Raw genomic sequence first — 70,427 nt, 5'->3', positions numbered from 1 at the left:
ACAGCTCCTGCGGCTTCTGATTTGGACTGCAGAAGTGGTTCGCGTTTGCTTACCATTTTCCGCAGCTGGTTTGGTTCGCGGCACCTTTCTCAATTTATGAGAATGGCCCCGTTCCCCTGAGCTGGAATTCTCACAGCCTTCCATGCTTCGAGTTGCACAATTCGAAGCAGTATCTGAGACTTGGATTACGGCCAGTTTCACAAGAGATTTCTTGATGGTCACCCTTCCTGTCGGCTTGGTCAGGAAGTCTGCTGAATTCTTGGTTGTTTTCACGTAGAGCACTCTGATGAGTCCAATGGCAATCAGCTCTCAAACAAAATGTAGGCGAATCAACATGTGTTTTGTCCTAAATCCGTTTTGCGACGTTTCGCTCTTTGCAAGATCTAGGGCTCCCCTGTTGTCAATGTAGACATTGATGTGCTTGAGTTGCGGCATCACTAGGGTTTCATTGGCTAGGTTCGCAATCCAAGCAAGGTCCCGACCAAGATCCAAAAACGCTTTGTACTTGGCTTCTGTTGTCGACAGCGACACGGTGGTTTGTTTGGTGGATTTCCAGTTTATGAGGTGATTTCCTACTTGTACCACGTAGCCTGTTGTGGACCTTCTAGTGTCGGGACAGTTTCCCCAATCTGAGTCAACGAACACCTGTACTGCCTTGCCACCGCCCCTCATGTATGTTAGCCCTATTTCCTTGGTTCCCTTCAGGTAACGAAAAACTTGCACCGCGGCGTGATAATGTTTTATTCCAGGGGATTCCAAGTATTGAGACAACATGCTGACCGCGTACGCTATGTCCGGTCTGGTCAGGATACTGAGATAGTTGAGAGATCCAACAAGCGCTCGATAGTTTACCGCCAGCTCTTGGAAGGCCTTGAGTTCCGCCTGGGTCGCCTTTTTTAGGTATTCGCGAGGATTTAGCGGACAGGATGCCGGATGCAGATTCTCCAGATCAAACTCTTGCAATTTCCTGTCGATGTACTGCGTCTGATTGACTCCTCGCAACTGTAGTCAAGTAGCCAGCATCACCACTTGTGCTCTTAACAAGTCAAAGTGATCTTAACCCATTGTGCTCTTAACTGAAGGTTAAGGAAGAGGGCAAAGACACTTTGAATAGTTCACATATAACATCAGTTCTCTCAGAAATCTTGTATCAGTTCTCTGCTTCAATCACAAAACATATAAAACCATATAAAACATATCTTATGCAAGACTCATTTCCATTCTCTGACTCAAGGCTGCTGTAAACCACTCCAACTCCATTTCCCATACAAAATCCACTTTCCGCTGAATTCAAGTTTTGATCTAGGTCTGATAAGAGACTTCTGCACATAGTTTTCTCTATCATTTGTTTGCCACAACAATAAATAAATTTGTTGTGATAGCTCTTGTGTAGTATCATAGAGCAGCAGGTCTTTCAAACCACCTGTAACATTTGTAATAGCTTCTTACATCTTTGAAATATTATAACTGGTATTCACCCCTTGCAGAACTGCCACCTGTCCCAAAGGAGTTCTCACATCAGGTTGGCTTTTTCTTTTGTAACCACCTTCTGGGTTGCAGTTAGAGCTCACCTAGACCCCCTAGATTGCATGTATATAAACCAGTACCCTGTTTCTCTACATGCAATGCGATGTTCTGTTGAAACAACAGACCGGTGTTGTTCCTCTCACATCACAACATTTGCCATCCACCATCTTTGATGGATCATTGTGAGTGAGGCAGGAGGACTTATCCAAGTTTATTAAAGCCTCTGAATCACAAAAAAACACTTCAAGGGTTTCCCCTACAAATCTCCAAAAATCACAAAAAAATCAAGGGTTTCCCCTTTACAACTTCCAGAAAAAAAACATGAAGGGTTTTCCCTCTACAAATGTCAAAATCAACAAAAAACACAATTTTACAACAACCTGCTCCCAGCCACCTAACATCAGCAAGCTGATGCACCGTGTGTTGAGATAGTGTATTAGCATTTCCCTATGTAGTATGCTTCTAACCTATACACCCACAACTTAGCCTATATTATACATGTATATAGTCTAGTTGTTCTTCTTACTGTTATCCTTCCTCACTGAATGATGATTTTACTTTGACTTACTGTGCTCGGACTTTGTCCTCGACACCTCTTCAAATCTCTCTTAGTCTTGTGTCACCCCAGCTACCCTCAACACCGTGGCCCACTGTCCATCCCTGTCTAGCAGGGTTAAAAATTGGTGAGAGGATGACCGCCAGCGCGCCGCATTGAAGGCATTATGCAAAGGGGGGCCAACAAGTTTAGCCCCTCAAACTGCGCAAGTGCAACAGCAGAGGGTGTGAGGACAAACCACACGCTGGAAGTACAGCGGCAGAGGACGCCTGGGGGATTATCCAAGCACAAGACAAGCACATGAGCACCCCCCTTTTATACACCATCGACCAGCCAGCCTGCCTTGAGCCTTCTCTTGACTCTGCTTGCATGTATCCTTGACAACAATGCCACCACCACGCTGCCAATGTATTATTTAGCCGCGAGCCACGATGGGAGGTTACGTTATAGATAACGCAAAGTAACGTTAACATAACTAAAAAAAGCACGTTATCGTTGAAGTTTCTTCTAACTTTTTCAAGTTGCGTTAGGTGTATTTTTCCTTCTTTTTTTCTCACTTGAGTTACGTTATCTGGTTTTTTTTATTCTTTATTTTTTAGAAAAGTTACGTTATTCACGGTGTGGTAACCCTGTTCCTGTTCATACTATCACCCTCATATCACCTAAACCCTTCATAAATACCTCATTATTACTTCATATTCAGATTCTACACCCCATTTTACCCCTAGTCACCCACTCATTTCACCTAGGATTTCCAAATGGATCAGCAGTTATTGGCATGTATAGTTTTGGCAGGTATTTTCTTCTTACATATCCTTAGCATTAGTACATACATCATTCATTAGTATCATAGCTACATAGGACTGCAGATCTTACATAACTTCATTACTCATTTTACCCTTCATATGATATCAGCAGTACATTCCTTCATAGCTCTTGTAGTTATTATCAAATGCTCATCATTATTTCATCTTCTACATAGTTACCTTTCATGTACACTCCTTGGTCATTGCACCTTCATCATTACTGCTCATCTTCAGATATTGTTACTATGTGCTCATCATGTATCACCCCCTGTAGTACTTCTCACATATATCAACACCCCTCTAGATGTTGTATTCCGGATCATGCACTTTCTACTACATCCCCTCTGTAGCACCTTTTTAACATCACCCTTATATGCACTTTTCACCCACTACACTTTGTATGCACCTCTCCCCCCATACTCTCTGTAGCACCTTTACACATCACACTTAGATAAACTTTCATCACCATAGAAATATATCTCCCAGCATATATCTCATTTCACATCTCAGAGTGACTCCACAAGAGCTTCTGCTTTTCCCCTTCTCACTTCTCCTCTCTCACTCAGTAGGATTGATACACCTCAAACTCATAAAGTGTTAAAGTCATCTAAGTCAAAGAGAATCATCAGCCACACCCTTTTCTTTTTCTTAGTGTAACCCTCTCTCCATCAGCATTAGTCAAGAGGGCAGCCTCACCAGCACCTGTAGCCTCTTCTACATTATTAGTAGTGTAGTTGACTATTTCCCCTCACAGCTCTTTCCTGATCTTTTAGGAGTTCCACAAGTGGTGTCCCAACAGTGGCCTGATTACCTTTAGATTTTAGTCCTAGTTACCTTTTTCACTACCAGTTTATAGTCCTATCACCTACACAAATCCCTTCCATTCCATTCCTCTTCAAGTGCAGAAAACATAAAAAAGACAAAAAAAACATATTTTCCCACCATAGTCATTCATTTGAATTCTTCCCTCCTTTACACCTTAACCAGTCACTCCTTCAACCCCTTTTATTCCTTCACAAAAAAAAATCCTCAACTTCACCCTTCTGGAAAGACTCTCATTTATCCCAACCATCCAGCTGGACTACTTCATTCCTCTATAGTTACCCTTCAACATGTCTGAACACTCCCAAGATACTGCTCATCCTATCAACAACAACCTAGGAGAGACTTTCAGCAACAACAACCCCATCCCAACTGCTTCAGAAGATACCAACACTCACCCTGCTGGACCAGCCAACCCCCATCCTGAAGAGCCAGCTCCTATCAACCCTTTACCTCAACCTACCAACACCTTCAATCAGTACAGAGGCAGCACTGGCCCCAACAATCCTCAGTTTCAACCCACCAATGCCTTCAATCAGTACAGGGACAACATACCAGAACCATCTGAAAGCTCTCACCTAGGACTCAGACAAAGGATCACACCTCCAGCCCCATCTGTATCTTCCAAACACTCTGTGGTCTACTTTTTGGAAAAGGAAACCAGGATGCCAGCCTACAAAGGACCAATCAAAGGAGTAAAAATCAAACCCTTGGACATGGAACTCTGCTTTGATGGGACCAACCTCACCATTGAAAACTTTATTAACAGGTATGAAAATGTAGGATCAACTGATGGAGCTTCTTCTATAGATTTGGTCAGGCAGGTTGTTTCTTTTCTCAAAGGGGAGGCCATCAAGGAAGAAGTGGAACAAATGGAGGCTTACAGGAACCAGAAATGGGAGGACCTCAAGAAGCAACTACTGGACAGATTTGGATCCCCACTCCCTTTGGTCAGATATACTAGGAGGGACCTCACTCAATTGGTCAACAACTCAATCCAGGCTGGAGGAATCAAAACTTCAGAAGAACTCAGGTTGTTCAACAATAAATGTTCAGTCATTACTAATTACCTCTTAAGAATGAAAAAGTGCTCCCACCTGGAGGAATTCAGAGAATTTCTATTGGATGCCCTTAGCTCAGAACTGGAATCAGCTGTCACCAAGGAACTCATCAAATGCAATGAAATGCTGGCCTCAGAGGATGGAGGAATGATTCTACCCACAACTGCAACCATCTGCTCCTTCATAGTCAGAGAAGTCCATTCAGCATCAGTCATGGAAAGGAGAAAACTCTTCAAAATGGCTCTTCCCCAGGATCAAAAGGACTCAACTCTTCCAGTAACCAAGGCCCTTCCTTCCACCTCTCAACCCTTGGCTCCTCCTTCCAGGTCTCAACCTCAGATTACCACTCCCCAGGCCCCTAAAACTACAGAACAGAAACTAGAGGAGATCACCAAACAGTTAGCAGCCCTCTCTGCAGGAAATTCAGCCCCTCCTCACCTTATTGGCACAAACCCTGGACAACAGTACACCCCCTCTCCAAGGACCAACCCAGACTTCAAATGCTTCTATTGCTTTCAGAACACCCATGGAGCCAGGAAATGTGCAGTACTCAACTATGACATAGAAATAGGATCAGTAATCAAGGATGGAAATCAATACAAACTTCCAGACAACTCTACCATTCCTTGGGATACCAGCAGGCCAATCAAACCCATAGTGGACCAATTCTCCAAGGACAGGATTTCAGCTTCTCCCAATAGGACCTAAAACCCTTTCAGAACCAACATCAACACTCTATGCCACATATTCCTCAAAATATAATCCACCTTAAAAAATAAATAAAATAAAACCAGTAAACCAACCTATTCCCCTTCCTCTCAATCCTCCTCTCAGTATTCCACCATTTATCTCTCTTTCAAAAAAAAAAAAAAATCAGCCTCTTCTTCCCTTTTTTAATCAACTTTTGCAGAAAAAACAACTTAACTTTTCATCATATAGTCATCAAAACCCCCTTAAACCATATCACCATCCTCCATCCAGCTTCAAACCACAGGAAAACTCAGAAATCTACAGATTGGATCTAAACTCTTGGTGGCCAGTAGTTAAGAAAAAGGCATATTATAAGTGTTTGCTAGTGTCCAGGAGTCGCGCGAAGGATCCCGGCGGCGTCGAAACGTTTGAATTTGCTGATAGGAAAGGAGATGACGCTTTTTTCGAGTTGCGGATGGAGTAACGGACGGCGTGGCGTGTTCTGCTAGGATTAAAGGCTCAAGAAACTAGGGACGACGCTGGTGTACGACCCAGACCCTACACTCTTTTCGACTCTGGTGCACAATCCAGGCGGGTTCTCCTTTGGTTTTCTACTTCCGGCCGCGCTCGGACTGGATTTTCATTCATCCTTTTAAGAAAGATATCGGCGCTCGTTTCCCAAAACCGCCGTATGGCTCAAACTTTTCCCTGGGGTCTTGCCTTTTATTTGGCGGTGGATTTTTTGGATTTCCATCGAGCGGTTCAAAAGATACAAGCGTTCAAAAGGCGTGGATCAAATTTTCTTAGCCCCGCGGACCTACGGACTTCTCCTTTTCGAACGTTACCGGCACACGACAACTCGGGCTGATTTCTAGCGCCAAATTTTCCTTGCCCTCTGGCCCTTCATTTTATCAAATTTTTATCGAATTCCATCGGACGGTTTCGATTTTATGAGCGGTCAAAGCTCGACTTTCATTTTCGACGCCGGTGCGCGACCCGGATTGGTTGTTTTCTCACTCTCTTTTCGAGCCCGGTGCACGACCCGGTTTAATTTTTCTTTCCTTTTGAGTTCTTTTCCCTTTCTTTTCCTTTTCCTTTCTTTTTTTTTTTTTTTTTCTTTATTCCCTTACCCTATGAGTTTTGGACGACTAAAACGAAGATTGGCGATATCTACTCGTTGCGCCTAGGAACGGAATCGCCGCAGCCCGCACCCAATCAAGTAAAACAGGATCAGCGTTGTTAACAAGCATCAACAGCATCCTGAGGAATAAAATTAGTATAAATAAAGGACCTCTAGTCACCTCAAAAAAAAAGAGGAGAAGAGAGAGGCATGGAGGAGGGGGAATCGTACCTCCTCTTTTCTTTTCTGAATATTACTCTCCTTAAAACTCCCTTCAGACCCTTTTTTTCCTATTAATCTGAATATTACTCCCCTTCAACTCCCTTCAGACCTTTTATTTCTATTAAATTACTCTCCTTCATATCCCTTCAAGATTTTCCTCTTTCATTATCATCTGGATTATTCTTCATTCATAAAACCTTTCAAACATATACTTCACCTTGCTGGTCACATTGGACTACTGCTACTTGCCACTTTGGACTACTTTTCCGTTTTTTTTGGCCACTTTGGGACTGCTTCTTACTTCAAGATACTCCAGCCATTCCTACATATAAAACCCACTTCATACATATAAAATCTGGTCACCCTTCCTTTGCTTTAAAAGACCTTCTTTTCTTCTTTTTTGAACTCTGGACCTTTGGACTCTGGACCCCATATAAAATCCTCTTCTTCTAGGAATTCTGGACTTTCTTCTCAAGTATTCAACCCTCTTCAAGTCACATGGCCACATTGGATTTCTGGACTTCCTTGGACAACAGTAGATATTCTTTCAGGTTAAATATATAAATACCTCAACTCTTCATTCTGAATTATCATTAGCTTCATCATATATCTTCATACTTACCTATCCTCTGGTCTAAGCTTCCATCCCTCACTCCCCCTTACTAGTTCAGTGATACCCACTGGATTTTAGTCTTACTATTCTATGGATATGCCATTAGATTTTAGTCTTCTTTTTTACTAGTCCATGGATATGCCATTGGATTTTAGTCTTCATAATTGGTGTACTACACATAGTTAGTATATCGTCCACTCCCCCTATCTCAACTCTCTTCTTCATAAGCTTAGATTTTCAGTAGTTTAGTTCTAGTATTATCTTATATATTGAATCTTCTAGTTTTTCATAGTGTTTGAGATATTCAGTTTTATATAGTTAATTAGTTTAGAATTATCTTCTTCTGGACTTGGACTTTTGGACTTCTTTTATGGACTCTATGGACTTCTTTGTGGACATTGGACCCTTGGATTGCACTCTCAGGACTTCTTTTTGGACACTGGATTTTGGACTCCCTTGGTTGGATAACTACTTCCCTCTTTGGTTGGACCTCTCTCAGGAATTGGCCTCTTTGGTTGGATAACTACTTCCCTCCTTGGATTTGGACCTCTTGGACTTGGCCTCTTTGGTTGGATAACTACTTCCCTCCTTGGATTGGACTAACTCCTTTTCCTTATATCTTTTTTTTCCCCACATTTCTCTTCTTCATCTCTTTTTCTTTTTTTTCCTCTCAGTGTCTGGGGACAGACAATAAGTTGGGGGAGCTTGTGGTAACCCTGTTCCTGTTCATACTATCACCCTCATATCACCTAAACCCTTCATAAATACCTCATTATTACTTCATATTCAGATTCTACACCCCATTTTACCCCTAGTCACCCACTCATTTCACCTAGGATTTCCAAATGGATCAGCAGTTATTGGCATGTATAGTTTTGGCAGGTATTTTCTTCTTACATATCCTTAGCATTAGTACATACATCATTCATTAGTATCATAGCTACATAGGACTGCAGATCTTACATAACTTCATTACTCATTTTACCCTTCATATGATATCAGCAGTACATTCCTTCATAGCTCTTGTAGTTATTATCAAATGCTCATCATTATTTCATCTTCTACATAGTTACCTTTCATGTACACTCCTTGGTCATTGCACCTTCATCATTACTGCTCATCTTCAGATATTGTTACTATGTGCTCATCATGTATCACCCCCTGTAGTACTTCTCACATATATCAACACCCCTCTAGATGTTGTATTCCGGATCATGCACTTTCTACTACATCCCCTCTGTAGCACCTTTTTAACATCACCCTTATATGCACTTTTCACCCACTACACTTTGTATGCACCTCTCCCCCCATACTCTCTGTAGCACCTTTACACATCACACTTAGATAAACTTTCATCACCATAGAAATATATCTCCCAGCATATATCTCATTTCACATCTCAGAGTGACTCCACAAGAGCTTCTGCTTTTCCCCTTCTCACTTCTCCTCTCTCACTCAGTAGGATTGATACACCTCAAACTCATAAAGTGTTAAAGTCATCTAAGTCAAAGAGAATCATCAGCCACACCCTTTTCTTTTTCTTAGTGTAACCCTCTCTCCATCAGCATTAGTCAAGAGGGCAGCCTCACCAGCACCTGTAGCCTCTTCTACATTATTAGTAGTGTAGTTGACTATTTCCCCTCACAGCTCTTTCCTGATCTTTTAGGAGTTCCACAACGGCAGCCAGCTTGCTTTAGAGCAAGCTGGGTTTGTACGCGCCGCAGTCGTACTGTTGGTTTACGTGCAATCCAACAGTACAGCCGCGGCGCACTGAACTGACGGCAGCAAGCTCGCTCCAGAGCGAGCTGGGTTCGTACGCGCCGCGGTCGTACTGTCGGTTTACGTGTAATCCGACAGTACAGCCGCGGCGCACTGAACTGACGGCAGCAAGCTCGCTCCAGAGCGTTATTTCACTTTTTTTGTCAAAAGAAAGTTACGTTACTGCCGGGCTCAGGAGGAAGGAAAAATCATATAAAGTTATGTTTCCTGAGCCCAGTCTTGCTTCAAGTTAAAAAAAAACTTTAACTGGTGAGAAGATGATCATGATGAATTTTTTCACTCTTAAGGACAATCCTTGAAACGGCCGTTACCGATGGGCATCCTCATTATGAGCACTTGGTAACGTATAATTACACGTTGTCATGGTACATATTGTGGAACGTTTCAGGTTCGCGTGGAACCGGGGTGAAGGCGGCGGCAAGAGAACGACTGACGGGGGCTAGACAGAGGATGGTGGGAGGACAAGGGTCGGAGAGGAGCGGAGTCTGGGAGAGTGACGAGAGGGATAGCGGGCGGAGCTGGAGGACTAGTGCGGGAAAGTGTCAGATGTGCGGGATTGGGTGGGAACGGCGATTTGCGTGGAGGGAAGGACGGGGGAACGGATTTCTCTTTCTCTTCTTTACCTTATCGGATCATCTTCTTACGGAATTACTCATCTTTGTACTTACAACTACGGTCCGTAGTTGTAACAGCTGCGTTGCTTTTAGCGCAGCGGTTTTTTGTGCCGCTGCGCTAAACTCTGCGCGCAGCGGCCAGACCGCTGCGCTTACTGCTTTTTGTTTTCCTGGGAAAAAAAAAGATAATTTTAGAGCATCCTTACCGGTGACTAGTTTAGCTCGAAATTAGCTAGTTTAGCCACCAATCTCAACCACCCCGGGTGTAGCTAAGCCCAAGCTAAATTAGTGGGAAGCTTGAATTTCAGCTAACCGTCACTACATTTAGTGACGGTTAGCTCGAAGCTAACTGCCATTTCCCGCGCCCACCACTCAGCTCCACCCCGCGCAAGCCGAACCGATACGGCTGAATCGCTCTCGCTAAGTTAGTTTGCAACAGCTGCGAGTCAAAACTCGCGCCAACATAGCTCGACCGGTAAAGATGCTCTTAGCGCGCTAAAAAAAGCGGTCACGTAGCGCTGAACCGCTGCGCTTCAGAGGTAGCGCAGCAGTTTGAAAAAAAAGAAAGAAGATGGTATAAATCATGTTAAAAGAGGTTTAACATGCAATTAAATTCCGCTATCCGCTAATTTAGCGGATAGCGCAGCGGATTTCCGCTTCCGCTGCGCTAACGCTAATTGCCCTGGGTGGGTAGCGGTCAACCGCTGCGCGTAGCGAGTAGCGCAGCGGTTTTTTCAACAGCTTCCGCTACATGCCTCTGGGACGTAGCGGTGTGACCGCTGCGCTGCGCTAAATGACAGCTTTTTTTAGCGCAGCGCAGCGTTTACAATGTTGCTACGGAAGTACTAGAGTTGTTAGGAGATTATTGGGATCTTACCTTTACTTTGAGAGTTACTTGCGGATTCTTGTGCTTACGAAGTGCGGAGCTTTAGTTACTTGCGGATTATTACACTATAGATCAGGCTTAGTAGAGAAGCGCTGAAGGCTAGCGGAAAGTAGCAGTGCGGAGCCGAGTTGCCAACAATCACACAGCCCGGACATCAATATTCTTGAAGGAGGCGGTTAGCGGACATTCTTCACCAATTAACCAGCTTTTATTCTCACAACGTCAATGCCATCACGTGTAGAACTGCTTGCAAATGATCCAAGAGCACATGTCTTCCAATGATTTGCCTCTTGAAGAGAGCTCCATTGCCCACAACAAAAATCTGAGAAAAATGAGCATCACTTGCTACTAACGGTTGAATTGGACCAATGTTGTGAGACAGTCCTCCTTGAATAGTGAACACAGGTGCTCTTGGGACTTTGCCCGCTTGATTGCTAAGAGTGAAGCCAAGAGAAGTAAAGGATATCATGTTTTTGTATGTCCTTATATATATCTGGAAGTTTTTAGCATCTGAAGATGAAGTGGATCACTGCTTCAGTTGAAGTTGCCAAAATCCAATGCTAGTGTGCGTACCTTTTGAGTCACTGGTCAACAGATTCTTCAAAAACTCCGGGTATTTGGGACCAGGGGCAAAGGCGTCCGGTAATTTGACCTTTCCTTTCTGACAGCATGTTGAAAAGGCTTGATTGTTGCCATTGAAATAAACTATTGCCCGCTCTTCAGGCCAATGTAGTGCCTAGTGACAATAAATACATGCCATATCACAATCTCCCAGTAGGTGAGCTCCATCAGGCATACATTGAGCAAAAATCAATTGCTTGTTGTTTTCCTCCTTGCGCAAACAGGCAGGACCAATGTAAGACATGTAAAGTGATGATTTGAGATTGAGGTTGTGGGATAAAGACTAAAGTTTAGTTGTTGGTTGTAGTGGAAGTGGAACAATATTCGAGTATGTTGTGGATGCCTCACATGGCAAGGGGAGTTTATCGTGAGTTGATGCCGCATCCAATGCCCTATCCCCAGGCTGCATTAGGTAAAATCTCTTTTAGTCATTGTGTCTCTCAAAGTCAAAGTCAACGGGGCAAGGGCTGGGCTATATTCCACGTACATAGCCGTGGCTCAATGCAAAAAGAAATTATTCAAAAGACATTTAGGTGAGAATGAGGAGACAAAAGACATTTAGTCACAGTGAGGGGGGTAACCAAAAGTGCAAGTGTATTGCCATTTTCCAGATCCGGTGAAACAGAGCCTTGGGCATTGTGGCCCCGGCAGTGGTGTTTGATGAAGAAAGCAATTCTTCAGGTCAGAAATGCAGTTTGAGGTAGTTAAAAAGTAAAATACACGTTCCGTGAATGTCAAGATAGCTTAAGGAGTAGAATGGAGGGGTCGCAATTGGAGAGGCAGTGCATTTCATGAGGTGGATCTCGCGCCGGAAGAGGTGGAATTAGAGTACAAAAAAGATCATTTGCAAAAGTAACAAAGGAAAACAAAGGTAATGAATAGGTCAATGTGGCGGACAGAGCCGGTCAAAAGCTACAATGCTGAGCGACAATGGAGAACAGAGGCCAGACCGAAGGCTATAAATAGTCGAGCCACTTTGCAGCTGAGATAATTTTTGAATGATGGCAGATCCAGTGTTGACCAGTGGTCTTCACGCGGTGGTCTTGCTTTTGTGCTGCGACAAATTTTGTCGTATGAGGTTGAGAGAAGAATTCATGTAGCACCAGAGGTTGGATGTTGTTGTTCTTTGAATAGAACACCAAGGCCATACCTTGACTCACCAACTTTGCATGGAGACTGTTTCTCCTGGTCAAGACATAATCTCAGCAAAAGCTGAATGTATGCCTGACAACAACTGTTGTGGCTAATTATTTTAGGAAAACGGGTCAGTTTTTTGTTGCTTGTATGCAAAAGATTGAGTTTTTCCTACCTGGGCAACACAGGACATCAAGAGCCATCTGTAAGAGGCCATGGTGGGTATTTCCGCTTTGCTTCTGCTCAATCAACCGCTTGAGCCTGTTGATTGGTTCACCATTGTTCAAATACAGGCCACTAGAGAGCCATATGTCAATGGGGTCAGATGGTGCCTCAGTGCAGTGCTTGGGGCTGAAGGAGGCTTCAGTTAGTTAACTTGGTGATTGTTAGAAATCAAGAGACCAATTCACACAACTGATAGATCCAAGTTCGCTATCAAACTCCATTCAACCCTGTCCAAGCTGTACGGTTAAATCTGCTCTTAATCCGAGTTGAAGAATATTGAGCAGAGAGTAATCCAAGCTCAAGAATATTGAGCAGATAGCTGATCATCTCACTCCAACCACAATCACTGACAAACAGCAGGGATTTATTGAAACAGTTGGGGAAAAAAATTCTTTTGCTTTTGAAAAGACAACCACCTTTTCAAAAAATTTAACATGGTTTGGAAAAGAGGCAAGATAAGTCAAATTATCAAAAGAAGAATTGGCTATGGATTGGTGATCAATGGTTGTGAACAATGATGATATCAGAAGGAAACAAAATGTAAACAAAAAGTGGTGTCCTAGAAAAAATAGGTCAGGTCAGTGGCCTAGCCAAACGAGGCGGACGAAAAGCAGTGGACCTACTTACGCTTATGACTGGCTAAGTAATTGTCTCAGTTGGCTTTCCTTGAGCGACTCGTAAAACGTTGATTATGTTACCATAAAGTGTCCTAGGTGGATTGAGCGTATCGTTTCTGACTTCGGGATCGCTCATGATTTCGGCAAACTCGTAGACACATTTGATGAGAGGATCAGATTGTTTGTGACTAGTTGTAAATTCCTCCACAAGCTGAGTAGGATCCGAGAGGGAATTACCCTTCATGTTTCCTAGTGCCTTCATGCCCGCCTGATTCCAACCGCGCACCATACCAGTTTTTTTCCTTTCTTCAGCCGGATAATGGATGCAAATCCATATTAAGACCCAAAAGAATGACTCCAGGTCATCCACGAAAGAGTGGCGATGTTTTTTCAGAAGTAACCCACTCGACATGAAAACTTTCGTGCCGGTTCTGGCATGGAGCTCTTGAGGGTCCTCGTTAGAGCGGGGAATCGCCACATCTAGGTCAATTAGGAATGCTTTTGGAATCGGGTCTGTCGGCTTGTTAATCATGAGGTTGTTGATAGAGATATCTCTGTGTAGATAGCCCGCTTGGAATAAGCCATAGTGGCCTTTGATACAGCCCTCGAGGGCCGCTAACAGACCAGACACATCTTCGACTTTCGAAATAGATTGCCCCACGTCTTTGAGGATCAACCGTCTATGAACCAGATTAGTAAAGCAATTTAGTAGTTCTGGATCGGCAGGGGGATTACCGATGTTGATCTTGCGTTTCCCTCTAAATTCTATGCGATCCCGAACGTAAAATTCAGTGTCGACTCTCCGGCCAGCCACGTGGACATCTTCATGATGGTGATATCGCGCAACATTAGGGACGTTTTGTCTTGTCACATCGCAAAGCATCTCTCCTTCTACTATCCGGTCTTCGGGTTGCCATGAATCCTTGATGAGAAATTTTTGGTCCTTATCTTCACGGAGATGCGCTTCCCAGCAGGTTGTCCCACGTCCGCAGATTGCCGCCGCTCGGAAGACGAGGTGGTCGATTACAAGTTGTTGACCAGTGTTGGTGTTTATCAGTTGTTGAGGAACAGACTCGGTGCTGTTTTCTATCGGTTGTTGAGAAACGGACTCGGTGCTGATGTTTGTCAGTTGTTGAGGAACAGACTCGGTGCTGATTTTTTTCTCCTGCGGTCGCGGAGTACAAGCCGGCCCAGCACCTTCAACGAAGGTTGGATCAAAGCCGAGGACTTGCTTGTTTGTCGTCAAAAACAGCGTCATGAGAGTAAGAAACTTGATGAAGTTTTCTTTGGTCGCTTTGATGTCGAATGATTCAGATCCGATGGCACCGGACCTATCAAATTGCCAGAGCTGCATCGAAGTTCCGCACAGTGTCAACCCAATGACGTAGCTTCGGGTGGGCTGAGCTGCGAAGACTGGGTGGACGTATTTGGCCAAGCAACGGGCCGCCTCTTGGACATCCGATTGGTTCTTTTTCAGCTCGACAGGGACCAGAAGATCTTCAATGTGATATTCGTCCTTGATATACTGAGACATAATTGCACCGTCCGGCTTTCGTTTTCCATCAACGCCCTGTATAGGTTTGTCACACAGGGACCGCCAAGTACGAGAATTCGGAAGAGCTGATACAAGTGGCTGCAGCATGGTCGAGATGTGCTCTAGAATTGGTGTGATCCAGTTCAACACATGCACCTCCGAAGTGTCTTTTAATTGTTCTTCGTACTTTTGATTGATAAGATTTTCGCAGGGTTGTAGGAGCGAGGTGAGTTCGCGGTATTCTTTCAGCAGCGAGGCAGATTCGGGGTGATGTAACCTGATGAAACGATCCACGGTCAAATCGGTCACATCCATGTACATTAATTCGTTCAATTCCCGGTGTAGCGCAGGAAGGAAGTCAGGAAGTTTACTGGAAGAATCCACGCGGCCGGCTGTAGTGTCGGTTCTCACAAGGTTTGATGAGGATAACTGATGGCTTGGGTTGCTGGAAGAATGCACGCGGTCGGCTGTAGTGCCGGTCCTCACAGAGCTCGGCGTGAATGACCGATGGCTTGGGGGGCTGTTGAATTCTTGTTTGATGAAATCAAACGTTTCTTGATCGGACTTGGCCGGGTTTTTGAGAAAGAACTCGATAAGAGGCCTGAAAGCGTCGAAGTTACTGCTCTTATAAAGGCGAACCATCCTCGACATTGCCTTTTCAAGTCTTCCATCGGGATCTGACGTGAACAATTTCATTCCGAGAAAACTTCCAAGAAAATTGAGCAGCGGTTCTAGCTGCTTCTCGATTTCTGTAAGACAATATGTAGATGTGAGATGGTGATTGGTGGGATGCAGGGTTGATGAGTGAGGCGTGGCCGCGCTTACCGCTGGTATCACGCCCGATCCAGAGCTCCTCGGCGGCGGTGATCCCTTGGGAAGTGATAGTTTTGCGCATACTGTCGTATAGTGATTCGTGTGCTGATTCCATGGGGTCGGCGGAGGGTGTAGTGAGGTGTGTGGGCGTTTGACGGAGAATGTGAAGACTGCTGGATTGCTCGCTCCCTGAAAGATTTGGTGGACAGAAGGGTCCCCCGGAACATGACCGGAGGACGGGGCCCCCGATCTTACCAGGCCCGGGAGCCCTCGGTCATCCTACAAACTCCTAAGTTCCAACCGGAGTTGGCCAAAAGTGGGACGAGCCAAGAGCATCACCGGGAGGCATGGCTGTTGGTCAAGGTCAGGCCAATATAGCCCTGATCGCCGCCTTCCCTAGGTCAACAGAGAACCAACTGACTTATATTCTCTCCTGAGCTAGGTGAGCCAATATTTTCCTTTCCTCATGATCAGATGGTGTAAATAAAGAGACAACCAAATGACTTATATTCTCTCCTGAGATAGCTTTGCAATACAGTCCCCGCATGTTGGTATCAGAAATCTCTGAGACATTCAGTCTCTCTGAGATGGGAAGACTCCTGAGGACTCCCTGCTGCCCTTGGAGAACTAGCTGTCATAGAGAATCAGCATTGCTCATCTCTTGGTGGTGAGTATGGCTGATTGTACATGTATGGTTCAGCAAGAATTTATTCATGAGGCAGTCAGCGTGCCAATTTCTCTCTCCCATTCCAAATCTTATTTTGTTTCTGATGTTCTCAGCTTGGCTGCACCCTAACTTAACACAAGTCCCCCCTGGTGTGAGGCTTGCTGTGGCGGACTTGCGCGTGATGTCAAAATTTTGGCTGGGAAAGAAATCACAAATGGCTGGAGGGAAGATATTAAGCCTCAGCCAGCCTCCCCCTCAGGTACTGTGGACCTGCCCCAGGGCCAAAAGATACTTCTGGACCTCAGCTGTCATTTGGCACTGGTCTCATCCCCTCAAGCCAAACCGTTTGCACTGTACTAATGTTTTTTTTTTTAAAAAATAAAAAAACACAAATAAATGTAAACTAAGGATGCACAACCATCATGCCTGGTGGATCCTGGGTGCGCAAACCCGCAGATGTCTGCAGATCCTACACACTATAGCCACTCAAGTGTTGCATTTTGTTGCAAATAGGAAATTCAGTTGTGCATATTATAAGAAAATCCAAAAATGGATCTTCAGAGCAATTTAATATCCTTCACAATTTTTTTGACCTTCAAAGTGGACTCCTTCAATCAGTTTGGAGCTTTTTGCTCAAAACTTTGGGTTAGGGTGCGCCTAAAGCACTGCCAATGAATCTGTCCGTTCAGTTTTTTTTGTACATATTTTGCTTAGTGATTTTGGGGTTGAATATCCTTCCTTTCCCTGCCAGACTTCAGACATTAGGTGTAAGCCTCTCCTGCGGAGAGCACTCCGGTCGGGGTCCCCCGGACCCTCCCTTTGAGAGGCTTAGTTAAGCTAGGGCTGCACCGGACAACATGTGGCCACTTGGTTGACTGCTTGATCTTAGTGGCTCTACTAATAGTAAACGCACAACCATGTGTTTTTGTATCCGGGAAAATGGGTAGCTCTGGATTTCTGTTCTTTGTCTATGTTTTTGTGCTGAATTGATGCTAGATGCATCTTAAATAATTTGTCAGTAATACACATGATTGCTGTTGGCAAAATGTGCCTTGTACCTTCTTAAGGCATAAACCCTTGGTTTAAAAGGCTTGAAACCATGGTTCAAGACCTTTAAAACTTGGTTTGAAAGGCTTGAAACCATGGTTTAAGACCTTCAAAATTTGGTTTAAAACGGTTAAACCCTTTGTTTAAGACTTTTAAATCCAAGGGTTAAAAGACTTGAAGCCTTGGTTTAAGACCTTTAAACCAAGTTTTAAAAGGCTTGAACGCTTGTTATACCTTGCCGCGCAAAGAAAAATGGCCTTGTGGACCAATGGACACCAGGAAAATAAAATATTCAGTTGATTACAAGTGACATCACACCAGCTCCAGCCAGCTACCCACCATCTATCCAATATCTATCCACTATCTACCCCAATCTCCCAACCATCTCCTCAACTTCCAAAATTTACCAAGGAGGTCCTGTTCAGTTTTTGATGAGCCCAACTGATCCTCAGTTCTGTCCAGCTGATACTCAGCTTTGGTACCCAGCTCATAATCAGCTTTTTTGCCGCTCATACTCAGCTTTTTCACGCAGCTCACTCTCAGAATTGGAATAAAGCCTTTTGACCAGTCGTTGCCCAGGTGATGCTCAGCTTTGTACTATTCCTGGCACAGCTGATGCTCAGCTTTGTACAAGTCTTTCCTCAGCCTTTTCCTAGTCCTGTCCCAGCTGACGCTCAGCTTTGACCCAGTCCTGGGCCAGCTGGCCAGCTGATGCTCAGCTTGCTGAGTATCAGCTGAGCTAGGCCAGGGAAAAAGATGGGAATCAGCTTGGAAAGGATCAGAGCTGAAAATCAACTAGGCTAGGGCCAAAGATGAGCATCAGCTGAGCCACGGCCAAGGCTGAGCATCAGCTGTGCCAGGGCCAAAGATGATCATCAGGTGGCCAGTTCCAAAGCTGAGCATTAGCTGGGCCAGTGCAAAAGCTGAGCATCAGCTGATCATCAGCTGAGCATCAGCTGGGCCAGGGCAAAAGCTGAGCATCATCTGGTTTTTTCACATTGAGTGCTTTGATCCTGACACCTATCATGTGAGCCCTAGATGTGCTGGTGGAGAGGAGCAGCATTGGAGCAGTGTTGGAGCTGGAAACAAAGCTGTGTCATGTCACTTGCCATCAAGTGACTACTTTTTTTTCCTGGTGGGATGACCTGGATGCAGCTCTCTGCTTGGCACCTTCCAAGAAAATGGAACTGTAAGTCATGCACCAGGGGAGAAAGTGTGGCACTCTCTAGAGAGTGCCAGACCGTAACTTCCTTCAGCAACCCTGGCGGGTATCAAGCATGCAACATGTGTGCAACATACACAACTTAATCTTGTGTCAATAGTGATGTTATGTTCAACTCAGGCTGATATCATCTCCATCCTAACCTCATGTCAAATTCCATAACTTCACCTCACCCAATGCTCAACTCCAGCTTGACTCAACCTGGAAAACATTCCATGGTTGTTCCAGCTGAGGATCCTGAAATTCATATGTCCATCAGAACAGGCCAATCTTGGTCAACTTCACTGTGACCAGGCAGGCTCAACTGATCAAGCCACAAGGGGACCTCAAGATGTATGCATCTCCTGATTATCATTTCAGGGTGGTACAATCCAACTTCTCTGTCAGATAGACCTAAAGTGGGAGGAGGTGGAAGACACCATAATCATCTCTTACCTGCCTGGCGTGTTGCAAAGATTGTGTTCAGGCCAAACATTGTTCAAATGTGATGTAATTAGCATCAATTTTTCAAATTGCCTGACCACTGGAAACACATGATCCCCTGGGCTCCACAGTTTAACAGTTAATCATCACCAGACCTGAGTAGTGGCTACCTTATCAAGGATTTTACCTTAAGTTATAAAGTGCGTGAACAAGTGTAGTCTTGGAATCACTATTGTTACCAACCTCATTTGACAGAGTTTTGATGCCAGGGTTGTACTGGCCATTTGAGGGAGTGTCTCCTCAATGGCCAACACAAACCTGCCATCAAGAGGAGTGTGCACTCTTTTTAATGGCAGAGTTGCAACAGCATTTTAAGGGAGTGTGTACTCCCTTCAAGTACTCCCTTCAATAGCAGCTACAACCCAGCCAATGAAGGAAGTGTGAATTTCTCCTCATGGATGGTACAGAGCGCTGGTTAATTGGATGCAACCTGCTTATGATGACTGATTTATAACTGAATCAATAAACCCCTGGGTTTGTGCCATGGAATTAAATTTACATCTGGGGTGATCTGACTAAGCTTTGGTCAGTTGACCAAACAACTGACACAAAATTATGGAAGGTTGAGTTGTTTTAGACCCTTGCCTTGCAATGATGGTTATTTCGGCTAAAATGTATGAGAGCCCCAAATATAATTTGCTTTATAATTCCATTGGGGTTTAATAACCTTATTACATTAGCCAAGACCTTGTCAACCTGCGGACTAACCAAGCCTGTAAGGGAAAGTTTGCGGATCTCCTTGTGCTCGCAGAATGCTTTGCCAATGTCAGGTGTTGCCAACTGAGTAGTAATGATGCTGAAAACTCCAGCAGGAAAGCTGGCTTAGTTAGCAAGTTTGGCAAAGGTCAATGCAGTCACTTGGTTTTCTGCAATTGCTTTAACACACACACACATACAAAAAAAATAAGCAACCTGAGTAAGAAAAAAAATAAGCAACCTACACACACACCCATATATATGTAAAAGTAAGAGAAGAATAGATATAAGCCCAGCCACAACAAGTGTTGTGCAAGCAAAATAAAAAACCTACAATTACTGAACAGCCTGCGGCCAGAGCAGGCGCGACCTTACAGGTGATCATAGCCCCTGGGAAGTTCCAAGGACAGAGCAGCAATGATGCTGATAGTTTGTTTGATGACGAGATGTCTAACGGCAGGGGTAGAGCTGGGGACGATGATCCCGTCTGTCCGGAGGGTCTCCTTGGCGAAGAAGTCCACAAAGCTGGCCACATAGTTCACCTCGCTCAGCGCATCCTTCCAGCTCTTCCCGTTCTCCGCCAGGTCCTTGGCGTTCGCCAGGATCAGCCTTGAACTTGCGCAGATAGCTCTGTCTGACCGCCGCGGTGCTGTGCCGTCATAAAATCTTTTTTGCATGGGATACAACTGTCTGATTATGTAATACAAAATTTCCTCACCAAAATATTTTTATGATTTTATGATTTATGCATGCATAAAATTATGCAAACCAACTTTGAACACCATAGATACATCAAAAAATGTCCAATGGCAAAAACAAGGAACAATTGAACCAGCACTCAAAAAGGAAGTTGTCACTGAAATCTGTCAAGCACGGTGAAAACTGAACATGCAGGCAGCAGCACTATTCAGTTACACTACATGAAGGAACTCGTCGGACAAGCAAGTCTGATGAGTGATCAGACCGACTTGGTCCAACAAGTTCAGCAGCCCGGCGGTGCCAAACTGCAGAACTCGTCGGGCAATTCCAGTCCGAGCACTTGTCGGCCTGGCGTGTCTGACAAATTGATTTGCGCAGTGTTAGCTATATATAGGCTGTGAAGTTTATCCAAGAGGATAACTTGCTGATGCTTGAATAGTAGATTGATTTGTCTTTTAATAATAAGCTTTTTGTTTATAAAGTATAGAGGTTGAATTTCTTGGATTTATAGTATGGAGATCTTAATGACAAAGAATATCTCGATGAGAAAAGAGAGAAAGAGAGGAAACAAACTTTGGGAAAGAGGAAATGATAACAACCAAGGAGAATAACAATCCCAATGACGACATAAGAGAACCATACGTCATAGCCATGTGGATCACATTACATTATCTGAATTAAAAGTCCTGATGTGCGATCAAAGGTAATCTACATAAATGAAAGATTACTCAGCACAATAACAACTAACAAAACCCATAATTTTAATCAGCGTTCGTTACACCTTTGACCAGAGAGCTTCTCTTGGACCCAGCAGTGGCATTACAAGGTGGGAGGATGGGGTTTCATGAAGCAAAAAAACTGATTACAAGGTGAAGTTTTTCACCCGCTACATGCATATTGTGTTTTGCTTAATGGTTGGACTTCAAGAGTGAAGTTGAGTGCTATAGTTATGGGGTTGTCTGGCACAGCCCCAGTTTAATCTCCATCATTCTGCCATACGGAGCCCGCCTTCACCAAAGTCAAAATGATCATGATGATCTTTATTTCACAATGCAAGGCAAAAACAAAAAAAGTGGAATTACAGAATGCCATGATTTGTGCACAGCAACAGGACCATCCGTCCAAGCATTCTACAAAACACAATATGCTACAGGCGCTCTAGCTCTGTTTGGGAGTCGTTGTGCTGCCTAAATACAAGAAAGAGGAGCAAATCTGTCAAGCTTAACCAAGACTCTCTGGAGGAGAGCCCCGCAGGGTCTCTGTCTCACAGAGAGGCTTGCCCCCAAGCGGCGAATTCTGGCGTGAGAGCTGACAGACCGTAGTCCTGGCCAGCACCCAAATTCCACTAAATCAATGCCTACACATTTTTCACGCAACATACGGGGTCATGAGTAGCACGGCCTTGTAGCCTGGCTTCTTGCGCAGCCATCCATCCATTCATCATCTATCCATCCCGCCAGAGCAGTGCTAGACATCCTTTCAAAAAACACGATGAGCTGTTTTCCAAAAGTCAAACTCTTGTTTTTTTTTTCACTCCTGTACACAGCTCCACTATCCAATAAACTTGCTGTATCCTACCTGTACCGTAACAAAAACATAGTACAGAAGCCACCATAACTGTACACTTTGGCATGTGTATTTAGCTCTTATGTACTTTTTTTTTTTTTTTTTTTTTTTTTTTTTTGAGTGTAATTTCGCCTTGAGCATTGCACACTATGAATCTTCAAATATCTGGCTACTTACAAGTAGGGAAGAGGGAAAGAGGATTTAACATAAAGAGATTTGTTAAATTCAGGAGAGTACGCGGTAACAGGATAGCTAATCAGAGAGAGGTGAAAGAAAGAAGAAAGAGAGAGAAAAAAAAAGGAAAAGGAGAAAGTACATAAAAAGTGAAACTACAAGAGCGTGCATAGGATCAATCCAAGAATTGAAACCGGCCTGTCTTTATGATGAATTCAAAAATCAGGCTATGCGCCTTTGGGAGGTGGAGTAAAAGGTGGGGTCTGTTTGAGTCAACCTTGAGCTTCTTTGATCTGGCTTTCCGAATTAGTTCTCTCCGAGGTTGTCGATACTCCGGGCATAGGTCGAGGAAGTGATTGGTAGTTTCTCGGCCTTCGCAGAAGGGGCAGATGGGGTCCAGTCTTCGTTTGACTTTAAAAAGGTAGGCGTTGAGAGGTGCATGGCCCGATCGAAGTTGATTGATCAGTGCCGACTGCAAGATTGGGAGATCAGAAATCCTCTTCTTCAGCTCCTTCCGAGAGGGTGTCACGATTTGAGATTTGAGATATCTAGTGAGTTTGGATGCATTGTGGTGTAGTTGTCGGTCCGGGCACTTGTTCCTATTCGTTGCTTCCTTGGCCAGGAGGTCGGCAGCCTCATTGCCACGGATCCCCCCATGCCCAGGGCACCATACCAAATGAAGATTCAATTCAGCGGGGAGTGAGCGCCAGATGTCTGAGATTTCATAGAAGAGATACTGCCCCGGTTTTGCCGCATCGCAGCTCCCTAAACGTTGTAGGACCCCCACGTTATCCGTGAGAATGAACACGTTGGAAAAACTCCGTGTTTGCAGAGCCTGTTCGACGAGTCTGAATGCCAGAAGTAAACCGACTGCCTCGCATTCATGATTTGAGAAGAGGGGGTCTACCCCTAAAGACATGGACAATGCCAAGTTGAGGTCGGGGCAGATGGCCGCACCTGCTCCGCCCTTGGTCAAGTCGTACGAGCCGTCAGTATAGATGACAACAGAATCAGGAGTATTAAGAAGGGTGTCAACTAAGCTGGATGTGGCCTTTACGGCGGCCTCTTTTGACAGGCCCAGATTTCTAATGGGTGGTGTTGTCGGGTGTGATTCCAAGCTGTTGTTGTATACAATGAGTATCTTCTCCGGGTTCAGTTTACCAAGTTGGTCGAGTTGCTGTCGGGCATCAGGAATGTGTTTGCCAATCCAGTCATCCCGGCAGAGACCTCTCCCAACCAGGATATCCTGTATGTTGCTATTGAACCGCCGACGAATCAATTTCCGGGTGAAGAAGCCGATCGTTACACTTCTACACATTGAAGAAATATCCACAACCGCCGATCTCTCCCGGTGCCATTGGGTAGGGGTGGATTTGAAGGTGCCTAGAGTGTAAATAGCTGCAAGATTGTTGACTTTGTTAGCTAGTCGCTGCAGCTTGGCGGAGTTAGAGATGGTAGCCCAGACTGGAGCCCCATAAGATACTCGTGGTAAAAGAACCGCGTTCATCAGTCTGACACGGTCCCTTTCTCGAAGTCCCCACCGCGAGTTACCCAGCGGTTTGAGTTGCGAAAATGTGGCCAAAGCCTTGCGTTCTAAAAGATTAAACATTGCCGTGTACGTCAGTTTTGTGTCGAGGAGGACTCCTAGCCACCGAACCTCCTGGCAGGGGAGTAAAATTTGATCGCCAAAGGGGAGAGAATCAGAGGGGTGTGCCCTCCGGGTCAGCCATAAGAACTGTGCCTTTTTCTTATCGAAGATGGCTCCAAACTTTGAACCCCATTGTAGGGAGCGAGATCCCTGATTGCCTAGCAATCTGATCGTGTCATTCGCCGATTTGTTGGCAACCAGGTGGACCACATCGTCGACGTAGCCTATCGAGACGACATCATCATATAACCCAAAGGACTTAATTAGCAACGAGTTATTGTATAAAATATAAAGGATGACAGAGAGAGGTGACCCCTGAGGGAGTCCAATCTCAATGTTAAATGGGAGGGATGTATAGTCATCCATTCTGATTGTTGTACAGCGGGCAGCTAAGAACGATTCGATGATTCCGACTAGATACGCCGGGCAGTTCAAATGGGAGAGATAGTGGATCAGCCTCCGCGGGTGAAAAGAGGGGTAGGCAGATTTGACGTCCAGAAATAAACCAGCAACAAATTTTCTTCTCCTGCCATTTCCGACGGACCCAGGTGTCCAAAAGAACCAGAGCGTCTTCCGTACCCGCTCCTTTGCGGCCTCCGAGGTGTCCATCGGCCAAAACTCCAAACTTCTCCGCCCATTCCGTCAGTCGACGAGCTATGATGAGCTCAAATAACTTGCCCATACCGCTCAGCAATGCGATGGGATGATAAGCATTAGGGTCAGTGTAGTCATCTTTCCCCACCTTGGGGATGATGGCCGTGACAGCACATTTCCAGGTGGCGGGGAAAGAACTGCTAGCAAGTGCGGTATTAAAAACATCAGAAAGGATGGGAGCAAGGAACTCAGCTCCCAACTTGATCATTTCGTTTGCAATACCGTCTACGCCCGGGGCCTTCTTGGGTGCAATCTTCCTAATCGCCTGATCAAGGACTTCATCGGCGCTGGTTTTGGGGTAACAGACAATTCTGCAGGGATGTCTGATGGGGACATCAGACAGGTCAATGGGAGCCTGGATAACCGATGTGCCAGTGAATAGTAACTCAGCTTGCTCGAGTTTATCGGTAGTAATTGTACCATCATGCCTCTTCAAGGGAAGAATGGTCTGCGCGGAGGTCTTCTTGGTGAACCTAAGGGCCTTGTAGACCGCCTCGTCCGACGGGTCGTCTAGGAAACGCCACCAGGCATTTCTCTTGAGGACGCGGATGGTGTCCCTAAAATAGTTGTTCCACTGTCTGTAGCACTCAGCCGCTTCGGCACTTTTAGTTAATATCAGCCACTGTCTTGCTCTGTTTCTGGTTGCGATGATGGGGTCCAAGGTGGATTTGCACCACCATGACTTAGCTCTGGTTCCATTCTTCGAGACCGGCCGTCCAAAACTGTCTTGGGCTTCCACAACCATTGCAGTGATCGCTTTGACCCGCTCCTCTAAGGAGCTATCGTCTGTCGCAAAGCAATTGTCAGCCAGTTCCTCCATTCTCGCGCATGCTTTCTGAGAATCGATGGCTGCCCAGTTAGGTTTGGTCTTCCGTATCTCTCTTGGCGGTTTTTGAAGGTTGAGTCGAAGGACAATTGCCTGATGGTCGGATCCGTGGTTTTCTAAGGTCACCTCAGTAGCAATAATGAGCCGAGAAGCTAAGAAATTGGCCCAGGTCAAATCAATTGTGTATCCGACCCCTTTAGAAGAGTAAAATGTAGGGATGTGCTTAGGGGAGGCTAAGCGGAAACCATGGCTTCCAACGATGTCGAGAAGGTCGCGCGCCCGACGGTGATTAGATCGTATTCCAGGCGGGTTCCAGTGAGGGTGGTGCAGATTGGCATCCATGCAGATGACCGTAGGGGTTGTACGAGAGTTGTGTGCCACAAGCCAGTGCCGAAGGATATCTAGCGCTGGGAAGGTTTTAGGAGTATTATACACATTGATCAATCTGATTGTCTTATTAGCTGGGAGAGAAATATCTAGGCCTAAAAGGAATTGGCCGCCATCACTCAGCTGATTAATGTCACAGGACGGGATCCAACGCTTTACATATATACAAGTCCTGTGGCGGTCCTTCCAGGTGGTTGGTCGATGTTCAAAAGCTGTAAAGACTTTCCAATCCTGATGCTCAGGGGGGGAAAGAGTAAGAGAGTTAATCCAGGGTTCTTGTAATATCAGAAAAGTGAAATTAGACGACTGATTTAGGATACTTAGCGTGATTTCACGGGAAACATGACAGTTCAACTGCAAAATCTTCAACTCTTGGTTGACTGGATGTCGATTGCTTTCAGAGGTGTTATTCATTTCACCCGGTACAGATCTATCAACAAGAGGTAGGCTTAAACTGGGGGGGGAAAGGGAGGAGAGAGGGGGGACGGGGGAGAAAGAGGAATGTGAAATGGTGGGTTCTTGAGGTTGTACTATCATTGAGACCTGATATGCTTCTTCTCAAGCCACGTTTTCTTGAAAAAACATGTGGCATTGAACGGTGTATGTTCGATTGAATCAATCCCTTCCATTTTCATCTTAAGTCCTTCTTTGCAGAGGACACACGATTTTATACCTCCAATCCCTTCGGGACAATCCTTGGTAACATGTTCATCGCCACACTTACCGCATTTGGCCTTCTCTCGGCACCATTGACCAAAATGGCCCATCTTGAGGCATTTGAAGCACTGGGGGGGTCGGGGCTTGCATTTAGCTGTTCGGTGGTAGTCATAGTTGAGAAATAACCCGGATTTTTCAACTCGAGCGGCTAGTTCCTTGTTATTGAAGGCCAGGACGATTGATCCGGCCTGCTTGGGAGTTGCAGAGTTGTCCGCTAGCCATTTAATTCGGACCAGATCGCCTTCCGGGAAGTTATTCTCAACTGATAGTCGGGTAATGGCCGAGGCTGCTAATGGATTGAAGTCTTTCGGAATGCCGTGCGCGATTACGGAGAAAGTGCTAGGTGTGGCTTCAAGATCAGGGTGGACTTGTTTCGACCAGGTGTGCTTGTTCTCCATGAGCCACTTCTGGTGGGCTTTGTTCTTTGAGAAAAAACAAACGTCGCCAGATTTGAGGACCTGCGCTGCTCTGATGGCGATTCGTTCTCCTTCTACTTGAGCGTCTAGTTTCTCGAGTACTTCGTTCGCGCGTTGGACCAGGAACCCTCGAGCAAGGTTCTGAACTTCTGACTTGTCTGGGACTGAGTGTATGATGGCTTTTCCAGGCTTCAGTGATTTGAGGATAGTCTTTGGAGGGGGGACGATTAATGGAATTCTGGGGGCCGCCGACGGACCGGTCGCCGTTGCGTACGACTTTTTCGCTGGTTGGGTCTTGGGGTCCGGGGACGACACGTGTCCGCCTTCGAGAGCTTTGAGGCGTGCATCAAAGGTTTCCACCATTTTCGCCATTTGACTCATCTGGCGGTTCAGTTCCTTCAGACGCGTCGACTCCGCGTCCATCATAACAAGGATAGCTCCGAGCGAGCTCGGGTCGACGATTACCTCTCCTTGAGGCGAGCGGTTGTTGGGATTTGCAATGAAGTTTTCCAAGTACGCGAGGAGGACCGAGGGGGGTGGTTCGCTAGTTGGTTTGGCAGGAAGACGCGTTGTAGACGCGTCGGCGAGCTCCATATCGTCCATGATCGCGTCAGGCGCGCCACTGGGTCGATTGGGGGGGTGAGGTGGGGGCGGAGGGGCCATAGGCCCGAGGAGGGGGTGAGTAGGAGGGATTCTGGTTGATGGGTGTGTGTTTGAGGGCTGTTTCGGGGGTGTGTGTGTAAAGGGTGGTGAGGTGTTGGTAAATGTACGGACAATCCAAGAATCTTGGTAAGATGATGTTACAAGCTTTGTAACTTCAAGACCGTTTGAGTTAATGACATGTGATCTATGTAGGATTGAAGGCGAGATGCAGGCCTTCAATCTGGCACCAGGGCGGCCTGATTGGCCCGCAGGAGGCAAATTTAGTGTGGTGTTGAAGTTTGACACCAGCCAAATGGGTGGAGGTGGTCCTCAGCGCTCACGCCTAATTTCCCGGCTTACTCCCAAGTCCCTCCTTCGGAGGCTCGCGCTTCGCGCGAGGGGCGTGCCAACTCAGAAGAGAGGACTGACTAAGTTCGCAAATCTCGAAGATACATATTTATCTTTCCTGTCAAAGTGCGCCAAAATCCTGGAGAGATCGCCTCCCACGCCATCCAACATTGGCACCACTCTGAGCCAACATGCTGCTGTTAACACAACTTTCTCTACCGGGTGCACCGCAGACCGCCGGTCGGCCGCGGATTCGCATCGGCTGGATCCTCGCCCGGCGGCCCGCCCTGGTCATGGGCGCGGGATATAACTTACTTGCTTCATCAACAACACAAACACACACACAAAGAGAGAGAGGCGATAAAGATAAAGACGAGACGCCGGAACCAGAAGTGCAAGAAGGATAACGATAAGAGCAATACAACAGGGGATGCAAGAAGAGCAAGCCATCTATATACGTCGCAAGAAAGAGAGGAAGGGGCTATACGGCAGGTCAGTTGTCGTGGATGGGCCGGCGACGCGGCGTTGCGCCGGCGCGCAGCTTGCCGACGATGGATGCAGCCTTGGAGACGAAGCCGTCGGGGGTGGACGACGCGGGGGCGGGGACGGCTGCGGAGGCGGAGGGCGAGGGATGGTGTTTGCGGAAGAAGGAGGAGGAGCGGGGGGGCAGGAGCTTAGTGGTCGAGTTAGCGCGGCCGATGACGGGCGGGGTGGAGATGGGCGAGCAGGGGAGGGGCGAGGAGGGCGCGCGGGCCTCGCGACGGTCGTCGCGGGCGTACCCGGCCGTCAGGCCCACCGGCGTCTCCGTCGGGGGCGAGGGCGGGGGCGGGACGCGGGGGTTGAAGGACTCCTGGAGGCTGTCGAAGAAGGCGGCGACCCCTGGGCGCGGAAGGTCGGCGGAGGCGGCACTGGCCGGTGCGCTCTGGGACAGCTCGTCGGGCGACGGGGTGGCGGCGGGCGCAGCAGCCGCTACGGCGGGGAAGGGCGAGGGCAGGGCGTGGAAGCCGGGGCGCAGGGCGCGCGGGGAGAGGGAGACGAGAACCTGTTCGAGCTGCTTGAGGTTGGCCTCGATGGCGACGGACGAGCTGCGCTTGTTGCTCCAGAGCCCGGGGAGCAAGAGGGCGGTGGGGTGGTCGAGGGAGGAGTCGGTGGCGGAGGAGCCGGTGGTGCTTGAGGAGTGGGTGAGGTTGGCCGGGTCGCTCTCGGGCGAGCTGGCCGTCGAGCAGCAGCCGTCCTCGGGCGCTGCGCGCGTGTATCGGGCCCCCGAAGGCTCCGGCCGAGCCAGGACTTCCAGGGACAGGCCCGGGAGCGTGGTGGTGGCTGTGGGCCCGAAGGCGTGCGGGTCGAGCTTGATGGGCGACGACAGCTGGGCGTCGATCTGCTCGACCAGCGCCTGGTGCTTGGCCTGCGCCTCGATGAGCGAGAGAGCCTGGCGGTGTCTGTCGCTGACGATCCTGCGGCCGGCAGCGGCTGGGGAAGCGCCGCCTGGCGGGCCCTGGTCCTTGTCTTCTGCGCGGCCATAGAACGCCCGTCCTGGAGGGTCGCCCGGCGGGAGGAGCGCGGTGGGCGGCGGCAGTTTTTGGCGGGAGGGCGTGGGGCGCGGGGAGCCGTCGGTGGGCAGGGCCGGGTCGTCGAAGGCGAGGAAGCTGTGGGTGTTGTCGTAGATCGACTTGGGCGCGGCACGCTCGGCCGGCGGCGGCGATTGGCGGGCGAAGTGGTGCTGGGTGGGGGAGGGTTGCTTGTCGGACGAGGCGGCGGACTGGCTGCGTTGGGTGATCAGGTTGGGCAGCAGGAGCGGTCTGGAGAGCTCAGTCGAGAGAGGAGCGGTGTGCGGGGGGTTGTTGCTGTTGTGGCTGTTGTTGAGGTTGTTATTGCTGTTGTTGAGGTTGTTGCTGTGGTTGTTGTTGCTGTTGTTGTTGTGGTTTTGGTGGTTTAGGGGGTGGTCGTAGCTGCGGATTGGTCTGCTGGACGGGTTGAGCCACTGCTCGTACCAGCGGCCGGTGCTCCTGGAGCAGTCGATGTCGAACTCGATCTTGCCGACGATCATGCCCGCGCCGATGCGGGGGGGCGGTCTGCGGAAGGAGGAGGAGGCGGCGGAGCAGCAGCTGGCGCGGTCGGAGCCGGGTGCGGGTGGGCGGGCGGGGGGGATGGCGATGCGCCGGCTGGCTCGGAAGCCCGGGCGGGTGGCTGAGTGCGCCGAGGAGGGCCGGGAGGGCGGGTCGGCGGGGTGGGACGGCCTGGTGGGTGGGGCGCTGGTTTTGAATGAGGAGTGGGAGCGGGAGTGGTGGAGCAGATGGTCGGCTGTGGAAGTAAAAAAAAAAAAAAAAAAAAGTCAGCAGCGGGCTGAGTGTGTGTGTGTGGTTCAGTGAGTAGGACTGACCGAGTTTGAAGTCCTTCTGGGTGTTTGAGGTGCGCCTGGGCGGGTCTTCCCGGGTGGGGGAGGGCCGGAGGGAGAGGGGCGGGGCGGGGAAGTGCCTGGCGAGGTCCTCGAGGCTGCTGTTGAGGGTCTCCTCGTCGAGCAGCTCTTCCTGGTGGTGGGGGCTGAGGATGGGCTCGGCGTAGAGCTGGTCGCGCTCGAGCAGCTCGCGCTCGAATGCCTCTGCGCCCTCCTCCTCGTCGAAGATGGCTGCCCAGAGGATCTGCCATGCGGCCTCGCTGATTTTGGGTCCGCCGATCTGTAGTTTGATTATGTTTTATGATTAGTGTTTTTGTGTTTTTATGTTTTGTGGTTGTGCTGACCATGTGGCGTGCCAGGTCGCCTGCGTGTGGGGATGCGTCGACCATGTAGAGCATCATTCCGCCGGTCGAGGGCAGTGCGTACTCGCGTGCGATGGCGGCCATCTGTGCGGCGAGGGTGGGGTAGAGTGGGATGAGGATGCCGCGGCTGTTGGGGTATGGTTAGTTTGTGTTTTGTTTTGTTTTGTTTTGTTTTGGTTTGGTTTGGTTTGGTTTGGTGGTGCTGCTGACCTGAATGCGGCTGGGCTGCCGTATCCTGAGCAGCGGGTGGCTGAGCGTGCATGGGGCGGGTTGTGGGGCAGGGATGCTGGGGGGAGGACGGTGATGAGGGAGCGTGAGGGGGGGGTGGTCCTGGGGGAGGAGTATGGCAGCGAGCCTGTTCGCGGGGCCATCTTGGCGTGGTTGGATGGATGGATGGATCGGGAGTAGGGTGGGGGTGGGTGAGAGTACTACCAGCCTAAAGTTGAAAATAGGCCCACACACATTGAAACTGGAGTCCGAGCGCTGCTGCCCAGAGCCAGAATCTGACTCGAGCGAGAGCCATCTTAACTTTGCGCTGACGCAGGCCAGACAAAAGCCTGCCAGGTCTTCATGAATCCCTCCGAATCCATTCTGATCATCCAGACTGAAAAATGGCTGATAAACCCCGATGACAGCTTGCAATACCCTCACTCAACAAATAATTATTTGCAACATACGCTAGCCATTCCAACAAAAGCTTGGTTCCTTTGGAAGGAATTTCCCCCGGGATTTTCCAACCTTTTAATGTATGCAAAGAAGTATCAAGCTTGGACAGTTGGATATCTCTGCCTGCCACATTGGTATATGCAGCATGCCTATATCATGACACAAGCAGGTGAGCTCAATCACTGAATTCTACTCATTCCCCCCCCCCCCCCCTTTTTTTGATTCCAGAATTGGAATCCATGTCCAATTGTCACCCAGGACAGCCATTCCAATGGACGCACCCAGGTGTCAGGGGGCCAGTCATGGCCATCATTTTTTTTTCACTACCAAACAGCTTGGCCAGTAGCATCCTGCAAGCGACTGCACTCGCAGGGATTGATATCCATCTGTCCAACCTTGTTGTCGGATACACCCAAGTTGTAAATTCCAATAAGAATTTCCACTGGAAATTCCCTCCAAAGAAGCCAAGCTTTTTCAGAATGGCTGTATGTGCAAAACAAGAAACAGAATAGACAGATTCATTGGCAGTGCTGATGTGCACCCTCACCCAAAGCTTTGAGCAAAAAACTCCAAAACTGATTGAAGGAATCCATCCACTTTGAAGGTCAAAGGAATCCTGAAGGATATCACATTGCTCTGAAGATCCATTTTTGAATTTTCTGATAAGATGCACAATTGAATTTCCTATCTGCAACAAAATGCAACACCACATGTGTAGGATCGCCAAATATCTGCAGGTTTGCCGCTCCAGGATCCACCAGGCATGATGGTTGCACATCCTTAGTTTACATTTCTTATGTTTTTTGTTTTTTTTTCAAAAAAAAAACATTAGTACAGTGCAAATGGTTTGGATTGAGGAGATGAGACCAGTGCCAAATGAAAGCTGAGGACCAGAAGGATCTTTTGGCTCTGGGGCAGGTCAACAGGACCTGGGGGGGGGAGGCTGGCTGAGGCTTGATATCTTCCCTGCAGCCAGTGGTGATTTCTTTCCCAGCCAAAATTTTCACATTACACACAAGTCCCTCCCTGTGGGAGGGGCCGCTGTGATGCTAAAACCAGGTTGGGAACCCAAACTGTCCGCACGGGTTTGCAGAGGTTGTGGGCTGCGGAGTCCGCAAGGCTGGCACGGAGTGGCACAGTGTGGAAAGCGTCCATGAGGTGGAGCCCGGGGTATGTCCACGGCGCGGCGGCGGCGGAGCTGGACTTGAATTAAGCAGGTTGGCGCAGACTGGATAGTATAGGCTGTGACTGGGGGAAGCTGTGGCAGCCAAAGTGTGCTACATCAGCGGGCGTAGCTGGGACGGAGGCGGCGTGTGGGATCCTGGCATTGAAGGCTGGACAGGGGCAAGGAAGCTAAGGCAAAAGGAGTCCAATGGTGGGCAATGATGTGCGGCAATGTTGACAGAAGATCCATGTGAGAGCGGAATGGGCGGATTATGTGCGTGGTTGTTGGAGCGGGGCTTGGCAGATGGTGTGCGTGAGAGGTGGGCGGAGGAGACTGACAGGGGCTAGACAGAGGATGTGGGAGGTCAAGCGTTGGAGAGGAGCCGATCATGGGAATGTGGCACGCAAACATTGGGCAGAGATGGCAGACTATTGTAGGATTGGGTGGGAACAGAGATAGAAAAGCATGGAGGGAGAGAAGGGGGTGGAGGGTTGAAGGTTTCTCTTCCCCTCACCAGGGATGCTTGGGGGGCACTCCCCAGGGAGTGCCTTACCTTGATTTTTTTCATAACTCAGCGCAATGTCTACTACATCATATGTGTAATCAAACATGAAATGATATACATGTATATATGATGTATCCATAACTCAGCTGGAACTCTTCTGTAAATCAGTAGTAACTAGACTGGACCACAGAACAAAAATTGTCTGTAACCAAAGTTTAACTAAAGTGTAAAGAACCACTCACACATTGTTTGTACCCAAGGGTGAAGTCAATCTGAATAGTGTTTGAACCATTTCATCATCCTGTACCCATTGCTGTGGCCTCAACAGAATGTGATTGGTTTGTTATTTGTCACCCTATTGTGCGCACGTACAATAGGGTGACAAATCACAAACTTTTCATACCAGAGGGGGACTTCTGCCGAGTAAATGAGGGTAAAATTTAAGAAAAATTAGTGTAACTGCCCTGATGGAATATGATTCGTCACCCTATTGTATGCGCGTACAATAGGGAGACAAATCACACAACAATCACACATTTTTTAGAACAGAGGGGCATTTGCAGCTGAGTGATTTATGAACTGTGTCACCCTTGTGTACCCAGCCAAAATACATTTCTACTGCTCTTGTGCAAATACTAAAATGTTTTGCACTTCTGATATTTTCTTTATCCAAATCTAGGCAGTTGTGTTTCAGGTGTGATCTATATTTGGTGAAGGCAGTTCACCCCAATGTAAAAAAAATTGGGTAAGCAAGAGCTACCTGATTTTAAAATTTAGAACTAAAGTTAGGATTGACATGAACTTGACTTCAAGATGAATTCAACAGAGTTGAATGATAGTTCACGTCCAACGGTTACATATCACTCCAAATTAGATTGGTCTATAGTTCTTGCCCAGTAATTGAAAAATTCACCATCACATTGTAATGACTTCTGCCCCAGTTCAGTCAAAAACTAACCCCAAATTCAGCTGTGGCACTCCCTGGGGAGTGCCCCCAAAGCTTCCCTGGTGCCTTTTCCTTTCATCATCTATCTTAATACTCATCATTTCACTTACACTTATAGCATACTAGAGTATTAGAAGAATTTTATGTGACCCTTATCAGCTTACTTGCTTCATTGCTACTGCAGACTTTGTGCTTGTGGAGTGCAGATCTTCATCACTTGGAGATTAGTATGCTATAGATCAGGCTCATTGTGGAGCACTGAAGGCTAGCAGAACATAGCAGTGCGGAGCAGAGACATTGATAATCACTCTAGCCCGGATTATCATTAGGGGGTTTCAAACATGGTGCAGGTCCCAGTTCAGGAACCCCAATTCAGGAAAACAAAGTTCCTGAAAAATGAATCTTCAAATTATTTCTGTATGTTTTTTGAGCAAAATTGGGTGGGTGTGTTGCAGGTGCCCTGATTTTGTGAATTGGGGGTTCCTGAAACAGGACCTGCACCATGTTTGAAACCCCCTATTCTTGAAGCAGGCGGAATTGGTCACTTTTACACCGTACCCAACCTTTCTTTCTACAGCAGGTGCATGGCGGGTGTGAGCAGTACCTGCCAAGAAGTGTGGAGTACCCCCTAGCAGGTACCAATTATTTAGATGTATGATATCTATCACATACCAGGCCCAATCTGCAGATGAACCTGCAAGGCACATGAAAACTTGCATGTTCTGCCCTCTCAACCCTAGGCAGTTAGTTTTTGTTCCAGACTATGGGCACAGGAAGAGTATGACCAGAAAAAGATGTGGTACAGCTTGCTGTGTAGCGGCGAAACATGTAATTTTACACTGGGAGATCAGGGCGGACTTCACTTTGACTCTTAATGATTTGATGGATGCCAGTTGCTATTCTCTTGTACAGAGAACTTATAGCCCTATGTTGTGCAAGACAGAAGTGCAAAATGTCCAACATCTGACCCACTGTCTCATTGACACTGAGAATTTGACTTGCCAAGTTGTAGCTCAAAAGTTCAAGGTTTGCCCAGGAGTGACTCTGGTGCACGTACAAAACCACAAGGACTTGACCAAGTATTCAACGCAAGTATGCAAGAAAATAAGTTTCAAAGGTCAAAGTGTGACAGCCAAAGTGCACAAAAGTTGTTGTATTCCAATTAGACTTAACAATGAACATGACAGCAGTGTAATATCATTTGTCAGGGCTATGTACAGTGTTGACCTATGTCCAGACAGGCTTGATAAGTATTGGAAATATAGCAATTGTTGGATGATTTCTCAATTTTTTTAGTTTTGATGGTTGCATGAAACTTAAAGCGACATCTCCCAGCCAAAATTGCAGCTTATGATTTTATGTAAAAAAATCTTGTGCAATTAAGGTGTTCAAAGTTGAAATCATGAAATTTTCAATACATAAACTCATAAAATCATAAAATTTTCAAATGATGATTTTATATGTCCCATTTTAGAAATGATGCTCTAATTTGAGTAGTGTTTGGGTGGTACATGTTTTTTTCAGCTTAGATTTTATGATTTTATGCAAGTCAACTTTGAACACCCTAAATTATGGCCTTCACAGGCAGAGGCCCGGAAGCCGTCCCTCCTTGACAAGTCAATCAAGGGAAGTGTGACTGCAATGAAAATGGCCTTGATCAGAAAAGAAAAATTGTGGAAGGGGTTGCCGCGAGCGGCCTTTGATGTGCAATCTGCATTCCACCAACTCCGATCAGGTCATGTCCTGTTGAATGCTTTTCAATTCAAGATCAAGAAGGCTCCATACCCAATTTGCTTGGTGTGTGGAGTTAGGGAATCAGTTGAACATTATCTTGTTTCTTGCTTTAGGTTTGATGGGGCTAGGGCAACAGCTAGAAGGATTCTGCACAATGAGAGAATCACTGAGATCACGGCCAGGACACTCCTCCACAATCCCAGGGCATTCAAGGCAACCAAGAGGTTCATTCAGATCTTGGCTTGACTCCCTCAATTCCAAAGGGGAGAGGACACCGAAGGAAACCACCAATGACCCCCAGCTCTATCCGAGTCACACCCCCACCTGGATCTTTTGTTCTTTTTATTTGCCTCAACCCTTTTTTTCCCCCCTTTCTTCTCTCCCTTTCCGCTTCTCTTCTATTCTTCCCTCTCAAAACCTATCCTGCATATGTCCCCATTACATAAATTTTGTTACCTCTCCTCCCTTCTATTTTACATTGTACCCCACAGAACTTTTGTTCCTCTAGATGAATATGCATAGTGCGCAATGTTATATCTAATCTGCACTTTTTTTTTAAAAAAAAGGCCTATACAGTTGAAATTCATGCATGCATAAATAAGGCTGTTCAAAGTTGAAAACATACACATAAAATTTAAATTAGAGTTAATGGCATAGCAATACCAGAAAAATTGTGAAAAATCCAACAGTTCTGCAAAAGACAATAGTTTGGCTCTTCCGTCAACATGTGCTAAAAAAAGCTCAACTGCAAGGTTGGCCTAAGGTTTGGTCTGAGGTTTAAAGTTAAGTACATACCAAAACCAGAAGATTTGAGGAAAAACCATCAATTCTGCAAAACACAAGATATAACTGCAAAGTAGCTCATCATCGCGCTGAGGAAGGTACGAACAAACAAAAAATGGATGACGGAAGTACTACATATACACATCCCCAAGATCGTCCAGAATAAACGCTCGTATCAGATCTTCTTCGTCAGTTCACTGTCCAAAGAACACCATCAGACCAGAGCAGATATGGAATATCGAAGAGATAAAGACACTCAACGGCACCGCCTCAAACAAGTCGGCCACCAAGCCCACATCCGCGACCTGGAAGATCGGCGCCTCGGGGTCCTTGTTGATCGCCACGATCGTCTTGGAGTCCTTCATGCCCGCCAGGTGCTGGATCGCGCCGGAGATGCCGACGGCGATGTAGAGCTCGGGCGAGACCACCTTGCCGGTCTGGCCGACCTGGAGCGAGTTGTCTGCGAAGCCGCTGTCGACGGCCGCCCGGGAGGCGCCGATCGCCGAGCCGAGCTTGTCCGCCAGCGGCGTCAACACCTGCTCGAAGTTCTCCTTGTTCTTCACCCCGCGGCCGCCGGAGACGATCCGCTTGGCCGAGCCGAGCTCCGGCCGAGCCGACTTCGCCAACACCTCCCCTTCCCACTGGGTAGTAGTAGTAGTCTCTATCGGGCCCTCGAGCATCTCCACCTCGACCGAAGCGCTCTCCTCGTCCAGCTTCAACGCCTCGAAACTCGCCGTCCGGATCGTCAGCACCTGCACCGGGGCCTCCGAGCAGACCGTCACCATCGCATTCCCCGCATAGATCGGCCGCACAAACGTCCTCTCATCCACCACCTTCATCACCTCCGACACCTGCGCCACATCGAGTTGCCCGGCCACCCGCGGGAACACGCTCTTCGTCACCGAGCTCGACCCGCCCACGAGATGGCTCATCCCCTTCTCCCGAACGACGCTCGCGATCAGAGGCGCAAGGGGCTCGGCAACGTATCGTGTCAGACTCTCGTCGTCCTTGACCAACAGCTTCTTGATCGGCAACCTAAATACAACAGAACATCAGTCGGGATGAAGAAGTAGAGAGATAAGGAGGAGGTAGAGCAGACTTTTTGGAGAGCTCGACGGCCTGGTCGAAGCCGGGGGCCTTAGACGAGCCGGTGATCAGCCCGGTGATCTGGCTCTTGTCGAGCTGTTGGGCGGCATGGAGAGCGCTGAGGGTGGCCGGGTTGATCTTGCCCTGGCGGTGCTCGATGAACAGGAGGGTCGAGAGGGAGCGGAGGATGGGCTTGCGGGGTGCTGCTGCTGCCCGGAGGAGGCTCGCGCCGAGTAGTCTGCTGCTTAGCATCGTCGTCTGTCTTGTTTTTTGTACTTGGTGGGTGGTGGTGGTGGTGGTGGTGGTTTGGGTGCCCAAGCGGAGGGTGATGTGCGTCAGATTACATAAGCTCGCTTCCAAAACACCACACCACTCCTAAAGACGGGCTAATTGGGATGATAACATTTGTTTTAGGATCAGGGACAGACTCAACCCAGGGAAGCAAGCTGCAAGCAAGCTTTGTCACTTTCTTGACTTGCTGCTCTGCGCTTTTTCCTTGGGGTGATAAAAACGGAGAATTGTAATGAAAGCTGTTGTTTTTGTTTTGTTGATTTGTTTTTCGCTATGGGATACTGGGGTGTGGGGGTGCCGATTTGATATTCACAAAGCGTGGTCGTCATTTGCCCTCCGCCCTCGCACCCTCACCACCACCCAACCATAGACTGCTCCTTCTGACAACCAGCTTCCCTTGCTCCACAACTCAGCCAGCCCGATCAAGCCGGAAACATGGACAAGATCGAGGCTCTCGGGAGCTCCATCGCTCAGGTCAGACCCTTATTATCCCACCAATCCCAGATTGCTGATACCTAACCTGGCTTGCCCATTCCCAGATCTCGCTCTATGACATCAAGTCTTACTACAATCAGGCCAAGGCGGTCGTGCTCAACTACACCGAGATGGAAGCAAAAGTAAGAGATGCAACGAATGATGACCCCTGGTTCGTCGCTTTGCCTTCCCATCCTGCCGCTTCCGAGGCTAAACACACTCTTTTCGTGCTCAGGGGTGCAAGCTCGACGGTCATGCAAGAGATCGCTCAAGGGTGGGCACACCATCTCCGTCTATGCTTTTTTTAACAGTTACTAATCATCAATCCTTTATCGCCATCACCATACAGAACTTTCAACTTGTTGGTAACTTCTCTCTAGGCCCTGCAACAAGATGATCGGAAGTTCTAACCTGGAGATCTGTCCCATCAAGCCAACAATTCAACGAGATCATGCCGACGATCTACAAACGATTCACCGAGAAGGAAGCCCGTGAATGGAGACAGATCTACAAGGCCTTGCAGCTACTCGAATACCTCATCAAGCATGGCTCCGAGCGCGTTATCGATGATGCTAGATCCCACATCTCGATGATCAAGATCCTCAGGAACTTCCATTATGTCGATGACAAGGGTAAAGACCAAGGCATCAATGGTAAGTCCAACCTATCTCGGATTCCGGCCCACCAGATACTCCATACATTGCTTGACTCGGGACTTGATCCTTGTTTTTTTATTCTTCAAAACAGTTCGTAATAGGGCCAAGGAAATTGCCGAATTACTCTCGGACTTGGATCGAGTCCGTCAAGAAAGAAGGAAAGCGAAGGCTGCCAAAAACAAATACATCGGAGTGGGTAGTGAAGGCCCATCGTTCAGCACTTCTGGAGGCTCGAAGTATGGTGGCTTCGGGAGTGATTCACTTGGCGGTGGGGGTGGTGGCGGTGGTGATGACTGTGAGTTCGGGCTTCCAGCGGAGTGGTCATCGGATCAGGATGTTAACCATTCTCATGTTCTCAGGGAACGCGGGTGGCAGTAGCAGTCGAGACCAGTATACCTCCGGAAGCAGCACATTCAAGCAGAGTGATGATTTCGAGGAATATGATGCTGGAGAGTGGGAGGACCGACCGGCGGCGAGCGCCAGCCGAACGTCCCCCTCGACCGCCCGTGGTAGCATCAGCAGCAACCGGACCGCCTCGATATCTGTCTCGATGAAGAAACCGGCACAGCAAAAGCCCACTGCTCCGCCCCCGAAAGCTAAAGAAGTCGATCTGTTTTCGATGGGTGACGATGATGACTTTGGGTCCCCAGCTGCTCCCAGTTCGACCAATCCCCTTGCAAGCTCGGAGAACGTCAGCGTCAGCTTGGATGGTAGGCCTTCTTTTTTATCGATTTGGAATCCCCAGCAGTCCAACTGACATTTTTCTTCCCCTCTTGCAGACGAATTCGACGATTTCCAGTCCGCCCCACCCGCTTCCAACTTTGGGGCTGCGTCTCAACCGTCCGCGTCCGGGATGTCGTCAACCACCGGCTCCAAGCCCAACGTGTTTGCGCTTCTGAACGCTACCCCTTCCGCCCCCTCTCCCATGTCGAATGCCGGCGGCGGCTCAGGAATGTTCGGAGGCGGGATGAACACGATGTCCAGTCAGCCCGCGCCAGTGAACAACAGCAACATGTTCGGCTCGTCCATGATGCAGCCCATGATGATGAACACCAATCAAGCAAACAACACCCAGGCTGCACGTCCGGGCCAGTACGGCACGACGACCTCGATGTCTTCCAACACCGCCATCTCGACAAACGCAAACACACGAGCGACGAGCGCATCCAAGCCTGCCGGTGGCGACCAATTCGACGACCTCTTCTCGTTCGCCGGGTTGACTAGTACGACGAAGAGCGGGGCCAACTCGAGCGGGACGGGTGGCAAGCCGGCCCAGGCCAAGTTGAGCATGGCCGCCATGGCCAGAGAACAGAGCAGCGCCTCCATCTGGGGCGCCCCCTCCTCCACTGCCGCTGCGCCCATGCAGCCCGCGGGAATGGGCAAGCCTATGGCCTCCGCCGCCGCCACTGGCTCGGCTTCCATGGCGAACAATAACGACGACTTGCTGCTCTGAAATCGCTCGATCCGGTCCGTCGGAAGATGGTTCCCAATACGTCCCAGGCCTCATGTCAAACATAGAAAAACGCTCCGAAATCAGCTTGCATTGGCATACACACCCCAGCACTCTTCACCGCCCGCTTGCTTCAGACACCCAGTCGCTCAACATATTCCGGCGTCTCTTGCTGCTGTGCGTTTACAGCTCAAGATGAAGGCTCCGTTGCTTTCTCCTCTTTTCTCCTGATCTTCTCAAGATCGAAGGCTCCGTTGTTTTCTCCTCTTTTCTCCTGATCTTGGTCATACAGAATCCACCTCTTCCTGTCTTACTCCCTATCTTTCTCTCTTCCTCTTACTCTCTCGATTTCATTTTGTACTCTGCTTAGTCTTATTTAGCATCTTTTTTTGTACACGTGTGTATAGTCTCTTGGCCCAAGCGTCCAATTTGTTCAGAAATATATATGAATAAAAGCATAGATGCCTTGACTTTTTTCTATTTACAATTTTGTTGGGAGATTGGTGATGTACGCAGGTGACGTGGCCGCTGGGGCGTGCCCCATGCCCAGGCCCCAAAGAGCCCTTGGGTTTGCAAATAGACGTAAGTTCAAGGTATAATCGCAACGGAGTGAATCCGGTTGCCGCGATCCTTCGAAGGTGAGGTCATCAATCAAACCCGAGGGTTGGCTGTTGGACCCTCGAGAGAGCGAAGTTTCATCGATGCTCTGTCTGCACAGGATCCCCGCTGACTTAAGGGGTTGATATGTAGTATCACCAACGGGTTTGGCGAGCAGAACCAGTCAGGAGTCTGTTTGGAATCGTCCGGCATGGGAATAGAACCGTCTGCTGTCAGGGACGAGGCATGATAAATGTGTATGGAACCGCCCCACCCCAAAGCTGCAATATAGCTCTGCCGAGCGTGGGCTGATGATGTGGTGAGTATGACTTGCCTTGAACAACACTTCCCAAAAAAGGTCCATGGCCCATCAGGACAAACAAATCTGCACCATGCGCTTCCGCCATCCAAGTATTTACGTCAGAGTGGCTGTTGGCTTCTGTTGGCTTGTACTTTCGACCTTCTCCATTGAGATCTTTCGCGATGGCCTCCAAAGCCAGCCAAACCATCTTTCCTCTTCCGTAAGAATATGTACACACGCCGCCCGCCAAGAGGGTACATTTGAACAATTCGACAGGCTATTGTACATACAAGAACCATGTCCTACATATCCACTAATCCGCGCGACTTGAAGATTATTGCTTTGTATGTGGATCGGATCGTAAAGCTGGGTATTTCGGTGTTTCCCTGCATATCTTACGCAACAAGACTGCACCGCCCGTCCATCTGCGATTGGACTGAACAAGCTCAGCTTGCGTTGCTCGGTTCGAAGTGACACTCAAGTCATCGAGGTCTGACTGTGGAAAGATGTATGGCGGACTCCGGCAACCGCTTAAAAGCCCGTCCGTCTCCCTTCCGACTTATTTTTATGGACTTATTGGAAACATGTTGTGGGTGTGGATGTGTGGGTGTGTGGATGGAGGAGGTGTGTACACTTTTTTAGGCTCCTCATGATCACCAATTCCAGCCCGCGAAACGCGGCTCAAGAAACATGTTTGGCGGGAGATACAGCTCGGATTTGTTTCCGCGGACTTCGGCTCAACCAAACTTTTACAATGATCTCCGTCTCCTTCACGTTCCCATGATGAAGCTGGTCTGCCGGTAGCACAGTGCCGCAGAGAAGCACTTTTAGGATTTCAGATCCAACACACACTCTCCGGACATGTCAAAAACATTTATTTAAACATGTATACGTCCAATTCAAACATGACCTTGAGACGATCCAGCTGAGGCATCGCCTATCTCCAAGGCCTTTTAAAGACGCCAAACGTTAGTCTCCGCCTCGATCCATCCTCCCGTCTTTCAGCACTTGGACACCAAACTTGCGCCTCTTTTGACCCTAGAAGATACACATTAGTTTTTCTTTATTTATCCAATAGCGCCTTCTTTTGCGTTGGGATCCCCCAAGTTTCGATATTCGATTGCCCCCTCCAGAACATTTTAAAAGCTCCACCCCCCATCTCATTTCCTTTTCCACATCCCTTCGTTGTCAGTCTCAACCCTAGAGCTCAGACGTTCATCATAGATCTGCGATTTTTCCTAGTTTTCTCTTTATTTCCCTCCAACTTCACGTTGATTGCAAGCGACCTTTGACCACCAAAAATGAGTCAGACTCTCTTCTTAGAGGCACCGCCAACCCAGACCTTGAGCGGATTCAAGACCACCGACAGCAGAATGCAGCCCGGAATGCCAACCGCGTTGGAGCTTCATCGGCTCGAACTGCTGCGAGCAGCTTCTCACCATCTCCCCAGCATCCCGCCAAGGAACCATTGGGATTGCTTGGCCTTTCGACAAATTTCTCATCGGCTGATCGGCTGGGATCGGCTCTATTCTGAACGGACCGGCGAGGAATTCATCTTCCAAAACTACTTCGAGGAGTCGCCATTCGGACCTGAACTGTTGTATGCCATTTATCCCCGGCTAGTCCTTAACTGGAACCATTCACAGGTTCTATCAGATACAAGTATGTGCTTCTTCCGAGTTTTTTTCTATGAACTGGAGGACATAATCAAATACCAAGAAGAAAGTGGCTCGTGCTAACTTCCAATCCACTTCCCTTTCCTCTACCCGCAACCAGTCATCTTCTCGAACCTAGGCCGACACCCGGATCAAAGAGTTGAGGAGCAGCAAGAAGAAGATTATCAGTCGAACGAGACGTCTACTTCGTGTGATGCCACGGACAGCTCAATCATCCACTCGGACGATTCGCATGGAGACGAGGGACAAGAGCTAGTACTTCCGAATCCCTTTTTCCTTCCTCTAGCACCGCTGTCCATCCAACCCATGGTCCAGATCCCCGCGGCTTTCCAATTCGAAAGGCACTCTCAGCCGGGCCCGGTAGCCCATCATCCGATAACCACCTCGTCTTCTTCCATCCCCCGCTGCCGGAAATCTCATCGAATCGAATCCGCTTGCGAACCTATGATCGACTTCAAAAGACGGAAGATTCAGCCGGCTTGATACCCTTCTTCTTTTTTTTCAGCTCATTGACGTTAAGAAGCGTTAGCATGATACGCCCGATAAGTATCTAAATCGGATAATCTATGTAATCGTACCGCTAGCTTTAAAGTACAAAGTAAACATATGGACATTTTTCGCACCGGCTTCTATAAAACACACACCGAAAATCCAACCATCTTTACATGGCCAATTGGTTTCTCTATGGACACTTGCCTGTTTGAATATATATATTTAGTCATACTTGATGAAGTTCCTTTCTCCATGTTCCTCTTTCCCGTATAACTTATTTTGATTTTGCACTTTTTCTTGAGGTGCTAGTTTTGCCTTTTTTTATTTGAACATTTGCCAATGGGAAGCCAAGGTGCCTTAGCTTATTGCCGATTTTCGTGGGATCAAAAGCGGCCTTCTCTCTTGTCTTAACTTACAGGAATTGATGATGATTGCCTTCATATCATACTCCTCGTTCCTGATTTGTGAAGCAGACGATCTTCACAGACAGAGAAGAGTAGGTATATTATGTCGGCCACCTCATGTACCCCAAACATCTTGGTCCGTCATAAGCTATCGCGGGCCACAGCCGACTCGTTGTTTGTGAAGCCCATCGATGAGCAAACGTGAGGGACTCCTGCCGCTGAGAACTATCAGACCGTCGGCCCCCCGTGGCCGGTCGGCCAAACCCGAATCCATTGACAATCAGACAGAGAAGCCAACTGTCACTCCTGCCCCAGAAACATCTTCGACCGATGGAGCCGGCTGCAGCCGGCGAGGTGTCGACGGTCGAACAGGTTTTAAGGGCATTTGTTTCTTATGTTTTCTCATCAATGGGCATGGCTTGAGTGGGATGCGGCCGGTATCAGGTCAACAGTCGAAGATTTTCCTGGGGTAGGAATGGCAGCCGGCTCCGCTATTTGCTCATTGATGGACTTGGCGGCCATGAACCGATGTTTTGCACATTTTGCATGACTTTGACTATTCAATCAGTTTGCTTTGTTTTCTTTGCAGCAGAAAATTAAGTACATCTTGTGATCAGATGCATACAATGGCTTTTATTTCGAGACAAAGGTACGCCCGCCACGCATCGGTCTGTGGCAGGCAACTCGAGGTTATGAAGAAAGCCTTTCTGGCGGAGTGCCTCGCTCTGCTTGACAGATAGGCTTGTCCACAAGTGAAAAGTCTCCCCTTCGAAGGCTCGCGCTTAGCGCGAGGAGCGCCTGCCTGTCATATCAGAAGGCAGGAGTGATAAATTTCGTGTAAGCCTCACTTGTATATAAACGACGCACCGGGACCCGGGTCGCTTCCTGGCAGGATTACCCACGAGATTGCCAAAGCCTCTCCCAAAGCCTCTCGGTCGGACGAGGTTGCCAAAGCCTCTCCCAAAGCCTCTCGGTCAGACGAGGTTGCCAAAGCCTCTCGGTCAGACGAGGGGCAGCGCCGCGGGCGGGAGGACATCTCACGGCCGGAGGTAGCGCGTCTTCCGAGTTAGGCCACTGCCTGCCGATAGGCGGCGTGGATTGTGTCAAGCCCGGAGCGCCTAGGACAACGTCGAGGGTGAAGCTGGACAAAGGTTTCACTCATTTCCGAGGTGTTTAGGATTCAGGTGTCAATCAAGCTGTGCACTTGTCCCGACTTGTCTCGCCACAAATTACTCAAGTTTCGTTTCTGGCGACATGGTAAAATAATTAGAATCTCGTGCCCCGGTCGGCAGTGCTAGAATGACTACACACAGTGGCCCCTGGAGGCTGGAGGGGGCAGGCTGGCCTCCTATGAACTTATTTTATTTGTGTCCGGAAACTTGAAAGTGGCCTCTGATGCCGCTCAACACGAATTTGCCGCTCAACACGAATTATGTATTTGGAAGGTCAGGAGAAGTCTGCTGTCTCTAATCAGGGAAAACAAACAAAGCCCAGTCTGTTTCTCGCACGGGCAAAGGTTTGCTGTTTTCCGCGCGCTGCGGATCGCCGGACCCGCGCGAAGATCGCTGTTGCTCTGGCGTGCGCGATTTCGTCATTCTTTTGTCGAGATGAAGCTTGAGTTTGTTGGAACAAAGCAGAACAAAGCTATCGCTCTTTGACTGGCATGAACCCTCAAGAATTAGCCGTGAGTCATGGACCATTATAGACCTCGACCTGTTGCCGCAATGTTCCACTGACCAATCTTCAACTGAATTGCTAGAACCGATACTAATAGCGAGGAATAACAGTTGAATTTATTGATCCACGGATGGTGCTTCTGTACTGCACACCTCAACTGAAGATTCAGAAGAAGTCACCCACCCACTAGTTCCGGTTCTACAAGAGAACATGGCCGGTCGTGATCGCGAAGAGGAAGAAGAGGCAACCGATGAAGAAGAAGAGTCCCGAGAGCCATCATTAGAAGGAGATGATCAGCGTCTGCCGATCAACTGCTTCGTCTGCGACTCGTCCTTGGCAACTTACGGGCCCCTTGGATGCCAACACCGAACCCTTTGTAAACGCTGCGCGATGAAGCAAGCCACCGGTGGCAAATGCAAGGTTAGTCAACCTCTACAGCGCATGTCATCATAGAATTCAAAATGGTTCTACCCAGTCTTGAAATGGAGCCCGCGTGCTTATCGCTTCATGCCCCTTCTTTTATTCATCCCACCGCCACAACCAAAATCAATGCATCCCTAGAAATGTGGCGAATTGTTCTTCCAATTAAAACAACTCATGGTGGCTTGAAATTGAATCAACTCTTTCTAGGCTTCATTCCAACCCGGCTAGCTTGTTTTGTCTTTTACGCGCTGGGAACACATGTATCCCCTGGACGAGCGCACTGGGACTGGCAGACTCATCCTTTACCTTCTTCTGTTTTTAAGAATTTTGAGTGCTGATAGCAGAGGATCAATGCTGCACCACTCCTCTTTGATACTCGATTTCTTTCTGCCCCTCAGTTTGGGATAAAGCTTAGAGCGGTTATTATGCACCCGGAGTACATGCCGAGTACTCCCAATAAGAACGCGTTATAGACGCATAATAGAAATCACTCAAAATCCTGTTATCTACAATTGTAAAAACACCCCAACGATTGCAGGTCTGTTTTGAAGGCACAAGAAACTTCTGGGCCATCATGTCATAAACCAAGAAACCACGGACGCTGGACCCAGAGTCACGACTTCCGAATAAAAGAGATTGGTGTAAACCTTGTGTGACCTCCCATCGCCTGATACACACTTTGAAGCTTAGCTGAACCTTGATCTTGCCGCAGGAACTTCTTCAACTTCGTGAGGAGTGTCAATAAGCGTGTCTGAGTTTCATAGAGGAATCGGATCTTGCTGAGTTTAATAGGAAATCGCATCTTGTATGCTGTCGCTTCTACATGAACCCAGCCGATCATCCTGGCGAATGTTGTACTCTGGAAAGGGAAAATGAGTCGAGAATTCGAAGGGCAGATAGGAAAGGTGTTATTTACAATGGACCACGGGCCGTTGGTGGTCGGTTGAGTCTTATAAGAGCTTATAAGGCTGCACAGCAGTCTGAGTTTTAAACAGGCTATTAATCTTGACCGTTTCCGACATCGCGGGCTTTACTGATTTGTTTGTTTGTTTGTTTGTTTTTCCCCCTGGTTATGAGCAGCTGTCCTCAATGATGATCGGACAACGATGGCTGTCGAGATTCTCCAAACCTGCCGATTCTTGACCAAGTTCATTCTTGTCTCTGCTGTTGGCTGAGAAACCGATGAGGAAACCTAGTGGGTTTTTTTACTTGAAGAGTGTGAGAATATCCGAGCCAAGCGTAAAGTATTCGTTCGTGAGACTGAGGATGGCAAGACAGAATCAGGCTTAACCATGCATGGCTTTCGTCGGCTTTCGTCAGGTTGCTGGTGGGCTTTCGTGCTTTTTCGTCCGGTAATCAAGCTTCAAAGTAAACCGTCCCACCCTTTCATCCACCCTCTCGCCTTATCTCATCTGCACCTGGTCGAAATTGATCCCCACAGATAAATAAATATATAAATAGCAAACTCTACCTCTCGCCCCCTCCTGCCTCTGCCCTCCAATTATTTATTCCATCCTACCGATAGTCGACAGTCGAGCGCTCGTTCCCCGGCCAGGGAAGTCAGCTCCTTGAATCTGTGGATCCATCAAATCGACACACCTATCGATCCGATCGTACGAGGAGCCACAAGAACTAGAGAACAAGGGCAAGATCAATCAGGAAGAGGAAAAGACGTTGCTCTTGTTTCTGTTCCTTTTTACGTAAGGAGATAGCATTGAACGCTGGTGGCCGAAGTAAATATTTATGTAAGCGCGTTTCGTCTATCTTGATTCTTAACCGACCGAAAACTTGGACAGCTCCCAGCTTCAGATCTTCAAAGCGTTCTCTCTCCGTCTCTCTGTGATCCTCTCCCTTGCAACTTTTCCCAGTAATAAAATAAATACAATAAATACCTGGGTGTGTAATCAGGCTCGCCTCACAAACGACGTCGGTCATCTCACAATCTGTACATGAAATATTTCAGACCTTGTCCACAAAGAGTTTCATCCCCCAACCCCGCGGTCAACTCAACCGGCTCTTTCTTGATCAATCCCACTTTACTGCGTCCTCGTGTGATCTTAATATAAGTTCATAGAATCCCTGATAACTCGCTCTGAGCTTGCGCCAACCGGGGATTGAAATCCAAAGACTTGACAAGCACAACACGAAACAAGGCTTTGGATCTCACGAAAAGCACCGAAGAACATCGGGGTTTCATTGTCAACCAGTGTTTCTCCTGGCTGAACGTCTGTCGCTAGTATACAACGGCAACATCCCCTCAACTTTTCTCACCATAATATAAATACGTGATCTCCCTCCAAAGTCTCCCAAGTCAAGCCGGTTCCTCTTTCAGATAGTCGCGCTCTCGAACAGCATCCAAGCAGTGTTAGGCAGCTGTGATCCCGGCGAGCCTTGTTGCGTGCTCTTGTTGGTTGGCCACGGACTAAACTTGGCCGGTCCAACATCGTCAGCCTTCAAGCGCAGAAGACCTGCGTGGTGTCAACAACCTTCTCCCAGTCTCGACTGTCCTTGTGCTTGTTGCTGTCGTCGTCGTCGTGCTCGATCGGATCGTTGTTGAGGTGCTTGTTTGACTGGCTTCAATTGACTGTCGGCTGGGCTCTTGACGACCATCAAGCCCCGGCGAACTTCAACCGGAACACTTCTTCCTGAGCGTTGTGACGAAGGAAAAACCAAGAATTGTTCATATTTCCTCTCTATCAGCAGCAGCTCAAGGCAAACATTCTACCCTTTTCTGTTCCGAGTCCTCCAAACCAAACCATCCTCCGCCCACTCCATCCGCCTCCCTAGCCGGCTATCACCCCATTCTTACCACCACCGGCCCAACATCACCCTCAAGTCACAGGCGTGTTTATCGATCATCGATCTCACTTCCTCGAGTCCTGTGTCTCCTGTCCTTGAAATCTCTGTCTCCTTGCTCCCCCATTCATCCCTAATCTACCAAGACGCGCCCGATCGAACACGTCCCGCGGTACTTTCTCCCAGATAGACTGTACTCGAAAAGACAATCAATTCTTTGTGTTTTTTTCCCTTGTTGCACCACTTTAGTTTGAATATCTACCCTGCCGCTTATTCTTCATACATATCAACTCTGGCAAAAAAACATCCCTTCTCCTGCCTCACTAATTCTACCCCCCACCCCAGAAACCGAACCATCAACACGTATTTACAGATATAAAACAAGTGCACAATCGCTGACCGACAAAAATGTTTTTAATCAGAAAAAAGACCAAAAATACCTCCGTCTCTGCCTCTATCGTCTCAACCTCTACCCCGCCGGCCCCCAAAATGAATTCGCCACCCCAGACGACCAAGTCTGCCAATCGGCTCTCGCGATTCAACCACCAGCAGACGATGGGCTCAACCATGATCTCACCATCTTCCCCCGAATTGACCGGATACACCTCCAATCCGGAAGACACCAAGTCTTACCAGTCTTTCTCCTACTCACCATCCCAGCAACCTCGCTCACCCTCGGCCGTCTCCCCCGGTGGCGCTCTATCCCATTCAGCTCGGGGGATCCGCAAAAGCCGACAGATACCGACGTTCAACTTGATGGTCCTCGGCGCCAAATCAACTGGGAAATCGACATTCCTACACACCTTAATCGGAAGCTTGACGCCTAGCCTACCTACTCAAGATGACCCACCCACGATTTCGGTTTCATCTACCTCATCTCTATCAGAAAAACTGACGTCGATCGTCACCTTATCGGGCGAGAAAGTGATGTTCAATGTGATCGATACTCCCGGATTGGATATTCAGTCAAATGGTCAGCCCCGCTCCCCATCCACCTGGTTTATCCGTCTTTCATTATAATATGTGCATTAATTTCCATCCGCTTGATATGCTAATTCGATCTCCCAATCCTCTCAGATGAATTTCGAGTGGATTTGCAAATGAACGAAACCTTGCGATGTACGTCTAGGCTCCATTACTTCCCGTCCGATACTCTTGACTGATGAGACGCAATTCAATTGGCTCAGATATCGAATCGAAATTCGACGATTCCTTACAAATCGAAAGACAGGTACACAGGAACCCAACCAGACTCGGTGACGGACACGTGCATCTTTCTATCTACTTCATTGATCCTTCCACAATCGCTTGTCGAGGAGTCTCAATTGGTTCTGCCGAGAACCACCTCGATCTGACCGCCACCAAGGGCCATGATGGACAAGAGCTACACATGTCTACAATCGATTTACGACAGTTGAAGCGGCTAAGTCGCAGGTGCAACGTGTTGCCTGTATGTACCTTGATATTTCAAAGCTTAGCCTGTGACACACAGCTGAAGACTTTTCTCTTCCCCTGATATATAGGTCATCGGGCGGGCGGATGAATTGACTGAAGCCCAGCTCATTAACATCAAGAATGTGGTCCAAGCCGACATGAAATCTTATGGTATTGATCTAGGCCTCTTTGCTGTTAGCGAGTCTGAATCGGACCAAGAAGGCACCTCTTCCGAGCATCCCGAAGTGACTACGGCCTCGTCAAATTCTTGCAAAAGTAACGAGGAGGACGAAGCACGCAAAAAACTACCTCGTCGCAAGTCGGCCGCCCTCCTCACGCCACGTCGGCCATACTCAAGCGTCATGGATACCTTACAAGAGCTGGATGGTGTCTGCGGCATGATCCCCTTGAGCGTTATCGGAGCCGAAACGCTCCCCGGAAAATCGATGGATGCCGATGATCTGGAGCGATTGAACCAACTCAACCCGCTGTTCAGCATAACAGGCGCGGAAGAACCTTCTTCGATCTACGTCCGTCGCTTCAAGTGGGCCACTGTGGATGTCTTGAATCCCAGACATTGCGATTTTGTTCTTCTTAGAGCTGTCATTCTTGGCAGTCACTTGAAGAGATTGAAAGAAGCCACTCGATTGGAGAAAGTGAGTGATCTCCCGGACCTTGTTCAAACATGCACGGCAATTCTGACATCTGGACATCCCCCTTCATTTTACTAAAAAAAAGTATGAGAAATATAGAACAGAGAAGCTGCTTGCTCGGAGGATTACGATGAACAAGGGGGCGCTGGGAATTGAGGAGCAGAGGAAGATAGTGATAGAAGTGGAGAAGATGGAGATCCCACATATCGAGCCCGCCGTCTCGATCTTCGTCCCGTCCAGCGGCACCACCAGGCCGCCGTCGACCTCGGCCAATATCTTCAAGCCCTCTGGCTGGCGCAAGAAGCAGTCGTCTCCCCCGGGGCCCGCCGTCCAGCAACCCACCGGCTACCCATCTCCCACCAACACCGAAACCTACCGCTCCTCACGCCATCCCTCCCGCTCGCCTCATACTGAGAACGCTAACAATTTGCCCATGGTCTTCTGAACTAAACCTCTCTCTTTCGAACTCCGCACTAGTTGCAAGGTATATATAAACATATATACATTATGTACTCGCTCCATTTTTGCAGGTTTTGTTTTCCTGATATTTCACACGTACACGTACAAACACACACACCAACATCCAGACCTGGTTGAATGATGATGTCTTCTTTGTTTTATATCTCCATACTCGATTATATAATGATGACTGATTGTGTCCCCGATACTGTCTAATTCTTCTCTCCCCTGCTTCCTTTCTGATGTGTTTTTTTTGTCTTTTACTTTCGATTTTGGTTTTCCTTTTGGTCTTTGAACTTTCCGATAGTGCTTCTTCTCTTGTATAACTTTACCCCTACCCTCCCTCTTGATATTTATCATACACAACCACCACAAAAAGTCTTAGTGATCCTCTGATGCTGCTTAAAATATATCTTATTAATCTTTGTCTTATGTGTGACTCCTTTTTGATGAAATCAATGTTAAAATCTTTGTACCCAATTTTACTTTTCTGTTGGCCATCCATGTATCATTCCACTTTCTCTTTATCTGCCTCAAGAGTACGGTGAAAGGGACAGTTTTCTGTGGGGGGATGAAGACGAGGCCAGGGCCCCTAACCCTATGATCAGCTCTCTTGGTTCATGTTCATGTTTGTTTGTTTGTATCCGTCTATTGATCAACTGATTGACATAAATACTTACAAAGTCAAGTTTTCTTTGGATGGGAGGATTGGGGCCGGCCCTTCAAACCTTTCATGTTTTTGCGATGCTCGGATCGAGAATGCTAAATTTTGGCGCATCTTCGGGACACCTCTCCGGTCGCGTTCCTCCAATCTCCAGAAACCTTATCTACAGTAAATTTGCATAATTCTTGCTACTGTGTTTTGCAGAACGCTTGGTTCATTCTCCAAAATTTCTGGTTTCGTTGACCGGGGGCAATCACATAATTTTTATATCTTTTCGGCATGGTGCACCTGACAGATGTCAGATGAGGCCCAAGGCCAAATCCACCCCCGGAGCCAACGTCCTCTGGTAGATTGTCTTGGAGATGGGTTAGAGACGAACCGAGTTCATATTCAGAACCGGAGCGCCTTCTTTACCCTACCCTCCTTTGCCCATGGCCATCGGCCGCTGCCCTCTGCCCGTACGGAGGGGGCAGGGAGGGGCCGATCGAGCGCTGGGTCGTTACAGAAGGATATTCCAGGCGGGAGTCAACCTGAAGGTTGGGTTTAAAGTTAGGTGTGGATCTTTGTCTGCATGTGCTTAAAAAACCTTGAATGCAAGGTTGGCCTAAGGTTTGGTGTCAAGTTTAATTTAAAGTAAGTGCATAGCAAAACCAGAAAATTTGAGAAAAATCCAACCATTCTGCAAAACACAGTATATAATACAAAGAGGACCCTGGCAAGCGTGGCCAGAGGGTACGCATGAAAATCAATTCAAAAATCGTGGGATTCATACATTTTTAAAAGTCATTTTTGGCTTTTCTTGCCAACATTTACCACATTTTGAGGAGAAGTTAGCAGTACATTATTCTCCCTTTAAGCCTACATGTGCCCATCTTTTCAGAATCCATTTATCATGTTTGGTTGTGAGCCAAAGTGGCTTTAAACATTCATACATTTTCATGCGTACCCTCTGGCCGCACTTGCCAGGGTCCTATACAAAGTGACTTAAACTTCAATAAAGGTGCATAAAGTGGGGCAGAGTGCAACCTTACACGGCAGTTGCGCGGATTAAGGTTTTGCCCGTCGAAACTGCTGTCAAAGACAAAAGACCTGCCTGATTGACCGCCCACCTGTCAGCCTCCCGTCAGCCATCAAACTGCCAGCCAAATTAACAGCCAAACGGCCGGCACTTGACTTCAGGCAAGTTTAACATAACTTGCCTGGGGTTGGTTTGCCGACAAACGCACTTGTGCTGGCCTCCAGGCTAACCCAAAAAAAAGGGCAGAGGGGGCCAAGACAAAGTCCGCCCATCAGAGGGACACGTCACCCTCGGCCCTCGCCTGCCTCATTTTTTCTAAGTCCGCTCATCGGATCACCGCCACCCGGCCCACACCCCATCCACAGCACACCCACCTCCACACTAGCTTAACACAAGTCCCCTCCGAGGAGGCGTGAAGCGCCTCCGAAGGAGGGGCTTGAATATTATGTCCCAAATTTTGCGTGAGGGCAACCAGCCATTTGGCTGAGGAACACATTACAACCCCCAAATCACCCACAAGCACTCTGATTCTGGTCACGCCTCTCAGACCATTGAAAAGCTTGTGATTTTTTGGTATATGTACGGCCCTCAAAGCTCAAGGTTTCCATAGCATTAGGAAGCTAGGGGAATGGATAAGTATTGGACATTGGAGCAATCCACCCAATGCAGGCCCAGATAAGTTCTCGGATAGGTCCGGTCCTTATTGCATACACGGCATAAGGCATACAAGCTGGAGAGTAATTTCAAATTTTCTATTAAAATTGTAAATTGATACTTTAAAAACCATGAGACTTTCCGTGATCCGAGAAAAACAGAATCCGAAGTCATTGAACTTTGCTTTACCAAACCTGTGAGTGCCCTTGCCAAAAAAGCTGCTGAGCAGCTTATTTATGGCCAAATTTTCCCAAATAAAAAGCAGGAGATGCCCAAGATGGGTAGCTACAACTTCCCCTCAAGGCATTTGAGAAGGACTTGTGGTTTATTTTTAATTGGGTGTTGAGTTTATTTTTTAGCATTTCCCTGCCAAAATTTGGATGTCCTCAGCCCGGGGGTCCGACTTTACACATAAGCCCCTCCTTCGGAGACGCTTTGCACCTCCTTGGAGAGGCTTAGTTAAGCTTGACCTCCACATCACATCCTCCATCCATCGAGCTCCGCACCTTGCTCGGCTACTTCCGAGCCTTGTTCCCCCAACTATCGCTCTTCCTCAACACCCACGATTAACACTGGGTCGCTACGCTATTTCAGCGCTACGCGTTAGCGTAGCGGCAAAAAGCGCCCATCTATTTTGCATAGCGTTAGCGCGCTGTTAGCGCCGCTACGCTGCGCTAACAGCGCGCCTATTCTTTGTTAGCGTCAGCGCGCCGCTACAGTCGCTACGCTACGCTGCGCTGCGCTACAGCGCTTTTAGCGGAAAAAAAGCCCTTTTTTCCCGCTAAAGGGCCCTTTTTTCCCGCTAAAGGGCCCTTTTTTCCCGCTAAAGGCGCTGTAGCGCAGCGTAGCGCGCGCTCTTTTGCGCCCTGCATGTGTAGCGTTAGCGCAATTGCGCGCATCTGCGCTAACGCTACACTATCAGCTAAAATAGCTGCGCGCATCTGCGCTAACGCTACGCTATCAGCTAAAATAGCTGCGCACCGCGTGCGCGTAGCGTTAGCGCATATGCGTGCAATTGCGCTAACGCTACACTAAAAAATAGCGCATTTGCGCTGCGCTACGCTACGCTAACTGCTATGGTTAGCGTAGCGACCCAGTGTTGCCACGATGGATCAGGTGGTCCTACGCGTATATGGATCAATTAAATGATGGGGAGACTCGCCCTGTGCCCCCCACCCGCCCAACCTGGCTGACCAGAAGCTAGCAATTCCCAGCCCATCTGCCACTGAGACCATCCACACCCGAGTCCCGGAACCCAATCAGCAAGAGTATGTTACGCTCACGGCAACTCCGCACCCAGCAATAGCACCAGCTAATCTTTTTCCCCTTTTCCTACTCTCCGGCATAACTCCTTCCACCTCTCTTCCCTATTCCATTTCTCTCATCTCTAACAGTAGTTTGTTCTCCAAAAAAACCCAATCAAAGAACAAAAAAAAATGTACCAATGTGCTGAAACAAGCACAGAGAGCCTGGTCAGCAGCAATGAGCAGCAATCGAGGCTGGAATGACCCGTTTTGGGGCTGGGGGGAGTAATTGCCGAGCAAAGTGCCGGCGGTTTGATGTTGAACCGTGGTCAAACGAGGGGCTCGGGTTCGACGGCAGATTGCCGGATGGGTCAACCCGCCCTTTCTTTTGCCAGTGTGTTGTCCATTTGCGCATCGCCGGGCGTGCTGGCAAATTTGTCGGTCCGCTTGACGGTTGGCGGGAGGCCGGCATGCGAACGGTCAAAGCTGGCTGGGGGGGAACCGTCAAATTGACGGCCGAACTTTGGCCGGATTGGCGGCAATGTGGAACCGCTGTGTAGCCAAGTCCCTCCTGGGCGCCGTTTGGACAGTCGGGAGTGGGACTCACTTGAAGTGCATACGTGCTTGTGCCGCCTTGCCTCCTTGGGATATTCATTTTGGTCATGAGCCCCTCCGCCTTGGGGAATTTCCTGTAGCGAGTAGTCTCCAATTGTAGCCAATCTGGGAAAATTATCAAGCTGCTCTCAGCCGGTCTCAAAAGCTTTTAAAAGAATCTTCTCCTGTACTTTTCGTGGACTTGGTGACCTTCAATCATGTCTACACGGCAGTTGCGCGGATTAAGGTTTTGCCCGTCAAAACTGCTGTCAGAGACGACTGGCCGGTGAGATTGACCGCTCACTAGCGGGTCTCCCGTCAACCGTCAAAATGACGTGTGAATTAACGGCGCACCCGCCGGCACTCGACTTCAGGCAAGTTTAACATAACTTGCCTGGGGTTGGTTTGCCGACGCACCCGCTTGACCTGACAACAGCCGGTCCCATCAACGGCCAGCACACCGGCGAGAAAGGTTAACGGCCAGCACACCAGCGACAAAGGTCAGCCATCCACTCGATTCACCTCACCCTCCTTCACCACCTTGGGAAAACCCTTCAAACTCCCATCGTTGACGCTTGCGTTGAAGAAACATCTGAACATGCGACTCCCACACTGCCTGCTTTCCATGCACTTTATTATTTGCTCTCCAGTGCCCTTGCCCGTCCATTGCCCCTCCTCCATCCTCAACACCCACCATGGCCCAATCCAACCAAACCAGACTCGAGATCAAGTATGATCTATTCCTCTGTGACAAATTCTTACGGCTCGCTGCCCCGGAGAAGATTCCCGCTGAGTGGCCCCAGGACCCTTTGGCTTTCATGCTTGTTGCAAAGGAATCATGCAGCTTGGTTTGGTTCAAGGCAAAAGTTCTCCTCCACCTTGATTTGCTCCGGGACGATTTCAAGCTTGGAGGCATTCTCAACAATGAGGATGCCCTTCACCGACTCGAGTGGGTTGGCCAAATCATCAAACCATCTGGGATCACTATGTATTCGTTTCCGAGTGGCTACGCCGCCTTTCGCCGCATTTTGTTCAACATGCGGGGTGCCACCAGGGCAGGGTGCGGATCAGGTGGTCCTGCGCGTATATGGATCAATTGAACGGGCCTCCAGTGAGTAATCTCCTCTCTCAGTCAGCTCGCATCCTCCCTCATGTGAGCCCTTGTTTCAGCGCTCCCCCAGCCTTGGCACAACCCAGTCGGAGTCGGAAATGCCGCTGGACGAAAGTTCTCATTGGCATAGTTTGGATCCGGGCACTCCACCGCGTCCGATGGAAGACGAGGACTTTGCGTCACCAGAATCGGAAAACGATTCCGATGCCGACAACAGTACCAAGATCTTACGCAATGCATTCTTGACGGCACCTGCTGAAGAAGGCTCTCTGGCACCTGCTCAGGAAGGTTCTCTCCTGGTTGGATACATAACTCCACAAGAAATTCCACCGGCAAAGCGGCAATGCCTCCACCAGGCTGATTTCAATCTAACCATGAAGGAATTTTTTCTGATTGCACATCTCAGACCAGATGACAAACACACACTGTCAGTCATCAAGAAGAACCTCTTCTACCACTGGTCAGCCTTCAAAGGCTTGACCAAGGATGACCTTGTGGAAGCTGGATTTAAAGTTGGCCCCGCTCAATTGATTGTTTCTGGTGTAGCCTCCGCTGTTTCACAGCTTGAACTCCTCTGATTTGTGAACTTGTTTTCTTATTGGACTGTTGTGTTTATCTCTGTATGAATTTTACCGCCTGCATCACAATCTTTTTGCCTTCTGCCCCAAATCAATGACAAAACCAAGACAACTAACCCAAACCAAGGCCAAAATCTTAAAACATGTCACAAAAACTTATCCTGTATACCCAAAACAAACAAATGAAAAATGCATATGCCCTAATCCCAGAAATATCTTTTTTTTTGGTTGATTTGGTGGATTTTTTTTATCTACAAATACATTATAAAACAGGAGATTGATTTTATTGCAATGAAAAATCAGATTGAAACTTTCATCTGCTCCAAATGACAGACAAAAACATGTATGTTAAACCCAACAATAAGATTTTCCTACAATGATTCCCCATATAAGGTAATCATTTTGACCATCATCTTCTGGATGAGCTGGGATGATTTGCTGGGGGGGCGGCACTTGACCTGGTATCATACAAACACTACAAACATTTATTATTTTGCCCAAAAAAGAAATAAAAGTCAACATGAAAAAAATGAAACCAGAATTTCACTCAGGGGAACAATTTTTTTCACGGGCCTGGCGGGCCTGGAGCGGGCTTGAGCGGGCCTTGAGCGGGCCTGAGACGGGCCTGCCCCAAAAGCACATTAGGTCAGTATTAAAGGTGTTTTGCCTTGCCCTGGGAGCTGCTGGGTCTTTTGATGGGCCCAAAATCTCAACATGGGCTTTTGGTGGTCTAGAAGTATCAACCCGGGCCACTGAATAGCCCATGAGCCTTTGAATTCCCAAAAAGCCCACCATGATCCCCCACATAGCTATTGGGATCTTGGTTGCCCATGGAGATCCCTATGGGCCAACAGATACTTCCATCATGGGATCCCATGGGCTTTTTGCCTCCTTTCTGGGCCACAAAAAGCCCATGGGGAGCGTTTTGGACCACCAAAAGCCCATGAGGATATTTGTTGGCCCATGGAGATCTTCATGGGCCACCAAAAGCCCATGAGGGTATCTGTTGGCCCATGGAGATCTTCATGGGCAACCAAGATCCCAATAGCTATGTGGGGGATCATGGTGGGCTTTTTGGGAATTCAAAGGCTCATGGGCTATTCAGTGGCCCGGGTTGATACTTCTAGACCACCAAAAGCCCATGTTGAGATTTTGGGCCCATCAAAAGACCCAGCAGCTCCCAGGGCAAGGCAAAACACCTTTAATACTGACCTAATGTGCTTTTGGGGCAGGCCCGTCTCAGGCCCGCTCAAGGCCCGCTCAAGCCCGCTCCAGGCCCGCCAGGCCCGTGAAAAAAACCATCCCAAAACATTGTCCAATGATTTTTGCTCAGTTTGGGACATTTTATTTTTTCGGCTCAGCATGCTCACTTTGTTACCCTGAGTGAAATTTTGGTTTTATTTTTTTCATGTTGACTTTTTTTTTTTTTTTTGGGCAAAATAATAAATGTTTGTAGTGAAAGAATTAAATGAGGTTGTTCCATGATGGCCTGGACCTGTTGAACCTCTGGATGAAGACCGGTAGAGTGAATTTCCTGTGGTGCTACCAGCTGGTGGTCCATATAATGCACTTGGAGGTCCATAACTCATTGGGTTGGGACCATAACTTTGTGTTTCATACATTGGTTGGCCTAGGCCTGTTGAACCTCTTGATGAAGACCGGTACAATGAGAACCTCTGGATGAAGACCGGTACAGTGAATTTCCTGTGGTGCTACCAGCTGGCGGTCCATATAATCCACTTGGAGGTCCATAACTCATTGGGTTGGGACCATAACTTTGTGTTTCATACATTGGTTGGCCTGGGCCTGTTGAACCTCTTGATGAAGACCGGTACAATGAATCTCCTGTGGTGCTACCAGCTGGCGGTCCATATAATCCACTTGTTGGGTTTGGTGCATACATCTAAGTTTAATAAAACCTATAACTCATGGGTTTCCCCCTCCAATTTGAACAAAAAACCTGAGTTTTCAGTTTTTGCAGGGCTGGCGCAAATCCTGCTAACCAGTACCCTAAACCCCCGTTGCCATTGACACTCCCCCGTGGCTTTAAAGTGCCTAGGGGAGCGTGAGGGATGGATTCACCCAGGCATGGCGCCCTCTATTTATACCCGCGACCCTTCCCCCAACTCAATATTTGGGGGACGCCGAAACACACCTTGCTTCATCCTAACCGTCTTTCTATGCCCGATTCGTCTGACATCGTACACTCTCTCCGTAAGTCAATTCAAATTTCGCCCGTTCCAGCCGCGATGTTTCAGCCCCATACCTCACCTGGAGCACATTACAGGTGCTCACACAACTGTTTCGGACGAATTCAGGTTAACACCGTCAACTTCTTCTCACACTGACAGGTATCTAACTTAACTAGGTCCCTCTCTTTGTGGAGGGGGGACGCCGTCCCGCAGGGACCCTCCGAAGGAGGGACTTATACACTAAGTGGACCCTGCGGCCTGAGAGAATCAGGAACTTGGCCTTTTTCAATCCTGTGTAGCTTCATCACATCATATTGTGTGATTGAGTTGTAGGGGAACAAAAGATGCAGAACATCAAGGAGAATCTTTCCACCTATTGTCCTATTTTTAGGGATATGTAATGACATTCAAATGTCTTTTTTTGCAACTTCATCTAGCTGGCTATATCCCGTATCACACATGTTGCACTGTACAGAATCTGGAATTCATGATGTTACAACTCTGATTACAGCTCAAAAAGAGGTGTTGAGGATGGGAAAAAATAGTAGAAAGATAGGGACAGCTTGGGCCATCCCAGAAATGTAAACAATTTCAAAAATGGTGCAGAGGCTCATGAGGGAGAGTGATTCTAAAAAAGTCCCCACCAAAAGTCATAATTCTCTCAGGCCGCGGGGTCCACATAGCGCGTAAGTCCTAACTTAACTAAGTCCCTCTATTGGAGGGGGGACGCCGTCCCGCAGGGACCCTCCAAAGGAGGGACTTATGCACTATGTCGACCCCGTGGCAGTAGAGAATTAGAAAAATGATCTTTTTCAATCCTCTCTGGACGCGCCATTTGTCACCAGGCAATAAAACTTTGGGGGAGAAAAATGTGCACAACATCATGGAGTTTCTTTGTACATATTTTACAAAATTTTTGGGGCCTTGGGTGCCCCATGAAGTCCTTTTTTGTGACTGACAAGTGTCCACTTCATCGTGCATTCCACATTTTGCACTGTACAGAATCTGAAATTGATAATGTTACAACTATGATTGCAGCTCAACCAGAGGAGTTGAGGATGAGAAAAAATAGTAGAAAGAAGGGGACAGCTTAAGCCATCCCAGAAATGTAAATTATAAAAAAAAAGGTTCAGAAACTCATGTGGGAGATTGGTTTTAAAAAAGTCCCCACCAAAATGCCTAATTCTCTACTGCCGCGGGGTCGACATAGCGCGTCAGTCCCTCCTTCGGAGGTCGCTTCGCTCCCCCGAGGAGGGAATTAGCTAAGTTAGGACAGGTATCCGCAACAAGGTCCGTGGCGTAAGGTTCCATTTCTTCCGGCATAGGAACACCCGGTGTGACGGCAACAAAAACTTCCGCCATGCCAGCCCCAGTTGGGCAAACCCGAGGGCCTACAGCTTCACCCCCGCCTACAGCTTCACCCCCACCCGCTCAATCTGTGAGCAGGGATCGAGAGAAGAGGGAGATGGAACGCAAGGAACTCAGGATCTTAGTTGGCACGAACCTTGTCAGACTGAGTCAGCTAGACGGGTCAATCTCGATATGTATCAGTGAATGATTCTCCCGGCCGTGTTGGAACAGGTAGTTAATTGTAAAGATACTATTGCTCAGGAGTATCTGATGGAGGTTGTTATCCAGGTCAGGGCGAGGGGCACTGTACTTCGCGGATTCAGATTCTCGACTGATAGACGTTGGTTGTTTCCTAGGTATTCACAGACGATTTTCATCTGCGGACGCTAGGCCCCTTCCTATCAGCCACCGCACAGCTCCACCCCAAGGTGAAAATCAAACAGATCGTGATCGCATTGATCAATCGATTGGCCGCCTATGCAGCTCTTGAGGCTGAGAACAAATCGCCTGAGGAGACTCGCCGTGCTATGTACCTGTTCGTGATCAGAGAGACGCTGGGGTAGGAATGCCTACTCAAATGGGATATTGTCAGCCTATGGGATGTAGAGGTCAACAAACCTATGACCCTGAAGAAATGGCTGAAGAGCAGGGCTGGCTGGCCCGAATGGTTCACCTATCACACAATGATGACTTGGATGTGCATGCCCAGTTGAGGAGTCCCTCTCGCGGTTTTTTTTTTGTTATCGTCCTGCGGGAAACTGAGGCAAAAAATCTTAGACTTTTGGTAGCTTCGTCAAGAAGCCAGGAAAGCGTTCAGCGAGGGAGGAGACCGAATATGATGGACATATCACTCCCTAGCAATTTGTACACTGAAGTTAGCCCAACGATACAACTATCGACAACATCATAAAGCAGATTGGGACACGAAAACCACGGCGCTATTTAAGTGGATACACCAGGTGTTATCAGTGCTCTACAATCGTGTGGAATCCTCGGAAATCTGTCTACGGCTATGTTTACAAGCGCTCCAAGCAGCCGATGCGGCAGGGCTGGAAGAGCTGGCTTACGAGTTCGTAGTGCAGGCGTTCACAATCTACGAGCAATCAATCTCAGAGAGTCGGGCCCAGCTTCAAGCGATCGTCCTGATTATCGGCACCCTGCAAGCCTCCCGGGTCTTCGGGCCCGATCACTATGACACCTTGATCACCAAGGCAGCCTTGCATGGGGCCAAGCTCCTCAAGAGGAGGCACCAAGCTACCGCCGTGGCCCTTGCCAGCCATCGACTCTGGTGGCAGACCGAGAAACTCGCCCCGGAGTCCGACGCCGGCCCCGATAAGGAACTCTTGAGAGACGGTAAAAGGGTCCTCGAATGTCTCCAGAAATCCCTCAGGATCACGACTAGCAGTATCGATGAACTCACTAGCATCCAGCTCTACTGTGACACATTGGACCAGTACATTTATTATTTCGAAAGGCATAACGAAGCGAGTTTCATGTTTAGTGTAAAGTATTTTGGCAAGCTGACAGTAGAATGCATGGCTTATTATAAGACGCATAGGTATCAACGAAGCACTTGAACTCATTAGTTGAGCTGATCACCTCCAACTTAGACTCGATCCAAGGCGCGGATGGGGTTCTAATCCCAAACCCCTCAACAATTAACTCTGGATTATTTGAAGGAGTTCATACACCTGAATCCGTCCTCAAACATTTCAGGAACCAACTGAAATATATACATGTGAGGAAGGAAATCATCCTGAATGGTGAGGGTGAGGGACTCGCTAAATTCAAGGAAAGCAATATCTCAGCTGGTTTGTCCCTTTTTTATTCTTCGGCCTCTCCCCCTTATTTCTACTTGGCATTGAATTTTCTCTCCTTCGGTCTCTCTCTGATCTTCCTTTATGGTGGGTTGATGATGATGATCATGTAGCTATGCTGAAAGTTGGCCTTCAACTATAAAGCGTCAAACCCTCCGCCCTTCCCCTGCCTTCCTTGTCTATCCCGCAATATACTGTCTCCCTGTTCTGTGACTTTTTCCTTGTGAGACAACAGATCTTGAGGCACAAAGAGCATGGTCATGAGAAATTTAGTTCTAGAGGTCATCATATTTTCAAGGCCTTGAGTTCCTCATATTCTAAGACAAGCGGCGGCGCAGCCGCCCTAAAAGTCTAGTTGGTTGAATATCTAAAGCTTGGCTACACCTTGGCATATTGTAGAGAACATTAAGGTGCCGGTCTGGATTTATCTGGTTCAATAGGTTCGGGGGTTGCAGAACTGATTGTACAGAATTGCTTCTGCTCCGGTGAGGAGTTTGGGGTTGAACCGGAAAAGGTTGGATAGATTGCAGTGAATTGCTTCTTCCCCTCTGATTATTTTGAGGTTGAACAGAGTTCCTTCATGAGTCAACATGCTGGTGTTGACGGAAAAATCTGTCTTCCTCTTTGTCTGGTAGATTTTTTTCAGACTTCCATTTTTCAAGCCCTCTTCTAATGGCTAGTGCAAATTCTCTTCCAGGCACTGGTTCAAGTGGCAAATGCGCCAGTGTTCTGTGCATCTCTGATGCATGAAATGAGCATGTGTTCAGGATGAAGGAGTCAGTTGAGGTGTGGTCCACCATGTATCTTGCAGGATTGCCCTTGTGTGTATCATTCACACGCCGGGAACTCATTTTAACTTGACATCCACCTTCATTACAGTTGTGCTGCACATTGAGACACTCCAGTATATCCTGTAAAATTATTTAGATGTGATGTTTAGATTTTATCATTGATCTTTGAAATGATTTGATACTGCTCATGAAATTGACATACCTCAGGTGAACAGACATGGTTTTTATTGGTCCTCTTAACGATCCTCATTTGGTAGTAATCTGACACATTTGATGTTTCATACTGGTTAACTTGCATGCAGTATCTGGTCTTTTTGGGACCAATCCACCCATTTCTTGAGGTGACTTTCCAGAGTGAATGAATTTGTCCTATGAATGGCCTATCTTCTTTCTTGTCCACAAATACAAAATAGCCTTTACGTACACTTCTTTTATCATCCAATTCCATGCAGCATTTTTGTGTGAACTCATGGTTGGGATATTTATCACTAACTTCCTTGGGCACGGATACTTTATCTGAGTCAGGAAGTTTGGCTTTAGTAAATTCTGGGAACTGTTTTCCTGACCCTTGAATACTTGATTGAAGATAGCCCATGGATCGTTGGATATATTGCATGTCAAATATCCTTTTCAATTGGGTGGAAGCTTGAAAATAAAATCCCTTGATGTGATCCCAGAGAAAAGCACCAGACAAAATGGCTCTCAGACATAGGAAATTGCTAAATGATATTGCCAAGTCTCTTCCAGGATGCTATCTATTGGAGTGGATTGAGGCATTTCTGAGTATGCTGTTAAAGCTCTCAAACTTTTCAGTTGCAAAAAGGCTAGCTGGACCAAAGCGTGCAATCGAGTGTACCAGGTGTATCACACTGCCAGCATAATTGGCTGGGTTGAGGTTATCCCAGTTAAACTGGGATGCACTCAACCAATTTAAACTTGGGCAATCTCAACTGATGAAATATAAATCCAAGGTACCCCGCTTGGGCTTATATTAAATTGGTTGAGATCAACCAAGTTTAAATTGCTTGAGTGCATCCCAGTTAAACTGGGATGACTTCAACCCAGCCAAATATGCTGGCAGTGTCAACATATGGAACTTTGGTTTGTTGACCCATCTTGCACTGCAGTTCATGAGCTGTAATAATAATTTATCTACCAATATCTCCAATTCCTTCAGGTAAGCATCCATGTCAGAAATATGTGTTTGGAACACATAGGGGGACATCCTGCACAGTGCACGCCATAATTCTCTCTGTTGTTCATCCATAAACTGGAAGAAAACAAAAGGTGCACATTGAAGTATAATCTTGAAGTCTTTTCCTACCATGCTTTTGTGATGTTTATACAAGTATGCCGCATTTATGACTGGGAGGTCAAGTGCATCAGTGATAAATGACTGCCATGCGCCCAGGAGATCATTGACGTGACGGGGCTTGATAGTGTTGCTGAGAAAATCAATGGCAATGTATTTGATGATCCCCAAGAGTATGACATGCAAAATCTCCACGGGGGTATCATGGCATCCATCAAACCCTGATACATAAATAAAGTTAGCCTTAAACCCATTACTGATGAATGAGATGTAATCTAATTCTCACCCAGCAAATGTAGGAAGGGGTTGAATAGTTTGTGGTTTTGATGCTCAGCAATTGCCATTATCTTTTCAACTTCATCTGTCCGGTTCCTATCCTTCAGTATATCCACAAAAGCCTTATTGATCACATCTTGGAATCCTAAAGATTTGGATTCAGTTCTATATGCATCTTTGGAACTTGTCACAGCTGTTTCCCATAGGTTGTGAGAGCGATCAATAGTCTCATTCCAATCTCTATAATCCACCGCATTCTTCATAAAGTAAACCATATGTTTCAGTAAATAATATAGGTTATGTATGCCGCTGATGGCAGGCAGCTACATACCCTGTTTCCCAATGAGTCCATTCCCAAAAACTGACAAATGTAATCTTCGCCTGATTTATCACTCCTTTTTTCCACCCCCAAATGGCATATACGGCAAGGGTTCAAAGATGCGCCAGGAAGAGGTGTGTTGGTAATCTCTGCATGCATGGGTGATTCTCCTAGGAAACAAAGCACCACAGTAGTTACAAGTACCTCTTGTTTCAATAGGCAGTCATATGCAACACATCCGTTTTGAGTCATATCACTGGAGGAATGGGTTAATGATTCAGCCAATGTAGTTATTAATGAATGTGTATATTTTAATATAATAAAGAAATCTCACTTCAGTTCATCTACTATTTGATCCGCCAATTCCAAAGGCCAAGCTGTGTTAGATGTTGAGAGGAAATGACAGTTATACTGCTGATTTGATAACTTGGGAGGAAGACCTGCTAGGGTAAAATAATAACTGATGTGCTTATTCCACTTTTTTGATTGGTTTCCTGAGGTATCATCACAATACAGGGCAATTGGAACATGCCTAATAATTCTATTGCCAGACTTCTTCCGCCATTCGTTTGGCAACTTTATGGCCAATAAATTACCATGAAACAAAATAATGCAGCGTTGACACTCACTAGGCCAATAACCCTTTGTACACTGAGGGAATAGCTTTAATTCTTAAATACACTTTCTCTCCTTTTGGGTTGCATGTTGAGCATATCCCTGAGCCTGGCCTTAGCCCGCCAAACAGAAGTCCAACACCGGAGCTCTGTTCCACAGAGTTCAACAAGGCCACAGACCTGGTCAAATTGTGTGCGTGACAGCATGGTGTGCATAAAACCGGTCAGAAGAATTGAGACCATTTGCTGCGCAGCAGAGAGTGAAATAAACCCCCCATCAGTTTCCCAGACCCCAAATATGAAGGCCGGGTATGCCGGACTTGGGCAGTGCTCACCGCCAAACTCGCAAAGGGGTACCACCCTTTGCCTTCATCTTCTGTTTCTGGCTTGATGTCATCGTCTTCACCCTCTCCCTCTCCCTCGCTCCCCTCATCCAACTGACTCTCGGGCTGGAAAATGTTGATGACCTCTTGCATGTTCAGATTTTCGTGCTCGCTGCCGCTCTCACTTGCACTTGACCGATCATCCTGATAATCGACAACGATGGGCTCCATTTCAATGTCATGCAGGTGAGTTCCTGCGTTCAACCCATTGTGCTGACGTTCTGCCTCAAAATCTTCAGGTTCAATATCAACTATCGGCTCGACCATTGAGGATCGGTTAATTTGACGATCCACTCGACGTTCTGCGCCCTTGACTGCTGTTTGACTATTGCCTGGCCACAAACTTTCTGGCAGCTTTGCCAGGTGTGAGGCATTCTTTGAATGCTCCACAGTTGAAACCATCATCCGACCACCACAAAACCTGCAGACCCATTTTTGCCGGAAATCGATAGAAGGAGCTGGCGCATAAACTTTCCAGTCATATAATAGGTGAGCGTTTTCAAATAAGAACCGTATGATACATAAACTAAAAATGAACGGTTTAATTTACCTCTTTGATCAACTTGCAGGGCCAAACTCCTGCTGTCACTCATGGAAGGGCTCTCTCTTACAGGGTGAACGGCAGAAAGATTGGACTCTGGCGAGGGCGGCCCACACACCAACACATAATGTATATTTAAGGGCCCCCTCGGTCAACTGATGCTCCTTACCTCCCCACAGCCACCCTAACCCATCCAACTTGTTACAACAACCAGCATCTACTTCCACGCAGCCACAAACATGAGACAAGTGTCAAGTCAAGTACCTTCCCATTTTCCCCCGCAACCTACCCCCATTGTTGAAGACATGCCACAAGCCCATCCCCCAGGCCCTGCCACACGAGTGAAGCAAACTCGTCGCCCATCCAGTCAGGCTATCACCCGCATGACTCAAGTGCGAACCGGAGGTTAGTCCCCTTGTTACAGCTAGTGTCTCGATGGATGATCACAATACTGATTATTGAGTATTGATCACTTTCTAGGCACTCCCAATATTACGCCCAGCCGCATCATCACCAACACACCCAATATTACGCCCAGCCGCATCATCACCGACACAGGAGGCCAGTCGGGAGAATCAGGAGGCCCTATGCCTCCTCCTACCATTGGACCCACCCCCACACGTGCACCCGTCATCACCCCTAGTCGGATAATCAACAGTACAGGACCTCATACCGGTAAGAGGTTGTCCTGACGTGCATTAATCCTCCCCTCCCTTGGTCATTGACATCGAGGCATATTCTGCAGGGCACAGTCAAACCCCCAGCGTCACTACAAGGCGACTCGCCAACAATCCGCCCCCCCCCCCCCAAATCCAATCATCCACCATGGGCCCCCCATTCCTCAACCAGAACTCATGTCCGAAGATGAGAGCCTGGTGGACAAGGTACGTGCATCGACCTCCGATGACGAGGCTTATAGTAATTATGGTAGCATGGACGGATTCATCCGGCCGCCGCCGCCCCGAGGTCCTCCACATATCACCGTTCCAAGTGATGCCCAGGAGCTTCCCCCTCAGCTGTGATCCGCCCAACCCCGCAACCTGTCCACCAACCGCCGCAACCATACGCAGCTGTCCACCAACCCCTGCAAACGCCCGCATCACGTGCCGACCATCGTCCAGCTGCTGCAGTCCCCGCCCCTCCTCGTCGTGCTCCCCCAGTGGGTAACCACCCACTTGTTGATTCCATGCTCGCATCTGCGCAGCTGTTGGATACAGACCTTCAGCTAGTGCAGCAACTATTCAACGTAAGTTTTCTCTTTCCTTTTCCTGTGTGAATAGAGAACCTCACTTACCCAAGCTGCTGTATTGCTCAGGCCCCCGAGGAAACCCGCTGGCAACTACAAGTTGTCATGTGGTTGACCCAACGCCGCCTCACTGCTGCATTACCCGCCGCGGCTGACCCCGCCCATATGTTTATTCCCAGGTTTTCCGTGTAAGTCATCATATTCTCCACAAGGGTCAATGAAGCTGACCAGTTTCCCTTCCCTAAACAGACCCGAGTGCGTCAAAGGATCCAAGAGATCCTCATGCGAAGCACACTTGAATAGTACAGCCGGGCACAATCGGCACATGGGCAAATCTCTGTGCACTCGCCACTGCCCTTAATCAAAGTAAGCACAAGTTTTTTTAACTCAACACTGCGCGCTGATGTTATCTTTGATTGCGCTGCAGAGCTACATATTAGAGCAGTCTCCAGCTTTCCGGAGACAACACCTTCCCGCGGGGATTCCCCACAATCACGAAGCCATGGCGGGCCTCGCAACCTTCTTGCGCGGAATGGTCAAGCATGAGCAAACTCACATGCGCAACTTGGTCAGTACTTTCTGTATCTTTTTTTTTGTCTCGGTTATCTTTTTGTCTCGTTGTCTCGGTAAATTGGCTGATCTCTGATATTGATCCTCTTAGCTCTTGTCAAATGTTTGACAAGACTCGCGGCCTCGTGAGCTTGGGCCGGTCCCAAAGCTGTTTGAACTAATTGTCTCTATCGAGCGCTCGTTCCAGCCAAGGGGGATATTGCAAGGTCCAGACAACATACGGGGAGATATCAACTCTGGAGTCATCGTGCGCATCGCCATGCTCTGGTTATTGACAGTTCATCATCTTCTACACCGTGCCCCTGGGGACACGAGGTCTCAATGGGACCTGATAGATGATCAGTTAGAAGCCATTCGGGAGAAGAGCTTTGTAGAACTTCAGGCGTAAGTGTCCCTATTATCGCTGAGCCCCAGTTCTATGTACGCTGACTACCTTCCTTTCCTCCTCTGCTAGATTTACATTGCTTATCATGAGGCGTGATCGGGATCTCTTCCCTGGGAACGTGATGTTTCCCAACGTCCCGGTGTGGTGGACAAATTGGTACACGCGGAGGAATCAAGCTTTTTTTTTGCCGCGCATGGCGCGCCGGGAGATGTCAGGACTCAAGATCTCAGCCCTCAAGATTTTCTCAGGTTCAACGGCGCGGCGTGGCGCGCATCCTCAAGGCATTTCAGGTTTTTTTTTTTTTGTTTCTGTTTTCATGGCCTTGTTCCCTGTTTATTTTCTCTTTCATCATATTTGTTATTTGCTTTTCTTTTTGCGCGCGTTGGTCAGGTTTGGATGAGGAGGGTTGTTTGTTTTGTTTTGTTTCTGCCTGGTTCTGTCCTGTTTCTTTTTCCTTGTTTTGTTTGTTGTAGCGCGCGCGTGCGCGCTAGGTTGTGATGAGATGTACGCTACATGTCACCAACTCCAAGGTTTGAGTTCAGTTTGAACTCAGGCTTTGGAGCGGCATGGACCTACTCTGAACCGTAATTTTCAGCCCTCCATCAAAGTTTAAGTTATTGTCTTGGCGCCTTTTTGCCCGCATTTTCACACGTCTTCTGAGCTTATTCCCTCAACGCCGATCTCCTCCACTTCTCTGGTTTAGATCACAACCCCGCCGGCAGTATCCCCAGCTTCCTCTCAAAACAAAACCCGCCGACGCGCATCTCTAGCCGTCGTAAAATCAACCCCCCCCACGCTTACACGACTCTCAGCGCTCCTTTTCGGCCAATCATCCCGGAGGGCATACGCAAAGCTACTCATTTCTTTTTCCATTCCCCTCCCCGAACTGCTGCTGGCCTAGCACCGGCCAGAGTTCCTCATTTGGTCCCCCGAGCCGGGATCGAACCAGCGACCTCAAGATTTACAGTCTCGCCGATTTGGACGGTTTCGAGACGCTTGGCGGTCTTTTTTTTTTTTTTTTTTTTTTTTAGTTTTTTCCTTTCTTTGTGTGTTCAGCAGCGGAGGCAGAAGAGGATAAAAGTAAGTTCCCCCAATCGTGCACCTCCGAGGGCTCCTACTACATAGTCGAAAGCATTACTTTGCCACTTCGTGAGCCTCCCGATTTCGCCTCGCTTCCTTTTTCAGATTATCAATCAAATCGGCCAGCGAGATGGCAGAACCGGCGGCAGGAACATCTGGTGTTTGGATGGTTAAGATTAAGCCTCAGGATAAGTCCCTAGGCTTTGATGGCTCTAATGTGGAGAGATTCCTGGCCAATTACCAGTTGGCTGCAAGACTTGATGGCGCTTCTGAGGCCGACATGGCTCAGCAGGTGCGGTTTTTCATTCGCACGGCTGAAGTCAAGGACGTGGTCGAGACTTTGGACGGTTTCGAACCCCCAAATTGGACTCTCTTGAAAGCGGCGATGCTCTCCCACTGGGGAAAAATAGATACAGCTCGCTTTACCACTC

The 70,427-nt window shown here is 47.9% G+C and overlaps 9 protein-coding genes across 9 annotated transcripts; 6 read left to right on the top strand and 3 right to left on the bottom strand.

The window, feature by feature from the left end:
- Positions 1-20,126: 20,126 nt before the first annotated feature.
- On the bottom strand, positions 20,127-27,505 carry PtA15_1A201 (uncharacterized protein; the record flags this gene model as incomplete). The annotated part of the gene is made up of 4 exons (XM_053165204.1): positions 20,127-20,342; positions 23,252-23,440; positions 25,239-25,282; positions 27,100-27,505. The coding sequence occupies 4 exons, from the start codon at positions 27,503-27,505 to the stop codon at positions 20,127-20,129; spliced, it is 855 nt and encodes a 284-aa protein (XP_053016418.1).
- Positions 27,506-28,325: 820 nt separating this feature from the next.
- Positions 28,326-30,960, bottom strand: PtA15_1A200 (uncharacterized protein; the record flags this gene model as incomplete). Its single annotated transcript, XM_053165203.1, has 4 exons — positions 28,326-30,133; positions 30,213-30,507; positions 30,572-30,716; positions 30,800-30,960. 4 exons carry the CDS (start codon positions 30,958-30,960, stop codon positions 28,326-28,328), a joined length of 2,409 nt encoding a protein of 802 aa, XP_053016417.1.
- A 5,603-nt stretch (positions 30,961-36,563) lies between these two features.
- Positions 36,564-37,726, bottom strand: PtA15_1A199 (uncharacterized protein; the record flags this gene model as incomplete). The annotated part of the gene is made up of 3 exons (XM_053165200.1): positions 36,564-36,585; positions 36,650-37,423; positions 37,488-37,726. 3 exons carry the CDS (start codon positions 37,724-37,726, stop codon positions 36,564-36,566), a joined length of 1,035 nt encoding a protein of 344 aa, XP_053016416.1.
- A 474-nt stretch (positions 37,727-38,200) lies between these two features.
- On the top strand, positions 38,201-40,348 carry PtA15_1A198 (uncharacterized protein; the record flags this gene model as incomplete). The annotated part of the gene is made up of 7 exons (XM_053165199.1): positions 38,201-38,239; positions 38,305-38,411; positions 38,475-38,513; positions 38,657-38,892; positions 38,987-39,190; positions 39,255-39,605; positions 39,675-40,348. 7 exons carry the CDS (start codon positions 38,201-38,203, stop codon positions 40,346-40,348), a joined length of 1,650 nt encoding a protein of 549 aa, XP_053016415.1.
- A 2,196-nt stretch (positions 40,349-42,544) lies between these two features.
- Positions 42,545-43,402, top strand: PtA15_1A197 (uncharacterized protein; the record flags this gene model as incomplete). Its single annotated transcript, XM_053165198.1, has 2 exons — positions 42,545-42,905; positions 43,020-43,402. 2 exons carry the CDS (start codon positions 42,545-42,547, stop codon positions 43,400-43,402), a joined length of 744 nt encoding a protein of 247 aa, XP_053016414.1.
- A 5,717-nt stretch (positions 43,403-49,119) lies between these two features.
- On the top strand, positions 49,120-51,243 carry PtA15_1A196 (uncharacterized protein; the record flags this gene model as incomplete). Its single annotated transcript, XM_053165197.1, has 5 exons — positions 49,120-49,684; positions 49,789-49,830; positions 49,899-50,161; positions 50,235-50,801; positions 50,884-51,243. The coding sequence occupies 5 exons, from the start codon at positions 49,120-49,122 to the stop codon at positions 51,241-51,243; spliced, it is 1,797 nt and encodes a 598-aa protein (XP_053016413.1).
- A 4,883-nt stretch (positions 51,244-56,126) lies between these two features.
- PtA15_1A195 (uncharacterized protein) lies at positions 56,127-57,120 on the top strand (the record flags this gene model as incomplete). Its single annotated transcript, XM_053165196.1, has 2 exons — positions 56,127-56,491; positions 56,613-57,120. The coding sequence occupies 2 exons, from the start codon at positions 56,127-56,129 to the stop codon at positions 57,118-57,120; spliced, it is 873 nt and encodes a 290-aa protein (XP_053016412.1).
- A 3,552-nt stretch (positions 57,121-60,672) lies between these two features.
- PtA15_1A194 (uncharacterized protein) lies at positions 60,673-62,302 on the top strand (the record flags this gene model as incomplete). Its single annotated transcript, XM_053165195.1, has 6 exons — positions 60,673-60,819; positions 60,894-60,950; positions 61,019-61,197; positions 61,269-61,390; positions 61,521-62,164; positions 62,273-62,302. The coding sequence occupies 6 exons, from the start codon at positions 60,673-60,675 to the stop codon at positions 62,300-62,302; spliced, it is 1,179 nt and encodes a 392-aa protein (XP_053016411.1).
- Positions 62,303-66,954: 4,652 nt separating this feature from the next.
- Positions 66,955-68,640, top strand: PtA15_1A193 (uncharacterized protein; the record flags this gene model as incomplete). Its single annotated transcript, XM_053165194.1, has 9 exons — positions 66,955-66,975; positions 67,063-67,120; positions 67,196-67,397; positions 67,461-67,633; positions 67,732-67,961; positions 68,031-68,149; positions 68,211-68,300; positions 68,391-68,529; positions 68,623-68,640. 9 exons carry the CDS (start codon positions 66,955-66,957, stop codon positions 68,638-68,640), a joined length of 1,050 nt encoding a protein of 349 aa, XP_053016410.1.
- Positions 68,641-70,427: the final 1,787 nt, after the last annotated feature.

This window comes from Puccinia triticina, chromosome 1A, assembly GCF_026914185.1.
Source record: "Puccinia triticina chromosome 1A, complete sequence".
In the NCBI taxonomy this organism is placed as follows: Eukaryota; Fungi; Basidiomycota; class Pucciniomycetes; order Pucciniales; family Pucciniaceae; genus Puccinia; species Puccinia triticina.
Note: the sequence above shows the minus strand (reverse complement) of the source record. Positions and strands in the feature narration are given on the sequence as shown.